The sequence below is a fragment of the Triticum aestivum genome, chromosome 3A, assembly GCF_018294505.1.
Source record: "Triticum aestivum cultivar Chinese Spring chromosome 3A, IWGSC CS RefSeq v2.1, whole genome shotgun sequence".
NCBI classification, from domain to species: Eukaryota; Viridiplantae; Streptophyta; class Magnoliopsida; order Poales; family Poaceae; genus Triticum; species Triticum aestivum.
Window position 1 is genome coordinate 102,669,092 of NC_057800.1, and position 72,089 is coordinate 102,741,180.

Here is a 72,089-nt window from a genome sequence, read left to right on the forward strand (position 1 = left end):
TGCCTCGCCTATAGGGTGCCACTGGTGGGCTGGCCCAGTAGGACGTCCACGTTAAATGTTCATGACATTGTCTCAAAAAAAATTAAATGTTCATAACATTGAAAAAGTTTCAAAAATATTTATACAATGTATAAAAAATGTACAACTTGTATTTTCTAAAAATGTTACCGTCTATTCAAAAAAGTGTTTAGGAACATATATTTTAAAAATATACATCATGTGTTTGAAGATGTCCAACATGTATAAAAAAATGTTTCACATGTGCTTTCAAAATGTACGTACATTCTATATTTAGGAAAAAAAGTAGATATGATTTTAAAAACATGATAAAACACAAAAAAAAATCAAAACAACCAAAGAAAACCAAGAAACAAGAAAAAAAAACCAAATTTTTCGACAAAGGGTGAATTTTATTGACTCAAATGAAGCATCAAGTAGATACAAACACAGCGAGCACACACCCGGCCTCTACATAGCTAAGATGCACACAGCCAACACCAACACACAGCAAAAAACCAAATATCACAAAGGAGGAAAATGAGAGCCGGGAAAAACCAATGAGAAAACAGAGACACCCAAAGTAAAATGAAAAACAAACCCAAATAAAATCGTGAAAAGACAAAATCAACAAAAAAAGAAAACAAAAACGAAGGAAAGAAAGAAAAACCGGATCAAGCGAACTTACAGCCCAGTGCGAGCAACAGCGACTACCATGCTAAATGGGCCAGTCTGTTAGTTGTGGCCTGTCTGGGTACTGGAAAGAAATCGGGCCAGCCTTTGTTTTGGATGCGGATACAAAAAGACACGCGTCCGTACTAGCGGGCCGAGTTCCAGTAATGAAAATAGGAGCCTCAGAGAGGATAAACCACACACGAAGATTGTCTAAAAAAACACACACATGAAGAGAATCGAAAGGAATCAACATGTGGTTGAGTTGGTTAGGTGGACAGTGATATCCCCAATCCACCAGGGTTTAAATCCTGGTGCTCGTAAATCTCCAGATGATATGCCGGCTCAGTCTCTCGGAGGTGTTTATAGGAGTAGGGTGTGTGTGTGCGTTCATAGGGATGAGTGTATGCACGTGTATATGAGCACTTGTGTCTATACTGATGCTAAAAAAACGAAGAGAATCGAAAGTCTCTCTCGATATAAAAAACAAAAACAAAAAGGAAACAAGACGAAGAGGATCGAGGAGCCGTCGGCGAGAATAAGACCTGCGAGCGGAACAATCCACTCCGATGGCGGCAGCGCTTCGTTCTGCGGCGAGGAAGATCTGCGGTCACGCCTTTGAGCGGCCGCAGGCGCTTCTCAGGACGGCCGCTTCGGCTGCCATCAAGGAGGAACAGCGGCGGCTGCTGCCAGGGGGATTGGCCATGGCCGAAGCTCACTTCCCCGGTTCACCTCCTCCGAATCACCAAGTTTTGTTAATAATCAGAGCAAGGTACGCACACTCTTTCCAGCGGTAGAACTTTTGCCCCGGAAGACCTCTGATCCCATCTTTCACTTCCACTTGGAGCGTATGGACTCAGACTTTGATGATTCTTTTTATTCCTTTTCTCTACCTTTGTACTCTGCTAATTTGTTTCTTTCCATTGTGGCTTTGCTGGCAACTCTTATAAGCAATGTTTATCAATGCAAAACTGTCATTTATATTGTGTTGTACCTTGGAAATTTGGGATCCAGGGTGAAAATAACAATTTGACGTAACTCTATTTTTTTCCAAATTCTGAATGTATCAATGGAAGCAGAAATAGAAAATCCCGTAATTTATAAGATTATTTTATCATCGTAATTTTTAGATTGCAGATATAATCGTCTACTTTAACTCTTAAGCATAACGGCTTACTATAATTGATTACTTTATATTAATTAAAGTGTGTGTCGTGAGCTTTTGATGCGGCCTATAAGAGGCATGTATTGAGGGTCTGATGAACTTTGTAGGGCTCTGTAGCCGTTTATGGTGTCACTGGATTTTCGCCCCATGGCGGACTGCTCGATGATGGGTGTCCATCGTGGGTTTCCCAGTGATGCTTTGAACCCGTTTTTCCCCCTTTCTAGGCTTCCTGATTACTATGTGAGACTGGTTGTATTTCCGTTATGATGAGTAATGGAAAGGGGTTATCGCCCGGTTCAAAAAAAAATTTAAAGTGTGTGCCGCAGGCTTGTAGATATTTTTCTCAAAAAGGAATGAATGGTCTTATGAAACACAATGCTTCTTCAAATCTTCTGGTTATGAGATGGTGAGTTATACGAATATATCATGCAATGAATTTATTTGCCCCTTTGTTGATTTATCACTTATTTAAGGTGAAGAACTTTCAAAATTGAATTTTGATTGTAAATTTGTTGTAGAATACCATTTAGATTTGTAAATCGCAACAATATCAAAGTTCATTTAAAATATGGAACAAAATCATAGCAATCCTTTATCATATCATCATCCATTGCTTGAAATGTTCGACGTGATTGAACCCTATATTCGAAAAGCATAATTTCGTTCATTGGAAATTTTTGAAAAGTATGAACCAACTCAATACTACTCCATATAATTTTGAAAATGTAGTTCTTATACAATGTTCCATATTGGATACCCGTTGAACTTCTGTATATTTATAATTTTAATTTAGCATGATTTGCAAGTAATTATATGATATTTCCAAGTTTGTAATTTCGTTTATAAACTCAGTAACACCTAGTACAATATTGTTGATATTTTTTTGCAACACTTCTACCTCATAACCGAGGAATGTGCTCACATAGTTATGCAATAACTTTCCTTTTTTTTCCCCAGGTTATCAAGCGAGCGGTCATTGAAGTCGCGCTCATGTAGCTTATTATCAGCCCCGAAGACAAACCACCTACTTACTTTGTGTTTTCAAGATTTATTTGTTTGGCAATGATGTACTTGTATATCTTAACACTTGGTCGTGTGTCAATCCTCTACTATAAGTCAACCATGAGTGTCGTAGAGGATGAGTAGTTTGCCACAATGTACTTGAACTTGGATGTGTCAGAACTTGTATTCCATTCAGCTTTTACCTTAGCTAGTGCATTATGTCATCCATCTATTTTGTCATACAAGTGAATCAGAGGAGAAGCTTCCAATCAAGTGAAACATACCATACATGGAGGCAGCAAAAGATACTGCTACCGTACATCCATATATGTAGGAGAGTTAGGGCCATCGGGGACGCTAATACGGCCCAACCCCACATGTTGCCTCAATGGTCTCTTCATCCATCAGAATTTTCTCTTCTCTTCCCAACTTGCTACATCATTTTCCCTCATCCCTTCTTTCTCATTCCTTTTCCTACACCTTTTCTTAACTAAGCAACAGCCTCCTCTGCGGGGCAACACCTCTGAGGCTAATCATTGGCTATGCCCTAACAAGCTTCAGTAATAAAAGCTGTCAAAAAAGGTATTGTAGGTAAGGAAGAAGGTTATCTATGGCCTCTAAATTGAGTTTGCGAGTGGGTGCTGGAAAGGTGTTGTTCACTACCTCTTTTTTAACTCCAATTTGGGTAGAGTCGAAGCGAAACTCTTTAGTCCAGCTTTATATAATGTTTGCTAGAGGCTACGGATGACCTTCTGCTTTTTCTTCAATATATTTGTTTGGAGATATTTTTTAATCTTGTTTGTGTGGAATGCAACAGCATGAACTAGTTTCCCATTCAGGGATGTGTTTTCTTTTCTTTGATAATGCCATACCCTCGTGAAAAGAAAAATCAATAGAAACAGGTCAGCATGTCAAACGTTGAGTGAGTCAAACAGGCTGGACGTTGGAGCGGCACCATTTTTTCTGCTGCACATCACTCCCCAACGGCCCAGCGTGCGTGACTTGTAGCACTGGATCACTCCCTATTTTTTCGGTTGTACATCGCTCCCCACCGTGTGTGCTTTTGCAATGCTAGATCACGGCCGTTGTTTCAAAATTCAAGGGTCGGGATTCGCTCGAGGTTCCCAGCGGTGCGTGAGCAGCTGGCTGGCGCCTACGGTTCGTCCCCGCCATCTGCGTGGGAGGGGCAGGTCGAAGCAGCAGCCTTTTCGCGCACACGTGTCTACCGCTGATTGGCGCGCTATGACGTGGGCGCCCCGCCGCACCAGCGTGACACGTCCTGATCTCCACCCGCCGTGAACCCACTCACTGACATGATTCTCTCGCGCTTGTGTGTCCCGCGGTCATTGCGGGTGGGTCCGAAAACTCCGAGTCAGATGGGTTTACTCCCGAGCGACCAGTTCCGGGTGCACCGGGTCTACGCACGCGCAGGGGCAAGACACGGAAAGAGCACGCGCAGTGCACCACCTCAGGCTGAAAACCCCAGCTCCCCAGCGCCGCACCGCAGAGTTCTCCGGCGTCGCCCACCTCCACCCCGCGAGCACGCGCGAGACCGGCGGGACTGGGCCATGGCGACGGCTCCGTTCGTCTACTGCGCCCCCTCCGACGGCGGCCGCACCGGTACGACCCCCCTCCCCCCCTTCGGTTTGCTCCCGCGATCATCCCTTCCTCTCTGCCTTGCTCTGCGGCTGCATTCCTGACCGAGATCATGCGTGCGCGCGTGTGTGCAGATGAGAACGCTCTCCTGATGGCGGCACTCCACGGCAACCTCGGCCGCCTCAAAGGTAGCACTTTCTCCTCCTCCCCGCCTCAATCCCTCGCATGCTCCTGTCCGTGCATTTTCCTCATTTCTTCCGTTCAAGTCTACTCATGCCATGCGCGTGCTGTGTCTGTGGGGTCGGAGGTTGTTCGGACATGCTGCATTGCTGAGGCGCCTAACCATCCGCCACCGCTTGTTCGGAAAATAGTATGCTTATCGGATTCTATTTTCTGCGTTGCTACGGGTGTCTTGATTTGTCAGATGCTATGCTTTGTATTGCTTGTTTTATTGCATTTACCATTTAGGAACATCGGCGTTGGATTAGTAGCGATGACCAAACAATTTTATTGTCTAGTAATTACAAGATTTCATACTTAGTCTCCCTCCTGAAATCCGGATGAGCATTCCGGTTAAAACAAAATTCAGAGGAGCAGTGTTTTTATCTTAACAAATCAGGGTGTAAATCTTGCATCTTTTGATGATGGGACACGACTATTTGGTGGAGGAGCTTGGGGGAGATGTGAATGCTCCTGGAATTGGAAGCGTAGCTCTAGGTCTTTCTCTATTTCTTTCCCCATTTTTTAAATCGGTGTCTGCCATGCCAATGTTTTCCAGTAGGCGATCGAGATTGTGTTGATATGTGCTTTTCTTACAGGTGCAACTCCGTTTATGATGTCAGCTCAGTCTGGTGATGTTCCCACTGTCAAGTATTTCCTTGATCATGGTGGTGATCTAATGAAAGCAGATGACAAGGGACGCACAATTCTCCACCATGCTGTCTCGGCAGGTTCTCCCCTTGATACGCGCATACATACATGATTTCTCCAAGATGGTCGTTTTACTAGTAGATGTTATTTACTCTACTACACTTGGTTTGTTCATTGTTATGGCAAAACATGACTTATGGAATCATCTCGTTCACTACAGGATGCTGCAAGGTAACAGAGTTCCTCCTTTCAAAAGGGGTGCCAGTTGACATAGACTGTGGCCGTGGACCACCACTCTTCATGGCTGCTACAAATGAGCAGGATAAGACACTGAAGATTTTACTGGACCACCACGCAAATGTATATATAGCCTCCTCTATTTCTTAATTCTGTTGATTCAGAGTTAATTTGGACAGATAATTGTTAGTTTGCCAACTAGTTAGAAGACGTGGGCAAACATGTTTTGTCCTGGGTGTGTTTTGATTGCTTGGAGTAACACATACTTAGATATTACAAAGATGTTTCTAGGTTTATGAAATTCAGTAGAGATCTTGAAGTGTGATTGATTGATGGAGCTACCCATTTCAATCCTCGAACCAAACAAGCTTGTTTGGTGAGGATTAGGATTGGATTGTTCACTTACATTTTATCCCTCGAAAAACCACCAAACACACCAGTAAATTATATGATGACATGCTTTTTTATTAGGAACTCTTGACTTTATCATGCCACCTGTGTTTCTTAATACAAAACACAATACTCTGCTTTCAGCCTAACATCATTATCAGTGGTGCCACTACTCCCCTGCTGAGTGCTCTTATTTACCGTTCATTGAAGTGCATGAAGCTACTCATTAAGATGAGTATTCTCTTGATTATTAATCATACCTATGTGTTGATTTTCCCTACTCTACCTTTATGTCATCGCTGCCATGCTTACATGCTGATGTGCATTGAGATAACACTGTGAACATTCTATTGCATAATCCTCTTTACAGGCTGGTGCAGATGTTAATTGCAAGGCTTCCACTATGACACTTTTGGTGTTTGCTACAATGCAAGGAGGTTATACCAACTTCATTAAGTTTCTGTTGAAGGCTGGAGCTGATCCTAATATTCCCGATGATGTATGTTTCGTACATTTTCTGTATATTTTGCTGTTCCGGTATGCAGAATTTCACTATATACTATCAAATCTTCTGGTGATGCTATTATTCAAAGAAGCCATTTAGCAGTGAGTTTAGGTTGCTTTGTGCCGTTGACTAGGTGGGAAATTGACGCTTGTGCTTAGTAAAGTTGTGTTGACCTTTCATTCTAACAGTCTTTATCATTAAAAAAGACCTATGTGGGCGACTTAGATATCACCTCACGGGAATCGAACTCTCGTGGTAGGGTGACCTCACTCCACATCCACCATTGGGATATAGCCCAATTCTCAACGGTCTATATCAATAGACTTATTATTTTCTGTTGATCATCAATTATTGATTTCCTATTGAAGAAACATTCCTACTTTTTTGGTTTGTAGCGGCAGTATGGAAGTATCTACTGTAACTGTGAGTATGTAGCGGCATTATGGGAATATATAAGACCACCTAGGTAGCAGTATACGTATTCCTTTTTTATATAGAAATATCAAGGTATTTCAAAAATATGCACTTTTGTGATGTCTGAGTCTTGTGGTCTCACTAAAAACTCTTCTGGTGTCTGAGTCTCAAGGCAGTTTGAATTGCTTGCAATTTTATAATGATTTTCGGGTAAATCCTTGTCGAAACATTTGATAAAAATATTACATAGATCCTGCTTCCTTCCCACAATGTTAAAATTTTCTGCATCGAGAGTACATTACAGAATGTTCACGTTCCTTTGCGATATATGTATTCTAAACAGTTGATGAGATACTGAGATATCAGTATGTACCATTCCGGGTAGCAGCATTTCTCCAATGACTCATGCAATACAAACTAAAATAAATTCACCTCTTTAGCTTAATTATGTGGTTTTTCATCCCAATTGTTGGAATTCTCTCCTTGTTGAAATATTTGATAATTACAGTGACCCTGGTTCTTTCTGACAATATTATAATTATTTACATCGATTCTAAGTTATGATTGATCAGGTTCTTATGTTATTATCGCTATGGTTTCCTTTTTTATTGATGTCCTAAATATTCGAAATAACTGACATTTCTTTTTTCTTTTGTTGCCCAGTTGGGTAGGTTACCAATAGAGCTTGCTGCATTACGAGATTGCAAGGAAGAGGTTGAAATGTTGCTTCCTTTGACTACGCCAATTCCAACTGTCCAAAACTGGAGTATTGAGGGGGTAATTTCCCATGTGAAAAATGAAGATAAAAAACCAATGGTATGTTATTTTGATATTTTCTGTTCTTATGTCGTTTCCATATTGAATATTGCTTGAAAACTAAGCCATCCTTTTGTTCTTCAGTTCTGAAATCTGTCCGTTCAGTATTATTGTAAGCTCGGGTTACTATGTAGACAACACCACATTATGGGGTTTTCTTAGGATAAACCACCAACCGTAATTTGGAAGGGTAATGGTTGTAATGAATAGAAAATGCTAACCAAATTCTGTTTTTCTGTTGGATAATTGGTAGAAATGACTAAGGAAAATAGTACTGCTGCTTCCAATGTTCAAAAGTACAAACACCTTACACCTGATAAGATCAACTCTGACGATAAGGCAATTGGTGTACTCTTTGTGAAATGATAGTTGCATATAGATTGTATGACAGTCCCAGTTCAAGTAACTGCCATTAACTTACCATTATGCAGAGCGCTGAAGCAAATCTTGAAATACTGTAGATTAGTTAGTGTTGTCTGGTACAGGAATATTGAATGTTGCTCATAGTCATGGATCTCATAGCGTGGTTGTGAAGTACACCAGCATCATGTACAGGCTGTGTTACTTGTTACTTGTTAGTATAGTAGTAATAATGTCTCATGAACAATATATTTTAATTAAGTACCACACATGTTCTAAAATTATGTTGCACTTGCAAGCACATACGCAGTGTTTTCCCCTTGGTTATTTTCGTGAAAGATAAAACACCTTGATCTCTGCTTATGTCCCCATGTTTCCTATTGCCTGCCATCTAGTTTGCGCTGCAGGCCCCCCACTTGGTGTTTTCATAGATTGTAACATTGTTCTAACTTTTCCCCACAAAAGAAAGACATTGTTCTAGCTTTAGCGACATCATTTAGTGGTAAAGAAAAGGATAACGGTGCTCTAGTACTAGTCGCATACTTCTTTTGAAGAAGACACAAGAGGCTTATGTTCCTCCATTTTCGGTGCATTTTCTATACCTATAATTGCATAGGGGTCCTTTTAAGACCTTGACTCTGTGCTTCCGACCAGCAACAAATTTCTCCATTTGATGTGGCATTTGCCGTATGCATGCAGCATAATTATGTGAAAGAGCTTGCCACCTAGATGCTAAGCTATGTAGAGTGTTGAACACAAGGTTGCTGATTTTCTTTTTTGTGATGGAAATTATCATAGTAGATGATGATTACTTCTATAATTCAAATATCCATTTCATGTTTATTTTACTTATTGTCTAGGAGCAACGGCACCGTGAAAGAAGACAACGTTTGCTCAAGTCATAGGCTGATACAACATTCAAGCTGAAGGAGTATAAGATGGCATCAGAGTGTTATGGTCTGGTAAATCTCTTGCACTTAATCTATGATGGTTTAGAAGATAATTTTTGTGTGTTAACGGGGATCTAGTTGGAGAGCATTTATTTTTTCTATCTAGGTTTCTTATTATCTAACCTTACAATATCTGACCATTTTTAATGTAAAATATGTGCTTTGATTGTCGAAAAACAGTGTAATTGACAATGAATAGTAGGACTGGCACACGACGTATTGCTTATTAATTTACCATGTATGATTTCACGTTGTTTGTCACTGACTGAAACTGATCTTCACTCTCATTTTTTGGGACTGATCTTCACTGACAGAGATTAATATGCATACTACTAAGCAAATTTGACTTCACTTAAGAAACTTATATTGGCATCATCTGCGCATGTTAGAAAAAAGAGAGTAATTCCATGAGAAGTTCTTTTCCTCCTCGGCTAATGTGAATCTTTGATATGTTTGTCTACTTCCTCTGTTAATGTGTGTGGTGTGCCATCAAATGGTTAGTTTAACTGTACCCAAACTGATCATACATAGGTACACGTAAATTGAACAAGCCAATCAATCTAGTTAGAGAATATGTTCCACCTCCATCTGCAGTATTAAGTTGAGAATAATATTTGGATGACCAACTTTTGACCGTAGGCAATAGATCATGGAGAGAGTGCAACACTGTATGCAAACAGGAGTGTTTGTAAACTGCTCATGGGTGATGGTGAAGGTGCTTTATCAGATGCTCTCAGGTGCAGAATGCTGCGGCCTGATTGGGCAAAAGCTTGCTACCCTCAAGCTGCAGCTCATATGCTACTCAAGGTGCCTCTAGCTTGCCAGTGTGTCCACTGATGACTTACTCCATAGTTGATACTGATCTTTGATTTGCTCTGCGCCCAGGAGTATAAGCAAGCCTGTGATGCTCTCTTGGATGCACAAAACCTGGATCCTGGGAATGCTGAGATTGAACGTGAACTACGGTAACCTACTCCTTTATGCTCGTCTCTTTTGAGTGCCTCCAAATGCTGATACGGTTTAGGTTGGCAACGTACGTTTACAGTGATGAGAAGCAGTTGCATACTTGACTATTTCACGTCAAACGCCATTAATGCACACCCCTGAAGAATATTTTTTGTTTCTTATGCGCCACTTGTGTCTAAGTAACCTGTAGGGCTGGACCTACTATGAGGAATGATGTGGTTATCTATTGAGTTGCATATTGAGGCACTACTGTTAGCTAGAGCTGACATTTCCATTCCAACTGGTTGAAATCTTGCAGGAAGGCTAGGGAACTCATGAAGAATCCTCCTGCTGAAGGTGAGCAGTGAGGCGCGGGCGTGTGCAGGCTGGAACATGTTCCACCACCTTTCACTAAAGTAGAGCTATAGCAGGAACTTCTGATCCTTGTGTTGTGCTACGAAATTCACGCGGAAAAACTCGTGGCTGCAGACTGCTAAAACACAACTTTGTATGAAATTATATTGTCTTGCCCGTGGATTGTACTTGCCGTATGCAATTTATGTTGTTTTGGGTGCGTACTTTTTGCTTTTTCAACTATTGAGCAAATGGATTAAATGCGACATCAACATGGGCTAGTTTAAAACGGCGCACCCTTTCGTTTAGAAAAAAATTATATTAATTCGCGCTCTGCTCTCCATGTTGCTCCCAATCGCCTTTGCTGCTGGATGCGGCTGTGGCTAGGCCTGCGGCTCAAGGTGGCTGAAAGGAGGCATTGGTGATACTGACTGGAGCGGCTGGGGTGGCGCCTTTTGTTGTTGTTGTTGTTGGGATGGAGGACCTTGAGTCTTGATTGTTCCACTACAGCAGTCTGCTCAGCAAGATCGCTGGGTACAGGTTGCACGTATAAAGTTAGGGATTTCAGAGAACCTTTGCCTGGATTCCTCCTCACCCATAGATTTTTGCGTGGATACTCCCTCACCCATAAATTTCAGAGAACCTTAGCCTGGATTCTCCCTCACCCATACATGCAACATGATCTGCTAGTACACGAGCAACATTATTACAAGCCCTTGGGCAACAGCCTACGTAAACCGAATCAAAGTACACATTCAGCAAATGTTGGACTTCCTGAAAAATAAATCCACGTGTCGCCAAATCATGCGCATTGTTCACTGTAACATGTTTAAGCACTAGGCAATCTGTCTGTGATGATGTGCCACAAGCCTAGTCTCATAGTTCGCAAATTGCCTTCATGAACGCCAAGGTCTCCGCTTGCAGAGCATATTGCCGCTTCTACACCTTCATCTTCATTTTCAATCATAAACCCCGAGCCTCCCATTAAAGTGCCTATAAACATTAATTTTAAGAAATGGTGGAGGAGGAGTCCACCTTTTCTGTTCTTTCTGAGCTGCGGGACTAGGCTTGGGTCAGCAGATCAAATAGCAGACTGTGCCGGCTCCTGACGCTATGTTAGTCCCTGGGAGTGGCGAGGGTCACACAGAGAGCAGAGTGCGCCATCATGAACTAGTCCATGTTTTGTTATGCATTCAATCAATTTGCTCAATGATTGAAAATGCAAAAGCACTCATCCAAAATAAAAGTAATTGCATACGGCAAGTACAATCAACAGGCAAGACGAGAAAATTTCATACAAAGTCTCGTTGTAGCAGTCCGCAGTTTCGCATGAACTTCAAATGAAGACACAAGGATTAGAAGTTCCTGCTAGCTCCACTTCAGTGAAAAGTAGAACATGTTCCAGCCTGCGCCCGCCTGCGCCTCACTGCTCACCTTCGCCTGAAGGATTCTTCATGAGTTCTCTAGCCTTCCTGCAAGAAATTCAGCCCGATTGAATGGAAATATCGGCGCTAACAATAGTCCCTCAATATGCAACTTAGTGGCTACATTGTTCCTCTTTCTAGGGCTGACATAGTCACTAATGGCAGTCCTACACGTTACTGAACCACAAGTGCCGCATAAGAAAAAGTTCTTCAGAGTCATGTGCAATGGCATTCTACGTGTATAGTCAAGTATGCAACTGCTTCAGGTCACCATAAAGTAATTCGCTAGCCTAAACCTGTACTTGCATTTGGAAGACATGGAAAAGAGATAGGCAAAGAGAGAAGGTTACCGTAGTTCACCCTCAATTTCAGCATTTCCAGGATCCAGATCTTATGCATCCAAGAAAGCATTACAAGCTTGTTCATACTCCTGGGTGCATGACAAATCAAGGAATGTGACCAGAATGTAAGATTAATATGTACCCCCTCTGTAAACTAATATAAGAGCATTTAGAGCAACTTCAAGGGGGCGACCCTTTTCATCCGCAGGCGTTCGTTTGGATCGCCGCGGACAAAAACGCCGGCCCAACGTGCCGACCCAAACCCAAATCTCGTCCGCCTGGCGTCTGCGCCGACCCATTTCTGGCCCAAAATTGCACTTGAAATGCGTCAGCACGGACGCGAAGCGGACGCGCCACGCGTCTCCTCGGCATTCGCCGCGGCCCCACCTGTAGGACACCCAACTACCGCGCCGTCGTCTTATTTATGACGACCACCGACAGCGGGCCCACTAGTCAGCCAGTGGAAGCGTCCTTTTTTAACCCCACGCATGCGTGCGGGGGGGGGGGCTCATTCGCTTCCGTCCACATCTGGCCCCCCACCACTCCCTTTGCTTCCTCGCCGGCGACAAGCAAAACCCTAGCCATGGGGCTCTTCGGCAGCAGCAAGGGCAAGGGCGCCGGTGCATCATCTTCTCGTGCCCTCTCTCCCCCCTTCTCCTTCGACGCCAGCATGTGATCACTCAGGACGGCAGCGCCTGCACACCCCGGTGCACCAAGCTTGGTGGCACTGGGAGTTCAGGCAACCACTGCCCTACCCAGATGTCACGCTGCCACACCACCGGCACCTAGATCCGGATCGGATGCCGGTGCCGGCAGTGCCACAGTCACAGCGGGCGCACGACGAGGAGGTGCGCAGGCGCCGGACGCAGCTCACGCCGGCGCAACGACGCATGCCAGAGTACGCCGCGGACTTCCCCAACTGGGAGGCCTGGTTTTCCCTTGAACAGGAGGAGCAACAACGGCGAGGCGTGCTGCACCACCATGCCAATCCCGTGCCTCCCCCCGTCATCAAGCCTGAGAAGGAGGAAGCCGAGGCGGTGTACCAGGAGGCGCTGGCGGAGGCCTTTGCCATCTCCATCGAATTGGAGAAGCGGAAGGCCGAAGCAGCAACAGCTGAGGAGGTCGCGTTCGAGGCGGAGATGACGGAGGCCATGGCCCTCTCTGTTGCAGGCGACTGCGTGGTGCTGCCATCTCCGCCACCGCTCACCCTGACGGCGCCTGCTCCTGAGTCGGCCGAGAGGTACGCCTGGACCGGCCAGGTGCAGGAGTTCGTCAACGCCCCCTCCCCCGCCCCATTTGGCTTGGTGCCATGCCAGAGCAGGAGGCCATGTACCTCCAGCATTGCGGCAGCGCCGACTGGCGGGAGAGCGCACCCGCGTGGAGCAGCTCATGCAGAGGGAGCGGGAGGCGGAGGAGGAGGAGCGCGCCCGCGCCGCCGCATTGCCTCAGTCGCAGCCGCAGCAGACGCCGGAGGAGGCAGCCCTGGCGGCCCACCAAGATGCCTTTGGTTGGGCCGGCCCGTCTCCCGTCTTCATCGACCTCACCGGCGACGATGACGACGACAAGTTCAAGGGCAAGGGCAGTCTAGGGCTGCGAGGCCGGCCAATTTTTTTATGTTTTAATTAATGTTTAATTAAGTTTAAGTGGACTTTGGCCGGCAGTTGACTGGCCAGTTATTATATATTAAACTTTATTTTCTGTGCCATATGTTTTTTTTTCTTCACACGCAAATTTGTGTCCGCCTCCCATTGAGCGGTCAAGTCAACCCATATAGAAAAGCGGACACGGACGTCCATATGGCCGACCCAAACGGACGAAAAACGGAAAAAGTCCGCGTCCGTTTGGATCCCCCCGTTGGAGTTGCTCTTAGATCACTAAAATAGTGATCTAAACGCTCTTATATTAATTTACAAAGGAAGTAAATAGTGAACACACTCGCAAGCTAGACTCACCTTGAGTAGCATGTGAGCTGCACCTAGATGACATCAAGCTTTTGCCCAATGAGGTCGCAGCACTGCACCTTTGAGCATCTGACAAAGCACCTTTACCATCACCCATGAGCAGTTTACAAAGACTCCTGTTGCAATACAGTGTTGCACACTCTTCATGACATATTGCCTATGGTCAACATGAGAGGTCATGAAAATATTATTTTCAACTTAAATCACCATACACAGGAGTTTTATTCAACGCTTATTTATGGACAAGTAGAAAACCGTGCAAAAACTTTACTACTAAGTAATACTGCAGAATGGAGTTATGGAACACATTCTCTTACTAGACTGATTGGCTTGTTCAATTTACATTTACGGTCAATTTGAATATGTAGTTAACAATCCTAAGTAGACATCATCACATCAGATGTAGACAGTGGGCAACCATCAAAATTTCATATTAACTGAGAAGAAGAAAAAGTTTTCATGGATTTTGGAGATGTAAGAAGTCAAACAAAGAATGCCAAATATGTTTCTCAAGTGAAGTCAAATTGACTTAATATGCATGATCCACGTCGGTTAAGATTAGTCCAAATGAGTGACCAATCAAGTGAAGTACATAGATGGCATACTAACAAGTTATCTCTAGATCGCTACCTACCATATACATGTGACCCATTATTGGTTATGCCATGTCCATAATAATATGAGTCGAGAACCAGACAAACATTGTTTTTATTCATTAATTGCCGCGCCCTAAATGGGCACCCAAGAGAAAATTCTCTCATTCTACCACATAATTATTAAGATGCGTGAATTTCAGCACATTCTTAAAGTAAGGTTGCTTCAAATTATATTAATCTAGATGAGTCTAGCTCAGATCTAGTTATAATTTTAGTCGGTCTTCAGTCAGATATATTCATGGCTGCATACACAACACTAGATTTAAAATACATGGAGCTCGTGGAATCATTGTCCCCCGGTTACACGTTTCTTTTCTGGATCACCAGATAATATATATATTTCTGTTTTTGTGCCATTCACAGCTCACATGTTACATTGAAAAAACTGTTTGATATCCGAAGTGGTTAAATAATGTAAAGTACTACATAGAGTATATAGTAAGAAACCTAGTTAGTTAGAAAAGAAACTGATTTTAATTCAGTTCCCATTGACAGCAAAAACTTACTCATCTAACCATCGTAGCATAAGTGGAAGAGGTTTACCGTATCATAGAACTGTGATGCAATCTTATACTCCTTCTGCTCGAATGCCGCATCAGCTAGTAACTTCAAGAAATTTTTTCTTCTTTGATGGTCCCTTAGCTCCTGGACATTTACATAATGAAACAGGAATTAAATCTTCGAATTGCGGAAATAATCATCATTCACTGTGATGATTTCTTCAAATGCCGTCAGGCTATTTTCTCAAAGAAGTATGCTATTATAGACCATCCTTTTCTTTATCACGGATTGTTGTCGTGAAAGTCAGAACAATGTTACAATCTACCAAACACCAGGTGTGGCCTGCAGTGCACAGTAGATGGTAGGCAACATGAAACATGAGCACAGATCTGCTGGAATTTAGTCTATTTTGAGCAGCCCAATAACTATTTCAGAAATTCCTAATAAATCCTAGAGGCCCACTTAGCCCATTTGTGTAAGGCAAAAGATACTACTAAAGTTTAGTCCTACATTGCTAGTTTAGTGGGAGTTGGACCTCCTTATAAGGGAGGTTCTTTCCCCACTTGTACGAGCATGAGAACAAGACGGATATCCACGCGCGCTCCTCCTCCGCCGCACGCCGCGCCACGCCGCGCCGCACAGCGCCTTGGGTTGTGGGAATGAGCCGAGCCGATATCTAAATTTTTGCCACGCACTACGGGTATACGAAAGGTCTCTTGCGCCTATAAAAGGGAGGTCGCTCCTCCCAGAGAGACGCACCAGAACCTCTTCCTCCTCTCGCCACAAGTTCCTGAGCACTGCGCTACTGCTACGATCTTCCCCATCCCGACTTGTGGCGTGCACCGCAGGTCGGGACAGCAGGCCTCCGAAACCGCACCTTTTAAGTCTTGTACGGGAGAAGGGTGATAAGGTTTTTGGGGAGCGCTCAACGCGACTACTGGCTGCTTCATCACGGACGATCCGGTCGTCGACGACTACTTCCCCGACGACGACTTCTTCCCTGACGTCCACGATCTCCTCGACGACATGCCAGGCGAGGACACCGACCCCAAGTCCAGCACTTCCACTGCTGCTGTCCCGTACGTATTCTTGCTCTTTCTGTTAGATGTCATGACACAGTTCTTTGCTCTACTTTCCGTCCTACATGTGTTAGGTTCTACTTCATATATGCAACTTCATCTAGTGTCCGTTCTAGATGTGTTCAGTTCAAGTTCATATATGCAGATGCTCTTTACCTTCTCTCTATCCGAACGCATGACTTGTTTTATCTCTACTATATTAGTCATGCTTTATCTAGTATTTCTGTTAATAAAATCATTCGGTAAATTGCTCATATTTCCAATAATCCAAAAACCTTATTATAGGCAATTTACCTCGAGTGGTTTTGGTGCTTCCATGAGACCTCCTATGTTTGAGGGTATCCACTATAAGAGGTGGCACGTGAGAGCGGTCTTATGGTTTCAAACCATGAGTTGCTATGACACCACTCTCGACAAACCCGAAGGAGAGCTTGATGCTCAACAGGCACAAGCTTTTCAGAAAATGGATACTCTGTTTAAGGCTGCTCTCTTGAGTGTTCTTGGTGAGAACATAGTTGATGCTTATGCGTCAATTGATAACGGAAAAGATATGTGGGATGCACCCGAGGCCAAGTTTGGGGTCTCGGATGCTGGCACTGAGCTGTACATCATGGAGCAATTTTATGATTACAGGATGACTGAAGAGCGCTCCGTGGTTGAGCAAGTTCATGAGATACAGTCATTTGCTAGAGAACTTGAGCACTTCAGTTGTATGCTACCGGACAAGTTTGTTGCCGGAGGTATCATCACTAAGCTTCCTCCTTCATGGAGGAACTTTGCTACCTTGCTGAAGCATAAGAGGCAGGAGTTTTCCGTCCCGGATCTCATTGGCACTCTTGATGTGGAAGAAAAGGCGAGAGCAAAGGACACACGTGCTCGATGTATTGAGGGAGGATCTAGTGCCAATGTGGTACAGAAGCAGAACTTCCAAACCCACAAGTTCAAGAACATGGGCAAGTTTGATGGAAAAGCAAAGTTTGATGGGAAGAACAAGGCTGTGCAACACACAAACTTCAAGAAGAAGAATGGCAAGAAGAAAGGTGCTCGTCATGTGTGTGGGGATCCTGATCATTGGGCTCCTAGTTGCCCTAATCGCTATGACAAGCGTCATCCTGGGAAAGGCGCCAAGACCGCTAATGTTGTCATTGGAGACACTGACATGAAGGATGTTGGGTATGGTGTATTTCCCACTATTCTTTCAGTATGTCATTCTCCTGACTGGTTGATTGACACGGGTGCTAATGTGCATGTATGCGGTGATATTTCCATGTTTTCGTCTTATTAGACCGCAGGGACTTCAACCGTGCTGATGGGCAACGGTTCAAGTGCTTCTGTTCATGGTGTTGGCACGGTCGATCTGAAGTTTACTTCGGGGAAGAGCGTGCGCTAAAGAACGTGTAGAGATGGCTACAAGCTTGTCTTTGAGTCGAATAAATTTGTAATATCCAAGTATGGAACCTTTGTTGGTAAAGGCTATGAGTCAGGAGACTTGTTTCGTTTATCCTTATCAGACATTTGCAATAAAGTTATTAATCATATTTGCAACAATAGTGAATCCAATGTGTGGCATTCACGTCTTTGTCATGTTAACTTTGGTTGCATGTCGCGACTAGCGAAGTTGAACTTAATCCCTAGTTTCACCACTGTCAAGGGATCTAAGTGTCAAGTGAGTGTGCAAGCTAAGCAACCTCGTAAGTCTCACACGACTGCGGAAATAAGAAATCTTGCACCACTAGAGCTCATACATTCAGATCTATGTGAAATGAATGGTGTGTTGACAAAAGGTGGAAAGAAATATTTCATGACGTTAATTGATGACTCCACTAGATACTGCCATGTGTATCTTCTGAAATCTAAGGATGAGGCTTTGAACTTTTTCAAGATCTATAAAGCTGAAGTGGAAAACCAATTTGATCGAAAAATCAAGAGGCTTAGGTCCGACCGTGGTGGAGAGTATTTTTCCAATGAATTTGATGCTTTTTGTGTGGAACATGGTATAATCCATGAGAGGACGCCTCCCTATTCACCTCAGTCAAATGGGTGGCCGAAAGAAAGAACCGTACTCTAACAGATTTGGTTAACGCCATGTTAGACACTTCGGGTCTCTCCAAGGCATGGTGGGGGGAGGCGATATTGACTGCATGTCATGTCCTAAACCGAGTTCCCATAAAGAACAAAGAGATAACTCCATTCGAGGAATGGGAGAAGAAAAGGTTAAAACTCTCTTATCTACGAACATGGGGTTGTTTGGCGAAAGTCAATGTTCCAATTCCAAAGAAGCGGAAGCTTGGACCAAAGACTGTGGATTGTGTTTTCCTGGGATATGCTTTTGATAACATTGGCTATAGATTCTTGGTTGTAAAATCTGAGGTACCTGACATACATGTCGGTACGATCATGGAGTCGAATGATGCGACTTTCTTTGAAGACATCTTTCCCATGAAGGATATGGCTACCTCATCTAATCAGGAGATGCCTAGTTCATCGAATCAGGAACCAGTTACAATTACCGAACCTGCCATTTTGATGGAACACTTTGAAAGTCCTGTGGAGGAGAACAATGAAGTTCCTACTAGGAGCAAGAGACAGAGGACTGCAAAGTCTTTTGGTGATGATTTTCTTGTGTATCTCATAGATGACACTCCCAGTTCTATTTCAGAGGCCTATGCATCTGAAGATGCTGACTACTGGAAGGAAGGGGTTCGTAGTGAGATGGATTCCATCTTGGCGAATGAAACCTGGGAGATAACTGATCGTCCTTATGGGTGCAAACCTATAGGATGCAAATGGGTATTCAATAAGAAGCTTAGGCCTGATGGTACTATTGAAAAGTACAAGGCTCGGCTCGTGGCTAAGGGTTATACCCAAAAGGAAGGTGAAGACTTCTTTGATACTTACTCACCTGTGGCTCGACTGACCACTATTCGAGTTCTACTTTCACTAGCTGCCTTGCATGGTCTTATCGTTCATCAAATAGATGTTAAGACTGCTTTCCTAAATGGAGAGTTGGACGAGGAAATTTATATGGAACAACCAGATGGGTTTGTACTAGATGATCAGGAAGGGAAAGTGTGCAAGTTGCTGAAGTCTTTGTACGGACTTAAGCAAGCACCCAAACAGTGGCATGAGAAGTTTGAAAGAACTTTAACAGCTGCAGGCTTTGTTGTGAACGAAGCTGACAAATGTGTGTACTATCGCCATGGTGGGGGCGAGGGAGTTATCATGTGCTTGTATGTTGATGACATACTGATTTTTGGAACAAATCTGAATGTTATTAAGGAGGTCAAGGATTTCTTATCTCGTTGTTTTGAGATGAAGGATTTAGGAGTGATGTCATTCTGAACATCAAGTTGTTGAGAGATGATGATGGTGAGATTACATTGCTTCAATCTCACTATGTGGAAAAGATCTTGAGTCGCTTTGGCTATAGTGACTGCAAGCCCTCTCCAACACCATATGATGCGAGTGTGTTACTTCGAAAGAATCAAAGAATTGCTAGAGACCAATTAAAGTATTCTCAGATTATTGGCTCGCTTATGTACTTAGCCAGTGCTACAAGACCTGACATCTCTTTTGCTGTTAGCAAACTGAGTCGGTTTGTCTCAAAACTAGGAGATGTGCATTGGAAAGCTCTAGAGAGAGTTTTGCGTTATTTGAAAGGCACTGCAAATTATGTAATTCACTACACCGGGCATCCAAAGGTGCTTGAAGGGTATAGTGACTCAAACTGGATCTCAGATGCTGATGAGATAAAGGCCACGAGCGGTTATGTATTCACTCATGGAGGTGGCGCTGTTTCTTGGAAGTCTTGCAAGCAGACCATCTTAACGAGGTCAACAATGGAAGCAGAACTCACAACACTAGATACAGCTACAGTTGAAGCAGATTGGCTTCGCCAGCTCTTGAATGACTTGCCGGTTGTTGAGAAACCTGTACCGGGTGTCCTTATGAACTGCGACAATCAAACTGTGATCACGAAAGTGAGCAGCTCAAAGGATAACATGAAGTCATCAAGACACGTTCAGAGAAGGTTAAAGTCTGTCAGGAAAATGAAAAACTCCGGAGTTATTGCATTGGATTATATCCAAACGTCTAAAAATCTGGCAGATCCTTTTACCAAGGGTCTATCACGTAATGTGATAGATAATGCATCGAGGGAGATGGGTATGAGACCCACAATATGAGTTGTTCACAGTGGTAACCTATTCTTTGTGATCGGAGATCCTGTGAATTAGATGTGGAAGATAAGCTGTTGGTCAACTGAGAGGAGAGTATCCTTACTATTCATCAATACCACTCCATGAAGATGCAATACTCTCCTAATCTGCATGGCAGGTTGATGTATATCTTAATGTGTTCTAAGTGGCTTATTTAAGCAAAGATGTTATCCTGCAGAACATCTTTTGAAGAACACACCTATATGAGTCTGATTGTCAAACATCGCAATCTATGAGAGCAGGGTTATCTCTAGTAAACTCATGATAGGTCACGGAGTATGACACATAAGCTCCACCCGCGGGGAAGACCCACGGTAACCACGTATCGGTCAAGGCTTTATGTGAAGCTAGATTCACAGAAAACTTGCAGTTCAAGGCCCAGTCCACTGTTCAAGTTGCTTACTAGTGTAGCATAGAGTTCTAGGTGGAAGTTCAACTTCACAGTCTCTGGGATCTGGTGGGGGATTGCTGGAATTTAGTCTATTTTGGGCAGCCCAATAACTATTTCAGAAATTCCTAATAAATCCTAGAGGCCCACTTAGCCCATTTGTGCAAGGCAAGGGATACTACTACAGTTTAGTCCCACATTGCTAGTTTAGTGGGAGTTGAGCCTCCTTATAAGGGAGGTTCTTTCCCCACTTGTACGAGCATGAAAACAAGAGGGATATCCACACGCGCTCCTCCTCCGCCACCCGCCTCGCCACGCCACGCCTCGTCATGACACGCCGCGGGTTGCGGGAATGAGCCGAGCCGATATCTAAATTTTTGCCACGCACTACGGGTATACTAAAGGTCACGCGGAAGCTGAAAAGATTTTTGCGAAAGTGGAGTCCGAATGCGAACGGTGCAGCCCTTCGGCTGCTGGCTGTTCGCTTCGTCTCTGTCTCTTTGTTTCGCCTCCCGTCGTTGCCCTCTCACCTCCTTCTCTTGCACCTATGAAAGGGAGGTCGCTCCTCCTAGAGAGACGCACCAGAACCTCTTCCTCCTCTCACCACAAGTTCCTGAGCACTGCGTTGCTGCTATGATCTTCCCCATCCCGGCTTGTGGCGTGCACCGCAGGTCGGGACAGTAGGCCTCCGAAACCGCACCTTTTAAGTCTTGTATGGGAGAAGGGTGATAAGGTTTTTGGGGAGCGCTCAGCGTGGCTACTGGCTGCTTCATCACAGACGATCCGGTCGCCGATGACTACTTCCCCGACGACGACTTCTTCCCCGACGTCCACGATCTCCTCGACGACATGGCAGGCGAGGACACTGACCCCAAGTCCAGCACTTCCACTACTGCTGTCCCGTACGTGTTCTTGCTCTTTCTGTTAGATGTCATGACACAGTTCTTTGCTCTACTTTCCATCCTACATGTGTTAGGTTCTACTTCATATATGCAACGTCATCTAGTGTCTGTTCTAGATGTGTTTAGTTCAAGTTCATATATGCAGATGCTCTTTACCTTCTCTCTGTCCGAACGCATGACTTGTTTTATCTCTACTATATTAGTCATGCTTTATCTAGTATTTCTATTAATAAAATCATTCGGTAAATTGCTCATATTTCCAACAAGATCAAGGTGTTCCTTCTTTCACAGAAACAACCAAGGAGAACATATTGCATATGTGCTAGCCAGTTAGGTACTCCATCCGTCCGGAATTACTTGTCACTAATATGAATGTATCTAGATGTATTTTTAGTTCTAGATACATCCATTTCTATGACAAGTAATTTGAAACAGAGGGAGTACATAATGGGCTAAAGGGCTCGGACATATACATGATAGATAGCATTTGCCCACACCTCAAGAGAAAGGACTGCGACATAATTTATAGCTAGTATGCCACTGAAATAAAACATAATTGTTCATGTGACATTGTTACTAGATACTAATGAATAACACACCATGCACATGATGTTGTGTACTCCCTCCATTCCAGAATATAAGGTGTATGTAATTCCATGCAAGTCAAACTTGTGTGTGTGTTTGACCAAGATTATAGAATGAAATATCGACATCTACAATACAAAATAAGTAAAATATGAAAATACTTCTCATGATGGATCTAATGATACAAATTTGGTACCGTAGATATTGATATATTTTTCCTAAAAACTTCAAACATGCATATGTTTGACTTTTGAAACAACTAATACACCTTATATTTTGAAAAGGAGTATTTTCTAACCATGTTATGGATCAATAAGACCATAACTATGAGCCATATCTAAGCATTCCCGTATCAGGGAGCATCCAACTATTCTCTACACAACATATGCTTATGATAGCTAACAGAACTAAGACTTGCCTAAAATTTACATGCAAATATCATTGTGCAAAGGGCACTGCAATTATCCTATTTTAAGAGTCGATCTTATGAGGTGTCAGGTGTTTGCACTTTTGAAGCTTGGAAGCAGAAGAACTCTTTTACTTTATGATTTTCACCTAGTTTGGATATCATTTTTTATTCATTGCAATCTAGGGTTTGTTTATATAATGTTCCATTAAACTATAGTTCATAGTGCGTACCACACATGGTTCATGATGTATATTCACTCTCAGTATGATCATATTACCCTTCTAATTAAATTATAGTTAGGTTTTCTAGGCTAGTCAGGAGTAAAAAAAACTATCTTTATGGTCCCAAGTTGGGAGTGTTAGATGTGTATAGTCCACTTTCTGTATATCCTCATTGTATAAGGGGTTTCTTGCACTTTAACACATATGTATATGTATTGACCTTTGACCCTCAGTGAAACCAGTTGCTGATGATCCAACATGGTATCAGATGCTAGGCTAGCCCCTTCCTCCTGCGCGATGCAACTCCATGCGCCTCGTTACTAGCCTGCTTGTCTCCGGCTGTCCGGCCGCTGCATCTCCGGCCCGGCTCTGCTGCTTCTCCAGCAGGACGCCTTCCCGTCCGGCTCCTCCTACCTGCTGCCGCCGCCGTCTTGTCCGGCAGCCGCCTCGTTCGACAGCCACCCAGTTCGGCCTGCCCTGTCCGGCCGCTGCCCTGTTTTGGCCCCGCCTCAGTTTGGCGCTACCGAGGCTCGCTGCTTCTGGCCCGTAGCCCAGGCTCTTGATCCAGATCGGGTTGGACGCCCGTCCCTCTCGATCCTGCCTCGCGCGTGAGCGAGAGCGCTCCTGCTCGCTTCTCTCGATCCAGATCAGGTCTCTATGTCAGTTGACTTCAAAAAAGAAAGAGAGAGCTCGTCATGTCTTCTTCAGGCTATGTCGATGTTCCTCGGTGTTCGGTGATCTTTGATGGCACCAACTATGCTGAGTCCCTCTCGATCCTGCCTCGCGCGTGAGAGAGAGCGCTCCTGCTCGCTTCTCTCGATCCAGATCGGGTCTCTGCGTCAGTTGACTCAAAAAAGAAAGAGAGAGAGAGAGAGCTCGCATGTCTTCTTCAGGCAATGTCGTTGTTCCTCGGTGTTCGGTGATCTTTGATGGCACCAACTACGCTGAGTTTGTGGGCTTTATGCGCATCCATATGCGTGGTCTTCTTCTGTGGGGTATTCTCTTTGGCGAGGTCCCATGTCCGCCATGCCCTATTGTGCCAGTGGCCCCAACCCCACCGGTGTCGCCGGTACTTGCTGTTTATGCTTCTCATGCTGACCGGGATGCAGCCAAGGCTCTCGATGATGCTGCAGTTGATGCTTATGACTAGCATGTATTAGCTTATTCAGATGATCTTTCTATGTACCGCAATGATATGTCTGCTTACACTCAATGGTGCAATGATGATGCTCGTGCTGTTGTTGTTCTCACTGCGAGTGTCCTCCCTTAATTTGCTTCAAAGTTCATGGGACTTGGCATAGTTGCGGCGATGTGATCTTATCTCTGTCAGCGTTATCAGCCCTCTGGTGATGCTCTCTACCTGTCTGTGGTGCGTCAGGAGCACGCACTCCAGCAAGGCGATTCTTCTGTTGATGAGTTCTATTCACAGTGCTCTTCCATCTGACGCCAGCTTGACTCTCTTTGGACAGTTGTTTGTGGGACTTGTCGTTGCTGTCAGACTACGCGGTTCGATTTGGAGTTTCAGCGGGTCCATGAGTTCCTATCTCGTCTCCATTCTGAGTTCGAGCCTCAATGTGCTCACTTGCTTGCTCATGGGCGTGTTCCTATCTCGGAGGTGCTTGCCGAGCTTCGTGCTGAGGAGACCCGCCTTTGCTCGCTGGTTTGCTCGCGGTTCCGTCAGTGTTGGCTGCCCGAGCTCCTGTGTTGTCTGCTCGCCTCACCGCTCCACCGCTCCTGCCTACTCCTTCAGGGGGTGGGTCGCCCTCCTTATGCTGAGAAGGGCACGTTGCGCTGTGACACCTTCTGTGGTTACTGCTCTCAGCCAGGTCACCCAGAGTCCGATTGTCGCCAGAAGAAGCGAGACCAGAGGCGCTCCTATTCCAGTGGGACTCCCGCGTCTTCCTCGACTCCGTCACTCACATACCAGGACATTGTACGGCTCAAGTGTCTACTTGCTTCCTCCAGCTCCTTGTCGACTGGTTCCGCTGCCGCTGTGACTTCATCCACCCCTCCACCACCGCCGACATCTACACAGTCAGGTACATCTTCGTGGGTTCTGGATTCTAGAGCTTCCTTTCATATGTCTTCTGATTCTTCCGTGTTGTCTTCTCTCCGACCTCTTGATTCGCCTGTTAATGTTCTCACCGCCGATGGCACACCTCTTCCTGTTGCTAGTCATGGCACTCTTTCTACTCCGTCCTTTTCTATTCCTAGTGTTTCACACATTCCCCGTCTTACAATGAACTGTTTTTCCGCTGCCCAACTTACTGATTCTGGTTGTCGTGTCATTCTTGATACCGACTCTTGCTCTATTCAGGATCGTCGCACCAAGGCTTTGGTTGGTGCTGGCCCTCGGCACCGTGAGTTAGAGGGCCTTTGGGAGGTTGACTGGCTGTGTGTTCCTCCCGCTGCCACCACTTCTGCCAGTTCCCATGCTCTTGCTGCCTCCTCGTCCGCGTCCTTCCAGCAGTGGCATCATCGCCTTGGTCACATCTGTGGCTCTCGCTTGTTATCATTAGTGCGTCAGGGCCTTTTAGGGTCTGTTTCTGGAGATGTTTCGTTACATTGTAATGGTTGTAGACTTGGCAAGCAAACCCAACTACCTTATCTCACCAGTGAGTCGGTATCTCAACGTCCTTTTGACTTAGTTCATTCTGATGTTTGGGGTCCCGCTCCCTTTGATTCAAAAGGTGGTCATCGCTACTATGTTCTATCTATTGATGATTTCTCTCGCTACACTTGGCTCTACTTTATGAAATCTCATAGCGAGGTTCTTTCTATATACAAGTGTTTTGCTGCCATGGTTCACACTCAGTTTTCCATGCCCATTCGTACTTTTCGTGCAGACTCCGCTGGAGAGTATATCTCCCAGATGTTGTGTGGTTTTATTGCCCAGTTCTTTTGTCCGGGTGCTCATGCTCATAATGGAGTTGCAGAACGTAAGCATTGTCATCTGCTCGAGACGGCTCATGCGCTCATGACCGCTGCCTCTCTTCCACCACACTTTTGGGCTTAGACCGTGTCTGCATCCACCTATCTTATCAACATTCAACCATCGGCTGCCTTGCAGGGTGGTATCCCTATGAAGCGTCTCTCTGGTCGCTCTCCTGACTACTCCGCTCTTTGTATGCTTGGATGTGTGTGCTATGTCCTTCTTGCCCACGAGAACGCGCCAAACTGACTGCTTAGTCGGTTGAGTGTGTTTTTCTTGGTTACAGTGATGAGCACAAGGGCTATTGATGTTGGGATCCTGTTGGTCGCCGGCTGCGCATTTCGCATGATGTGACTTTTGATGAGTCTCGTTCCTACTATCTGCGTCCTTCCTCTTCACACTTCTCTGTGGATGATATTTCCTTTCTTCTTCTTCTTGACACGTCCTCCTATGTGCCTTATGTCTCTCCCCTCCCTCTGGCACATCTCACTCCTCATTCCCCATCGACAACACCTTCACCTACATCCTCCTCTCCATCCTCCTCCTCCACCTCTCCCCCATCATCACCAGTCTCTCACCCACTCTCTCCCTTCCCTCTCCACTACACTCGCCGCCCTCGTGTTGAGGATGCTTCTACTGCCACGCCATCCACTTCTGGAGCGCCCCCTCTCACGCCTCCTCTTGTTCATAACCTTCGTGCTCGGCCTCGCCCCCATCTGATCACTACTCTCATGACCGGTACGGTCTCTCTGTCGTTGCTGAGCCCACTTCCTATCGGGCTGCCATGACTCAGCCTGAATGGCAGCTTGCAATAGCTGAGGAGCTTGCTGCCCTTGAGTGCTCTGGCACATGGGATTTGGTTTCCCTGCCTTCCGCTGTTCATCCCATCACCTGCAAGTGGGTCTATAAGATTAAGACTTGCTCCGATGGTTCTCTTGAGCGCTACAAAGCTCGTCTTGTAGCTCATGGTTTTCAGCAGGAGGAGGGTCGTGATTATGATGAGACTTTTGGTCCCGTGGCACACATGACCACTGTCCGCACTCTCCTTGACGTGGCTTCTGTTCGTCATTGGTATGTTTCTCAACTTGATGTCCAGAACGCTTTTCTCAATGGTGAGCTGCATGAGGAGGTCTACATGCAGCCACCCCCGGGGTACTACGCTCTTAATGGTATGGTCTACCGCCTTCGACGCTTCCTCTATGGTCTTAAACAAGCCCCTCACGTCTGGTTCGAGCGTTTCGCCTCTGTAGTGACTGCTGCTGGCTTCTCGCCCAATGATCATGATCCCACTTTGTTTGTTCACACGTCTCCTCGTGGTCGGACTCTTCTCCTTCTATATGTTGATGACATGATCATCACTGATGACGACTCTAACTACATTGCCTTTGTTAAGGCTCGCCTTCGCGACCAGTTCCTCATGTCTGACCTTGGTCCACTTCGTTATTTTCTTGGGATTGAGATTTCTTCCATCTCTGATGGCTTCTACATCTCCTAGGAGAAATATATTCAGGATCTTCTTGCTCGCGCCGCTCTTGGTGATGAGCGCACTGTTGTGACTCCTATGGAGCTCAACGTTCAGCTTCGTGCTTCTAACGGTGACCCTCTGCCCAATCCCACTCGCTACCGCCACCTCGTTGAGAGCCTTGTCTATCTTGCTGTTACGCGTCCTGACATCTCCTATCCTATCCACATCCTCGGTCAGTTTGTTTTAGCCCCCACCTTTGTCCACTATAGTCATCTCCTCCGTGTTCTACATATCTTCGTGGCACGATCTCTCATCGTCTTTTCTTTCCCCGCTCCAGCTCTCTCAAACTCCAGGCCTACTCTGATGCCACTTGGGCCAGTGATCCCTCTGATCAACGCTCGTTGTCCGCTTACTGTGTCTTTCTTGGTGTCTCTCTTATTTCCTGGAAGACAAAGAAATAGACTGCAGTCTCTCGCTTGAGTACAGAGGCCGAGTTGCGAGCAATGACTATGTTGACGGCTGAGGTGATCTGGTTACGGTGGTTACTTGAGGATTTTGGTGTGTCTGCTACTACCTCGACTCCCTTACCATGAGATAGCACTAGTGCTATCAGTATTGCACGTGACCCGGTGAAGCATGAGCTCACCAAGCACATCGATGTGGATGCCCACTTTGTGCATGCTGCTGTGCAGGATCAGACTCTCGCTCTTCACTATGTGCCTTCTGAGTTACAGTTGGCGGATTTCTTCACGAAGGCACAAACTTGAGCGCAACATGGCTTTTTCTCTTCAAACTCAGTGTTGTTGACCCACCATGAGTTTGAGGAGGGGGGGTGTTAGATGTGTATAGACCACTTTCTGTATATCCCCATTGTATAAGGGGTTTCTTGCACTTTGATACACATATATATGTATTGGCCTTTGGCCCTCAGTGAAACCAGTTGCTGATTATCCAACAGGAGGACCTAAGGTTACTCCAATAAATAAGTCATGGTTCTATCAATGTACATATGGTGCCATGCATATAATGACCAGTTGACCACAACTTATAATAACATTAATGGATACTAAATTTAGAACTGAAGAACAAAATAAAGGTTTAGCTTTCAAACAGTACCCAATACTAAAACAACATCAGAACAGACACAACATACCATTGGCTTCTTATCTTCAATTTTTGCATGAGAAACTACTCCCTCAACACTCCAGTTTGGGACATTTGGAATTGGGGAAGTTAAAGGAAACAACATTTCAACCTCTTCCATGCAATCACGTATTGCAGCAAGCACTACCGGCAACCTACCCAACTGACCAACAGAAGAAAAGGTAACAATTATTTCAAAAAGTAAGAACGTCATTCAAGAAAGGAACTATTTAAAATATAGAAAAATAACATGAACAAGATGTAAGTATAATCAATGTAAGAATCCTAATGAATACTAACAATAGGGATGAAGAACATGAACTTAACTAAAAAAATCAATTTATTTTATTGTTTATTGCATGAATACATTTGAGAAATGTTGCTACCCAGAATGGTGAGAACTCAGTAGCTCATCAGCTGTCAAATTATGCATGATATGACCTTCTTTCAAAAGGGAAGAAAATACTGATATATGTTGCAAACTTGTTGGATACAAGCAAGTAGCAACATTTTTATAATGTTATATGATGGAAGAGAATAGACATAGTCAACGACACAAAGCAACCTAAATTCATTCCCAAAACAGCTCACCAACATGATAAGAGGAGTTGCATAATGGTATCCCTAGAAGCTTTAATGGAGTATGGTGATACAGTCAACAAAATACATAGAAAAAAAATACAAACCATACATCATCGGGGATATTAGGATCTGCTCCAGCCTTCAACAGAAACCGAATGAAGTTGGTACAACCTTCTCGCATTGTAGCATATACCAATGGAGACATGGCGCAACCCTTGCAGTTAATATCGGCACCAGCCTGTGAAAAGGAATTATTCAATAGAATGTTAATGGTGGTATCTCCATGTATATCAAATTATTCAATAGAATGTTAATGGTGGTATCTCCATGTATATCAGAGAGTATAGAGATGGTAGACTAAGCAAAGCAAAATTACAACACAAGAATGGACAAATAATCCCGAGAATTCTCACCTCAACGAGTGTCTCCATGCATTTGAGTGAACGCTGAGTAAGAGCCATAAACAACGGACTTCCCAAACTGGTGACAATGATATTAGGCTGAAAGACGGGTATTGTGCATTAATAAACGCAGATGACATGACAAACTCAAGATTTTATTCTGAGATGAAAAGGATATACTAATTTAAAATCTTGATAATGATCTACTCGTGTGTCTGGTGGTTTGGGGGGGGGGGGTATGTGGACCATCCAATCCTAATCCTGGCATATGTGCAAATTAACTCTGAATCAAGAGAAATAAAAAAAGTGAAGGCCATATACATTTGCGTTGTGATCCAACAAAATCTTCAGTGTGTTATCCTTCCCATTTGAAGCAGCCACAAATGCTGGTGTTCCACGGCCATAGTTTATATCGACTGGAACTCCTTTTGAAAGGAGGAACTCTGTCACCTTGCAGCATCCTGTTGTAAACAAAATGATCCCATAACTCATGTTCTGCCACAATAATTAAACATAGTGTACCAGAGTAGTAGAGTAAATAACTACTAGTAAATGGGGTAGGCGACGCGCCAACGGCTCCAACGGCTCCAGTACGGACTGGCGACTCGGATGGCGATGGGGTAGGCGACGCGGCACGCCCCAGTGTGCCAGGCGAGTCAGAGGGCTGGTCGGAGGTGTGGTCGTCGGGGCGGTCGGCGCGCGCGTCCCCGGTGGTGGCTTCGGGCGCGGTGGTGTCTCCGCGCTGGGAGGGGAGCTGTTTCTGGGCACTGGCGGAGGTAAGTGACGACGAGGATTCAGAGGCGGAGGATGCAGATGGCTGCGGCGTCTGTGACGGTCGTCGTGGAGAAGGGACACGGCCGACGGTCGGCGCGCTCATGGCCCTGGCGGAGGAGCTTGGGGGCTCTCTCAAAGCTGGGCGGCGCTGTGCTTTCGCGCCGGGCGGCCGTGGTGCCCGCAGACCAGGGGTGTCGGGGCGGGCTCCGGCGAAGCGCGTGGCGGAGGCGTCGCGCGCCCGTTCATTGCGGAGGGATGACGTGGTCGTGCCTGCCGTGATGGCGGCTGCCGCACCCTTGCCGGCCTTGGCGCCGGCGCCGGCGTCGGAACCACTGCGTGGGGTGGCGCCGACAGCGGAGGCGGAGCCGCTTGAGACCTGGCCTAGGGTTGGCGAGGTTGGTGGGGCTGGGCTAGTGGGCCAGTCCCAGGACTCAGGCCGGTCGGGCCCAACTGTGTCGTGCGCGGCCCAGGGTAGCTGTGCAGAGGCGGAAGAGATGCGGGTGGTCGTGGGCTGCCCAGCGAGGCCCAGGCCCACCTCTTCAGTGGAGCGGCCAGTACTTAAGTGGCTTTGGATCCGCTGGGGCGCCACTGACTGCGCTCTAGGGTTTCCAGCCACTCCAGCTGAGGTGCGGCGCTTCGGCAGTGTCGCATGCTCTCTCTCCCCCCTTTCCCCTCCCCCACCCCTAGATCGCTCCTTCGTAGAGGTCGTCGCCATGGGATCCAAGGCGGATCGGCGGTCGGACAAGCGGGCGGAGCCGGATCCGGAGGCGGAACGGCGGCGTGAGCGAGATCTGCGCGAGCAAGCGAAGGTGCGGGCGGCGGAGCATGCCGGCGAGGAGGGAGGGTGGGGGCCTCCTCCTCCCTAGTGTCTCAAGGAGCAGGAGCGGAAGAAGAAAAGGAAGGAGGAGTACAAGAAGAAGGGGCTGGAGCTCAAGCGCAAGGAATCGCTCCATCCCCACTACGGCGACCGCGTCGGTGACCCGTTCAACAAGCCGAAGATGAAGAAACACAAGCCGGCGATGAAGGCGGCCTCCAAGCCCTCCTCCTCCAAGGGCACGGCGGCGGAGCCAATCTCTGTCGAGGAGACGGCGGGGCCGGAGTGCTTCAGATGAGGGCGCACGGGCCATTATCAGAACGAGTGTGCCTTCCAGCAGCTCTGCAGCATGGAGGGCCATGCGTCGGCGTACTGCCCTACGCGTGGCAAGCAGCTGGTGCTCCATACCATGGGTCATGCCTTCGCCGGGGGCGGCTTCTTCTGCTTGCCGTACCCCGAGGAGGCGGATGCGGGGGCGTTGGATCTGCTGGGGGCCAACGCGCTCTGGTGTCGGCTGCGCCCGGCGTTCTGTCGAAGGAAATCCTGGAGGCGGAGCTCTCCCACCTCTACGAGGGGGAGTGGGACTGGCAGGTGGCCTCGTTCGATGTGGATTGCTTCTCTGTGGCGTTCCCAGATCCGGCCTTGCTGAGGATGGCGACGCGCAGTGGCAAGCTGTTTCTTCCCATCAACAACATCACAACGAACATTTGTGATGCGGTCCTCGCCGAGCCCAAGGCGCTGTCGATGTCGGAAGTATGGGTGAAGATGTGGGGCATCCCCCCGAAGCAGCGGCGCACGGAGCATCTGATGGCGGCCATGACCATGATCGGGCGGCCCTTGGTGGTGGATGAGCTGTCCCTGATCCGCTCGGGCCCGGTGCGCATGCGTTTCGTGTGCCGTGTGCCGGCCAAGCTCCGCGGCTCCGTGCAGATCTGGTTCAATGGGGAAGGGTACAACATCAAGCTCGAGCCGGAGTTGGAGTCTCGCCAGGCGGCTCCTGCCCTCCCACCTCCTCCGCCTCCTCCCAGCGGTCGAGGGCCCGATGATCAGGACAAGGACAAGCGCAAGGACAAGGATCACGAGCAAGATGCAAGCATGGAGGAGGATGACTCCGTCGACACGGCGGCGTGGGATAAGCTTGGGATCTCCGCGCCGGGCCCTGTTGCTCAGGTGGAAGTGGCAACGATGGTGCGAGCGGCTGAGGCTGGGGGCTCGGTTGGGGTGACGATCTCGATCCCCAACCAATATGGGTCAAACTTGGGGTCGGTCTCCTCTCCTCCCATGGTGGCTGCGGGTGCGGGGGGTGGTTTGTCCCCGCTCGACCTCTCCCCCGCCCCCTCGCGCCCTCGCCCGGCCGGGTCTCCTGCTTCTGGTGGCCGCGGCTCCACTCTCAGCGGCTCGGTGAAGCCAATGAAGAAGACGGCGGTGCGCAAGGTCTGGGTGGAGGCGGTGCGCGCGATGGAGACGCTGGGGGAGCCTCTCACTCCAAGGCAGTCGGTCATGGCGCTGGCGGCCCCGACGGCGCCAATCCCAGTTGACCCGCTGCTGCAGGAAGCCTCCAAGACGGTGATGATCTCAAAGGCCAAGCGCTCCAAGACGGTGCCGGCGGCGCCGGTGCGTACCAGCTCGCGTTCCAAGGGGGCCAAGGGTAACATGGCGTCGCTGCAGCGGGCGCAACTCCTCCAAGCTCAGAAGAACATGGAGATCTCAGGTAACCCACTCCCCGGTTTACGGTTCTTGATGCCTTTTCGGACGATCATTTGCATGAGGTGCTGGATGCGAGCGGAGTGGATCCCTCTTGCGTAGGAGGGGTTAGAGAGATAATTTCACTTGTGCGCACTAAGGAGATGGCGCAGGCAGCGCTGTCGGCAACCGCTATAGAGCGTGCTGAGCAGACGGGTACCCGAGGGAGGGGACTCCGTGGCGCTCTTTGTGCCCGATGAAGGGTGACAGGCAACAGGGGTTGCCCCCTCTCCCACGCCTTGCAGGGGCAAGACGAGGCGAGTGGCAAAAGCGGTCACCTCCAGGGGTGTCCGGCTTCGTAATCGCGTGATTTAGATGCGAGCCTTGTTCTAGAATACCCGTGGTTTCGGCCATGCGGGATGGCGCACTCAACTTAAAGAATACATGCGCAAAGAAGACGTCGATATAGTAGGGCTACATGAGACGATCAAGGCGGACTTTCGTTACCACGATCTGCTTGCGCTTGATCCTCTGGAGCGCTTCGAGTGGCAGCATGTACCTGCTGTAGGGCACTCAGGTGGCATGCTGCTGGGCTTGAGCCGAGCCTTATACGATATTATCGCTTGGGATGTAGGTTCATTTTTTATCGCAACACATTTTCGCGTTCGTGCCTCGCTTCGCGAGTTAGTAGTCATACAAGTCTACGGACCGGCCAATCACTCCCGTTCGGTGGAGTTCTTGGGGGAACTCCAGGCTAAAGTCACCACGGTGATCGCAGCCGCGCTCCCTGTACTGGTGGGTGGAGATTTCAACCATATCAGATCGGGAGCCGATAAGAACAATAGCAACATAAACTGGCCTAGGATGGCTATGTTTAACACCGCCATTGCGTCCATGGCCCTAAGGGAGGTGGCCAAGTCGAGCGCGAGATTCACATGGACTAACAAACAACTTGATCCGGTTCGATCAGTGCTGGATAGGGTGTTCATGTCGTCGGAGTGGGAAATGGGCTTCCCTCTCTGTACATTGGTCACGGAGACACGCATAGGCTCTGACCACGTACCGCTCGTCTATTCCTCGGGGGAGGAACGGAGGCGCCGCAGCTCACGCTTCTTCTTCGAAACAGCCTAGTTCGAAGTACCAGGCTTCGAGGAGATTTTCAGGGAGAAATGGTGGGCATGCGTTAATTCGACTGGTGGGGCCCGATGGAGTTTTGGAACGCAGTTGGGGGTCGGCTCAGGGCTAGCCTCAAGGGATGGGGTGCAAACCTAGGGAGGAGCGACAAAGAGCACCGAGCCGCGATCCTAGCGGAAATCGCAAGGATTGACGTTATGGCTGATGCTCGGGCCTTTTCGGAGCAGGAATGGGCTCATCGCTATGATCTGGAGGCTCAGGTCGAAGCATCACTTCGCGCTTTAGGAAGAATATTGGCGCCGACGAAGTGGTCTGAAGTGGATACTGAAGGGCGACGCCAACACTAAGTATTTCCACGCTTATGCTAATGGGCGTCGTTGGAAATGCTCCATCCTAAGGTTGCAATCAGAGCAAGGGCTCCTGTTGCGACAAGAGGACATCTCCCAACACATTTATGAGTTCTACATCAATTTGATGGGCACGTGTGAGGCCCAGGGGGCGGGCCTTCATGCGGACATTTGGGAGGACTCACAATGAGTGTTGGACTGTGAGAACGACGCGCTGGGGCTCACGTTCCTGCCAGAAGAAATTCACGCCGCTCTTCTCGGTATGAAAGTGGACACGGCTCCGGGCCCAGACGGGTGGCCGGTGGCTATGTTCAAGCGCTTCTGGCCTCTCCTTAGGGACCCAATCTTCGAGATTTGCAACAGTTTCATGCGTGGAATTGTTGACATAGCGCGCCTCTATTTTGGAGTCTTAACGCTCATCCCGAAGGTTTAAGGGGCAGACAACATTAGACAATTCCGGCCGATTGCGCTTATTAACATGCCTTTTAAAATTTGTGCAAAAGCGTGCGCCACTAGTCTAGGACCGATCGCTCACCGCTCGATTAATCGAAACCAATCTGCTTTCATTCACGGTCGCAACATTTTAGAGGGTCCGCTCGCCCTTCAAGAGATTATGCATGAACTTAAGTGCATAATGGAATCGGCGGAGTTGTTAAAACTTGATTTCGAAAAAGCGTATGACCGCGTGAATTGGGATTTCCTGCGGCAGGTGCTTACTAGTAGAGGCTTTTTCGCTGTTTGGGTACACCGAATTATGCAATTGGTGTCGGGAGGCCAAACTGCAGTTTCGATGAACGAAGAAATAGGGCATTTCTTCCGGAACAAACGCGGACTCAGGCAGGGGGACCCGATGTCCCCGCTCCTGTTCAATTTTTGTTGTGGATGCATTGTCCGCTATGCTCCAGAAAGCGGCCGCGGCTGGCCACATCCAAGGGTTGGTAGGCCACCTCATTCCAGGGGGAGTGACGCATCTACAATACGCAGATGACACGCTGCTTTTGTTTTGCCCAGACCACCACAGCATTGCGTCGGTTAAGGCGATTCTTCTTTGTTTTGAGCTCATGTCGGGGTTCAAAATAAATTTCCACAAATGCGAGGTGCTCACGATGGGGGTTGAGCCGGAGGAGGGCAGGCGCATAGCTGATTTGCTCAATTGCAAAGTGGGCAAATTCCTGTTTACATACCTCGACCTCCCAGTTGACACCAAAAGGCCTACGATAGAGGATTGGGAACCCCTATGTGCTAAGGTGAGGGGAAGGGTGTGTCCTTGGAGGGGTAAACTCCTTTCAAAAGCGGCCAGGCTACTTCTCACGAACTCAAGTCTCTCATCCTTGCCAATGTTTGCTATGGGCCTATTTTTGCTTGCAGAAGGGGTGGATGCAAAGTTTGACACACCCCGCGCTAAGTTCTTTTGGGAAGGAACTAGCCCGAATCGTAAATACCATATGGTTAAATGGGCCTGGGTGTGTCGACCCAAGGACTTGGGGGGCCTTGGGATCACCAACTAGAGACTGCTTAACATCACTATGATGTGTAAGTGGATCTGGAAAATTGTCCAGGGGGCTTCTGGTCTGTGGGTTGATCTCCTTAGGGCCAAGTACTTCCCTAACGAGAATCTCTTTGAGGGTAGGGCTAGGGGCTCGCCTTTCTGGAATGATCTCCAGACGATCAAGTCGGCCTTTGCCTTGGGCGCTAAATTCTCGATTGGAGACGGTCGATCATCCCGTTTCTGGACAGATCTTTGGATAGGAACCCGCCCCTTATGGGAGGAATTCCGCGATCTGTACGACATTGCTGTGGATCCAGGCATGTCGGTGGTCGATGCGCTGCGATCAACTCCACCGGAGATTCAGTTCAAACGTGAACTCCTGGGGCAAGAGCAGGTCAGCCTCGTGGCGTTGCTACAGTTGATCGATCAGGTGGACCTTTCGGACCGACCGGACTCGGTGAGCTGGGCGCTCACCAGCTCCGGGAAGTTCTCGGTTAACTCTTTATACCGAAAGCTGTGCCGGGGGCCGTCGCAGCTTTTGGTTGCAGGGTTATGGAAAAGCGCGGTTGCCACTGAAGATCAAACTATTTCTTTGGCAAATGTTCCATGATAAGTTGCCCACCTCCCTGAACGTGGCCAAACGCAATGGTCCGGCCAATGGTCCATGTGCGTTGTGTGGGGACCCAGAGGATGCGAACCACGTGTTCTTTCGGTGCCCCTTAGTGCGGTTTGCGTGGAGCGCAGTGCGGTCGGCGGCTGGTGTCCATTGGGACCCCCGCCCGGCTGCCGAGCTTATTCTCATTTTAGACGCGTTGCAAGGCCCAACGAAACGGGTGGTGTGGAGTTGTGTTGGGGCACTTCTTTGGTCCATGTGCCTAACTAGGAAATAAATTCACGATCGAGGGCAGTTTCCCAACGCATCCGGCTAATATCATCTTCAAATGCAATCTCCTTTTGCAGCAGTGGAGTCTGTTGAAGAGGCGCAAGGATGCTGATTTGATCAAGATCGCTCAACAACTAATCCTGCAAGTGTACGCGTTGGCTAGGGAGCCGTGACTACGGTGGTCTCCGTAGTCTCTTTTGAGTGCTTGACGAGCCTGCGCGCTCTGTACGGGTTATGCCTTGTAATGCGATAGTAGCTTCTTAAGCTCCGTCCGAACTTTGTGCCGTGGGCCGATGTGGCTTTTGGTTGTTTTAAGACTGATTGGTGTGTTACCCTGCCGTTGGGGCTTTATTAATTTAAAGCCGGACGCATCTGACGTCTTCGTTCTAAAAAAATCTTAGTAAAAATAACCATCTTCGAGAAATCGTGTGTGTGTGTCAGGGAGAAGAACCTGCAGCCACAACATGGTGGAGAACTCTGCGTCCTTTGTCATCTGCTTTAATATATCACCATCATGATCAAGAAAATACTTGACTGTAGCAACATCATCAGACGAGGCTGACAACATAAATGGAGTTGCAGCTGTGATAACACACACATTGTCAGCGCAATCATAGATGTCATGCTAGCAATCATTGACATGGCAGCCACCAGTTTTAAAAATGAAGAAAGGGATAGATGAAGACCTGCTAGAGCACCAGTTCCATATCCAGGAGCATTTACATCTCCATTAAGCTCCTCCACCAAATACTTGCAAACCTCCAGTTGTGCAAAACATGCCGCCGTGTGCAACACAGAATATCCTTTGATGTTGAAAGAAAAAATCGCCGATGGGTCACCCTTTCCTTTGGTAAGATTCTTTATAACACCTTCCCCAAAAGTAAGCATAATCACATTATAGAAATAAGTAGACCAATTAACAAGATAGAAGACCAAAAGAAAAGAAGCAAGCATGCGAAATGGACAACTACTTCATGAAGCTCAAGGGACCAATCTGAAGCATTGCTGGACAGCCATCCAGTGAAAAACTGAAAATACATGACAAAACACAACGGTTTAGAGTACTTCTTCACTATAAATTGTGATGTGGTGAACAGTTAGACCGTTTCATCGAAAGTTGTCACGTTTATACCATGATTTTTCAGCTGATCTATGTATGTGTCTGCTGAGCAGTGCACTTCAAACGATCTAGTTATGTGAGTGCGACGGTTGGTCCTAAAACTGCATGTCATGGACTCATGGTTGCCATCAAAAAAATACTAGTGTTGATGAGTATGGAAAAGAGAGTGGCCTTTCTACTCCCGGGTGTAGTACTCCCCGTTATCTGCACCGTTTGGAGCATGTTCCTGTTCCTTGAGATCCGAGCGAGAGCCTGGCACTATGTTGTGATTTGCAGACTACGTGAATTAATCAGAGCACTGTTCATCTGCACCAGGGAATCAGCCAACAGTGTTGTGCAGGCAGTCTTGCATACAAAGTCGCGCCGAGGGACACCGTCTCCGGTCATATTGACCAGCCGTTTCCTGCAAGCTTCTCACAGTAACATATAAAACTAAATAAATATTACGTGTCAACAGATTCTCACCACCACTCAGCAGGTTCAGTTCAAATCCCTCTTCCATGGCAAACAACACCTGGGAGTGAGAAAAACAAAGATAGAGAGTGAGGAGAGAGATCACGCCGCAAGCAAAGGTTTTCCGGACGTTGCTTGTAAAAAATCGAGAGAGAGAGAGAGAGAGAGAGAGTCAAAACTGAAAACTGAAAAGAAGGAGAAGGGAGTTCGTGTTTTGATTTTAGGGTAGCACTTCCCGTGAGTAGCTCTGTCCTACCCGTGAGCTTGCACATGACCTACAGCCTACTACCTAGCACGAGCACCAGACAGATGTTGTGAGACAAAGCACTGGTAATTAGAACAAACAAACCTGAAAAAGGTCTGCCACAGGTCACGCCAGCACACAAATCTCGATGGAACTCAATGGTGGGGATAAGGGGAGTGAGTACTCCCGGGAGTAGCCACACCTTTCCCTATGGAAAAGCATTACATTCGTTACTGGATAGCAAACTGTTACAAGTAAAACATTCGACCAGAACTATGTTTGTATGACAGCTTATATGAAGATAACTGAGCGTCGCATCAACATGGACCAAAACAAAATCGCGTGGCAACCTCGATCGAAGTGAGGAAAAAGCAGAAGAATCGACGCGGTGGGAAAGAGGAAGGGGCTAACCTTGAGGAGACCAAGGTTGCCATCGATTGCCGCGTTCATTAGATCCTTCATAACTGCACGCGCGCGCGCACGATCGCCATTAGAAACGAAGCCGGGGTCAGGCAGAGGGGAACGAACGCGGGAGCGAGGAATCAGGGGCTAGAGTCGACGTACGGGCATCGTCGGGGCAGTAGACGAACGGCTGAGCCATGGCTCAGCCCCGGCGATCTAGCCTGCCCGCTCGCGGGATGGAAGCTTCCGGAGGCGGCGATGAAGAACCCTGCGGACTGCGGTGCGGTGCGGAGGAGTTGGGGCTTTGGCTTTGGCCTGGACTCGGGTGAGGGGCTGAGGGCCTTTGCGTATTGGTGCTTGAACGTCCATGCCGAAGGCCAAACAGCAGCAGGCCGTTGGATTAGTCGTCGTGGAAGGATCGCACCATAAAACGACGTATGCGATCTATGCGCTGCACCGAGCCCTTTTCTAGGAACGGGAGTGTTTGTTTTATATCGAGAATCCAACTCTCTGCTGCGTGGGGTGGATCTCTACCCGATGTTGCTTCGACAATATTTGGATCTTGTTTCAAAGGCGAGTGGCTATTACGGTCTTCAGCGTTCCCTCGCCAGCGCCGTGAAACATTTTACCGCCACAGACCCAACCTTAGAGTAACCCCAGCAGACCCCGCAACCGGCCATCCCGCAAAACTCATTTACGGTATCACCGAAATGATTTTTGCAGGATGCCGGACGCTTAGTCAGAATAGATCCTTCATACTGATACCGCATATTCAAATTTGTAGTTCACGCTTAAACATAGACCACCGGTGTTCAAACATAGCATAGGGGAGTTCATCATACTACATACCATACTGGGATCCATACAAAGTGAAATTAAACAGTTCTAATAAATGGAAAGTATAGTAGATCTACTCATCGTCGTCGTCGTCGCCATCGTAGTTGTCGTCGCGCTATTCGTCACCCTGGGTGAGGAATAGTTATTTTTCATCCCCCTCTATTTTACCATCAATGCAATGTATTTTTACGTTTCGTAAATTTCGTCTTATTTCATACATAAAAAAACATAAAAAATATGTACTCGCCATAAAAAATATTTTATGTTACGTAAAATTACGAATGTAAAATCATAGTGTAAAACATACATAAAATATGATTTTTCTGGTCTTATAACCTATTTTTTTTAAAAAAACATTATACCGAATTTTACATATTGAATCAATATGCATGTAACTATTTATATTGCAAACGTAATTTATTTAGGAAGCGACCGTAAAATTACCTCGGATGAAAAATAATTTATTTTGCACCCTGGGTGATGAATAGAAGTGTGTGTGTTTGTGAAAGTGATGTGATAATAGCATGAAACAATAAAAATTTATCCATACGTTCGAGACGTAAAACCATTGCTATGCATGTAGACTGCTTGATTTATCGGGATTTCAACAACAAAGGTTTGATGGTTTGAGAAACAACACACATAGAGCAAGTGAACTATCAGGGTCATCAACCTGATGCATGCTATATATTGCAGCTAATGGACGGTGCTGAATATTTTCTCTGGATGCTTCCGATGAGTTCTACTTGGAGAAGTTTACATTGGAAGGAAGATGGGGATCAAACCCTTCATTTTTAGTAAATCCTACCCAAAAACAGCACTCTCCATCGTACTGGTGTTATTGATTCACTGCTTCATAAAGAGTTCGTCAACGTCCATGTATATCAACTCAGGCATGTACAGGGTTCGGCTCCTCTGCTAGTGTTACTGCACATGTTACTGTAGCAACAACATCAGCCATCCCTGGCCAATCCAACGCCCATAAGAAACAGCTCGTTACCGTCAAAAAAAAAAGAGAACGAACCAGCTCGCTGCTCGCCGCACACACACTGAACTCTTGGCCGGAGAGCGGAGAGATAGAGGTAGGGAGGAGCCAGCAGATGAACTCTCCGCCGCCAAGGATTAGTATCTCCGGCCAAGCCTGCTACCTCCCCGGTCGATGGTGCGGCGGCAGGACTTCCATGCGCCGCGGCAGTGTCCTTGCCTAACTAGGATTCGTGGCAGGATGCCGTCTGTTGGCCTCACCTGCCTACGTCATCGACGAAACAGCTGAGCAGCCCTGCCGCACCCGCCTTCCCCAGGCTGCGCCACCCGACGACCTTGACCTCGACGGACACCACCCGACGCCTTCGTCTTTCTCAGGCCAGAATGCCCGTTTCCTGCCCCGGTGGCCTCCCGCCGCATGACGCCGTCCCTAGACTGCGCACCCGAACCGCCGTCGACCTTGCCACGCCGCCGGCTTCCTTCGCCCCGGCGACCTGGCCGCTCGCCGTCGGGGAGCTGCCGGCCCTGGCGCCGCCGTTGCCGCAGAAAGAATCTTCATTTAATAAAAACATAATTGAATCCGAAAGATGAGAGCCGTGAGACTGAAATGGACGGCGGATACCTGTTTCTACAGTACCCCTGCAGTTATAGCAGTACTGCAGAGGAGCCAAACCCGTACACTAGTACTAGAGAAAAGGGATGTCTCAGGTATCATATAATGCATGAAGAAATCTCTATCTCTACTACTTAAAAAGAACGTAAGGTTCCCATTTCATCTTTCTTCCCGCCACCTTCGTCCAACCTTCCTTGTATGATAATAAATCAACTTAATTATCATAAATCAACTTAATTGACTTACCTTCTGAGCCAGTTCCACTTTAATTACTTACCAAACTTCAAATGAAAATATAAGGTAATTCATGGGCAGAATTTGAGGATCATTTATTTACACAATCGTATTATTATAGACAGGTAAATCACAATCCGGCGTATTAGAAGATTTATATCCCGTTGCAACGTACGAGCATTGTTCTACTCAATTCAAACATGTGGCACTCATCGGGTATTCAATGTGCACATCCAACAAAATATGTTCGCATGTATGAATTTGGATAAAGTTCGTGTGTTGCTGTTGTTCACATATTTGAACAGAAAACTTCTCAGAACTACAAGAGCTTGCGGTCTTATTCATATCTTATGGTTTGATTACCACATTACTAGCACTCGCTTGATGGACAAGCACATGGGGCTCCCTCCACGAGGTGATACAGGTTATTATTTTGTATTGTTTGATCCTATGTTTTATCATTTTGGTATTAATTTTTATTATTTTTACTAACTATTAACTCAGTGACCAATGTTGTTTGTTTTTTTCTTCATGTTTTTGGACTTCCATGAAAATCAATTTTTATGGAGCCCCAGAAATCACGAAAAAATTGCAGAAATTATTTTTCATCAGGAAGCTTCTGAGGGCCTAGACCCACATGAGTGGGGTCCCACAACCATAAATGAAGTTCTATGATTGAAGCTTCCTGCAAAAAATAACCATTCCTTCCGTTTCAAAACAATTGAAGTTCTAAGATTGTTCATATGCAATGTATTTTTATATTATATATATATATATATATATATATATATATATATATGTATATATATATTCGCCACTCTGGGTGAGGAATAGTTATTCTTCACCCCCCTCTATTTTACCATCAATGCACCGTAATTTTAGGTTCCGTAAGTTTTGTCGTACTTCCGACGCAAAAAGGGACCGTAAGAAAATATATAATCGTCCTAAAAAATATTTTATGTTATGTAAAATTACAAACGTAAAAACATAGTCTAAAATACACATAAACTGCAAATTTTTTTGTCTTATGATCTATATTTTTATTTTTCTTATGTCAAACTTTATGTATTGAATCAATAGGAATGTAACTATTTAAATTCGAAATGTAATTTAATTATGAAATGATCGTAAGATTACCTCGGGTGAAGAATAACTTATTCTGCACCCTGGGTGATGAATAGTAACATTATATATATATATATATATATATATATATATATATATATATATATATATATTTGATATCGTAGATCTTTGTGGAATTTTCTATACACTTAGTCAAACTTAAAAAAGATGACTTAAAAATACTAAAACTTCAATTATTTTGGAACAACTGGAGTACTAAAAACTATATGATTTCTTTCCCATAAAATGATCTGGTAAACCAGGTCGGTATTCTTATCTTGATGAAATATAAGAACACCCTGCTCTTTTTACAATTTTTGGTCAAACAAAATTCTAACTACAGCTACCTCGACATGCAAGACTTATTATCTTCCATTACCTCTCTTAGTCACTCCGATTTTACAGGGGGGCATAATTTTGCAGTCACTTTTTTTTCCTTTGGAAATTTAGAGTCAGGTTCTTATATACAACTATATATTTAAAGGGATTTTTTGAAGGTTACTGCATTGTATGTTGTTGGAATTGCACAATGCATTGCTCATGTGCAAAGGCACATATATATGATGTACAAGAGGTGGGCCACGACCTCAGCTATATAAGTAATGAGGTGGGCCCAATACACAGATATGCACAACACATATACTCAACACCCCCTCCCGCAGTCGAAGCGGCACCGCTGCTGACGCAAAGACTGGACTGAAACTCCTCAAATGACGCCGTAGGCAAGTCCTTGGTCATGATATCTACAAATTGTTGGGAAGTAGGGACGTGTAGAACACGAATATGGCCAAGGGCCACCTGTTCCCGAACAAAGTGGATATCTAACTCAATATGCTTGGTCCGACGATGATGTACCGGGTTGGCGGAGAGGTAGACAGCCGAGACGTTGTCACAGTAGACCATCGTAGCACGATCCATAGGACAAGAGAGCTCCTGGAGCAACTGGCGAAGCCACGAACACTCGGCGACGACGTTGGCCACCGCACGATACTCAGCCTCAGCACTGGAGCGAGAGACCGTAGGCTACCGCTTGGACGACCATGATATGAGTGATGGTCCAAGGAAGACACAATATCCCGAGGTGGAGCGATGAGTGTCAGGGCAGCCTGCCTAGTCTGCATCAGTATAGGCGATGAGGGCGGTGTCGGCGGAGGTGAAGAGCGTGATGTCGAGCTCCATAGTGCCGCAGACGTAGCGAAGAATCCGCTTGACAGCGACCTAGTGAACATCCCGAGGAGCATGCATATGAAGACACACCTGCTGTACGGTGTACTGAATCTCTGGTCGAGTCAGAGTGAGATACTGGAGAGCACCAATGATGGACCGGTAGAATGCAGCATCCGAAGCGGGAGAACCGTCCGAGGCAGGGAGCTTGGCCTTCGTATCAACAGGCGTAGCGGCGGGCTTGCAGTTAAGCATGCAGCACGATCCAGGAGCTCATGAGCGTACTTCCGCTGATGAAGAAAGAAGCCATCTGGACGTCGCACCACCTCAACACCGAGGAAGTAGTGCAAAGGACCCAAGTCCTTGATGGCGAACTCAGCGCGAAGACGATTAGTGAGCTGGCTGAGGAGGCCAGCTGTACATGCCGTCAGGATGATGTCGTCGACATAGAGCAGCAAGTAGGCCGTGTCAGAGCCCTGATGATAGACGAAGAGCGACGCGTCCGAGCGGGTGGAACGGAACCCAAGCTGGTGTAGGAACGACGCGATGTGCTGGTACCAAGCGCGCGGAGCCTGCTTGAGTCCGTACAAGGACCGCGAAAGAAGGCACATGTGGTCGGGAAGCGCCGGGTCACCAAACCCGGTGGGCTGCTGGCAGAAGACCTGTTCCTCGAGGTGAACATGGAGGAAGGTGTTGGAGACGTCCATCTGGTGCACTGGCCAAGCACGGGACACCGCAAGGTGGAGAACCGTGCGTATCGTGCCGGGCTTGACGACCGGAGCGAAGGTGTCGGTGAAGTCGATGCCAACACGTTGTCGGAAGCCACGAACGACCCAGCGTGATTTGTAGCGATCAAGGGTACCATCAGGACGGAGCTTGTGTTTAAAGACCCACTTCCCGGTAATCACGTTGGCGCGTCGGGGACGGGGAACAAGCTGCCACGTCCGGTTGCGCAACAGGGCGTCAAACTCCTCCTACATCGCAGCCATCCAGAGCGGGTCAGGAAGAGCGGCTCGAACGAAGGACGGCAAGGGCGACGGCTCAGAGGTGGACGCCAGATGGACGTAGTCATCCGAGGCGTAGCGCGAGCTTGGGCAAAAAACGCCCGTACGGGCGCGGCTGACCGGACCAGCCACATGCCCGCGCGCGGGGGGGGGGGGGAGGCGCCGACGCCTGGGGGGCCGGGGGCGCCGAGGGGGCCGAGGGCGCCGACGCCTGGGGGGGGCCGGGGGCGCCGAGGGGGCCGAGGGCGCCGACGCCTAGGGGGCCGGCATCGCTGAGGGCGCCGAGGGGGCCGTGAGGGCCGCGGGCGCCAACGTCGGGGGCGCCGGTGCCACGGCCGTAGGAGGCGCCACATGCGGGGGGCGCGCCTCAAAGCTAGGGGGCGGGCCAAGAGAGGCGCGCGAGCGCCCTGGGAGAGGCGTCAAGGAGCCCGTGTCACCGGTGGCGGGAGGAACAGCCGGGGGTACCTGGTGAAACAGAAACACATGCTCATCAAAGTAAACGTGCCGGGAAGTGAACACACGGTGGGAGACGGGATCGTAGCACCGATATCCCTTAGAGTTGGAGGGGTTGCCGATGAAAATGCAAGCGACAGAATAAGGTGCGAGTTTGTGAGGAGCGGTGTCGACAGTGCTAGGATAGCAAATGCACCCGAAAATACGCAAGCCATCATAAGAAGGGGGCGTACCGAAGAGAAGATGGTGAGGTGCATAGTTCCACTGTGGACGGCAAGGGCGAAGGTTAAGGAGAAGAGAAGCAGTGGCGAGTGCGTTCAGCCAGAAACGAGGCGACACATTAGCATGGAGCAGGAGCGTGCGAACGCAGTCGTTCTGAGTGCGAAGGACACGTTCGGCTCGACCATTCTGCCGGGAAGTATACGGACATGTGAGACGAAAAACCGCGCCGTGGTGCGACAGAAAAGTGTGGAAATCAAGGTTGTCAAACTCTTTTTTATTGTCAGTCTAAAGAGCAAGGATGGGACGCCCAAACTGCGTGCTGACATAGGAGTAAAAAGCCGTCAAAGTGGGGAGTGCATCCGACTTTCTACATAAAGGAAAAGTCCACACAACACATAATGAGAATAATCATCAAGGATAACCAGATAATATAAATAGACCGAATTACTAGGAACCGGAGAGGTTCACACATCGCTATGAATCAACTGAAAAGGAAAAGAGGCTATGGTGGTGGAGTCGTTAAACGGGAGGCGAACATATTTGCCGACACGACATGCATGATAGGTGTGATCCTCTATCTTATGACAACTGAAGCTGAAACTCCTAAGAATATGATGAAGTGTGACGGAGTTGGGATGACCCAAACGAGCATGCCAGAGATCGACGCCGGCGGAGAGAGCAACCGGTGCGGTGGTGGAGGTGGACGGTGAATGCACCGGATAGAGCTCGTTGAGGCTGTCACATCGGTGAAGTACCATCCTGGTTCGAGCGTCCTTGACACAAAATCCAAGCTCGTCAAATTTAACAGTAACAGGATTTTCACGAGTTAAACGACGAACGAAAACAAGGTTCTTAATAAGATGAGGTGACACATGTATGTTAGACAAAGTAATAGGCATGGAAGTAGAAGGAAAAGAAGTATGCCCGACATGTGTGATAGGGAGTGTGGAACCGTCGCCGACAATGATGCCGCGGTCGGTGGTGACGGGGGTGAAAGAGGCAAGATTACCAAGATGAGCAAACATGTGAGCCGTAGCTCCGATGTCCATGTACCAATCATCACCTCCGGTGTAGTTGTTCGGCGTAGGAGCGACATGCACCCCGGTGAGGAGCACTGGGTCCCAGGGCGCCGGCGGCAGGGCTGGCGAGGGGGACGAAGACGCTATGAGGAGGCCATAGCCGCCGCTCAGCTGCGGCGATGGGTACTCTTCATACAGCTGCAGAGCCGCGAAGTACGCATGATGCGCGGGAGGGGCAGGAGCCTGCTGGCCTGCGGATAATCCCCACTAGTACCCGGGAGACTCATACGCAGGCAAAACCCCATACGCAGGAGAAGACTTGTACATGGATGCGGACGGAGCTCCGTATGCCCCGTACGTAGGATACCCGTACGTGGGAACGGGCACGTCGTAGGTGGCGGCCGCCCTGTGCGACGGCGGGGCCGCGCCATAGGGCGCCGGCGGCGGGACAGGAGAGACGGTGGTGGAGGGGCCTGCGGATGCCATCGCTGGTCCAATGGCGGCAGTCGGCGTGGTTGGGCGGCAGCGGACGCCGAGTACTTTTGGCGACGAACGATGATGACGAACGAAGCAAAACGCTGGATTCCGATCAACCCCGCGGTGCAAAGCCAGCCTCAATTAGCTGATCGATCTTCCCTTGGACATGTACTTCCGGCTGCAACAAACGGGATACACGCACGTAGGATCGTTGCCTTGATCGATTCCAGCACCAGTAGATACTCATGACCACGTGATTGTTTGATGGCCGCACGCGAGCGATGCTGGCGAGCGGATTGGGTGAGGCAGCGATTGGGCGGGTAACACGGAAGACTGCCGAGTGGATTAGGCGAGGCTAGCGGCGCTGGGTAGCGCGCGCGGCTGAGGAGTTGGGCGGGGTGTGCGGCGCAGCTGGGTAGCGCGCTGCTGAGACAAGCGGCGGCCGGCGCGGAAGACACGCGGGCGGCGGCGGCGGCGCAGGGGAGGTGCGCGGCGGTGGTGGCGGCAACAGAAGGCTAGGGTTAGAAGCTAAAAACTGATACCACGTATGTTGTTGGAATTGCACAATGCATTGCTCATGTGCAAAGACACGTATATATGATGTACAAGAGGTGGGCCACAACCTCAACTATACAAGGAACTAGGAGGTGGGCCCAATACACAGATATGCACAGCACATATACTCAACATTTATAACACGTAGCTGTCTAAAGATTGTTTTTGCATTGGATCTGGTCCCTTCATTCAAATTTCAAGGGATGTGATTTGCTCGAGGGCCATCTGCCATTTCCGTGGGAGGTGCAGTCCGTGCTGCAGCTTTTGGCTCGTCCTTGGTCTACACGTGTCACCCCTACATTGGCTCACTGCATCCACCCTCGCAAGAAATCTCTCACCAGCTACTCGCCTACTTTCTCCCTAGAACAAGTAGTCTGGGTGGACCAGGTCTTTGTCCAAGCAACTGAATGGGCGAGGAGCCACTAGTCACTGCAGAATGCTGTCTCCGGTGCACCAACACCGGGCTCATCCAGTGCACCACGCCGTTGGTAGCGTCCCCAAATTTCACGAGGCAAACCAAAGCGGCAGGCTGAAATTGGAAGCCCCCAAACCCCTCCCTACCGCGGCGCAGGGTTTCTCCATCTCGTCGCCGCCTCCGGGAAGCTTCAACCCCGCCGGGGCTGGGCCATGGAGGCGCCGTTTGTCTACCTCCGCCCCACCGTCGAGGACGACGGCACCGGTACGCCCAGCCTTCGCTTCCCGACCCTCTTGATTGCTCCCAAGTTCGTTCCCCTCTCTTTGAGTTCTGACCCCTGGCTGTGTTTTCTAACGGTGATCGCACGCGCGCTTGTGCAGGTGAGCGGGTTCTCCTGAAGGCGGCCCTCGGCGGCAACCTCGGCCGCCTCAAATGTACTATTCCACTCTAATCTGCTTAAAAACTCCCTAGGGCGTGTTTGGTTGCCCGCACCGAGCCCAACCAGGCCCGCGCGGGAAGGGAGAGGTGTTGGGGATATGATTACTGGAGGTAAACCGGCTAGGAGTGGCCGAGTTAGCTCCATGAAGATAGAAGCCCATGAAGACGTAAAGATGGTGGCGCTTTACGAAGGCCCAAGGCCCAAAGGCGGGTTAAAGCCTGTAGATGTAAACCGACCCTGTCATGTAACTTGTATTGTAAGTTAGATGAATAGAGACCGAGCTGGACACATCTATGATCCGGCCTCGGGACTCTGTAAACTGGCGGGCGTCAACCTATGTATATAAAGGGACGACCCGACCGCGGTTTGAGGACAACATACAACAACTCGAGAGCCAGGCAAAGCGGATTCGCTCCCTGGTCATCGAAACCCTAGCAATACCAATCACAACTAGACGTAGGCTTTTACCTTCATCGAAGGGCCCGAACTAGTATAAAACCCATCGTGTCCCCTTGTCCGGTTTAACCCCTTTAAGCTAACCCGTAGCGATGGCTCCACGACTAAGTCCTTTCACGAGGACATCTGTCGTGACAAACCCACGACAGTTGGCGCCCACCGTGGGGCTATCGCACGATGGTTTCGAGTTCTTGAAGGGCAGCTTTGATGGACTCAAGGGGTACGCTGTGGGCCGGATGACGAAGAGTCGTCGCGGCAAGCTCTACATCGACGACGCAGGATGGGGTCCCGAGGCCGGTTCAATCGAATACGGGTACCGGGTCCCCTTTGGTGGGATTCACGTCTTCATCGGCAAGATCGGCGAACCGGGCCCTGAGCCGGATACCTGCACCAACATCATCGAGATGGCTCAACGTGCGAGCCCTTGCCCGGTTCAGCCCGCAGCAAGGCATGTTTTCGTAGGTGTCATCCATGGAGCGGAATATGAGGATGGACCGACATCTGATGGAGAAACCGTTGTCTTCTCTGACGACAAGTCTTCAACTGGAGAGACCGAATCGCTGTATCAGTTGCAGGACGGCTGGATTAGCGGAGGTTCCGATGGCAACAGTATTCCGGACCTCCTCGATCTGCCAAACCGGGTCGCTATCTTCATGGCCGGTACACAATCAGCACACCACTCATCAACCGCCGCGGCAATGCTCTCCGGTTCAGCGACAGCAACGCCGGCGGGAGCAGGGGGCTCTGCGCCGCCTCCGGCTCAAGTTCTGTCTGATTTATTTGACACTTTGGCAACATTGATGGCCGCGGAGGTGGACACAGCAGCCCGGGACCAGCACAATGCGGAGATTGCAAAGGTGAAATATCAGATAACTCAGGCTAAAGCGGACCTAGCAGCAGAGAACGTTAGGATGGCTACGGAACGGGCCGAGTTGGAAGCTCAGGCCTACCGACTTAGGCTGGATCAGAATGCCTCAGAGGAAGTCATGAGAAGAAGATACCGGTCGCATCTCCCGCCGGGTTATGAGCCAAGAAATCTCTTCAATACGCCAGGAGCAGGGACTAGTAACCAGCCAGTGTTAAACCGGACGGAGGCGCTGGGAACAGGAGCGCCGGTTTAGCCGCGCACGATGGACCCGCCTCGTCAAAGCAACATTGTGCCGCAGCATGTTCCGACGCCCCCGGGGCATTACTCCAATCCGTTGGACAACATTGTGGCCGCCGCTTCACGATTGGCAGCCCTTCCAACCGACGGCGAGTCACCAGTTGCGATTGAGGCACGACGGGCCAGAGAGCTCCTTCAAACAGCTTTAAACCAGCAGTAGGCTTATTCGCATAGTCGCGAGAGGATTCATTCCACCCCCCGCCCGAGCCGGAGCTACAACAGGCACGTTGAGGATGAACCGGCCGTGTCAAGCAGTGCACGTCGCCGTAACTCGCCGCGAGGGCACAACCCGGCAGGTGGAGGTGCTAATGCGCAGGATGTGGTGGATCATGGTCGTGCACGTCGAGAGGCTGAGTTAGTAGCTCTGCATGGAGCTCGTCAACCTACTCCGGTTCACCCTACCGCTTTAGTGGAGCCAGGTGTGGTCTTCAGTTCCTTAGGGGTGCCGTGTCTCACCCCCGCTTTACGTAATGTGCGACTGCCCAAGTATTTTAAAGGCCCTCGTAAGGTGCCCAATTACACCGCCGATTTGCAAGCGGAGTCATAGGTTGAAAGTTATGAGATAGCAATGGAGATGTTAGATGTGGATGAAGCGGTGCGTGCTAAATACTTCACCATGATGTTGGAGGGGACAACTCGTACTTGGTTAAAGAGCTTGCCAGCTAACTCTGTAGGATCATGGGCTGAATTAAAGCACCGATTCATCCAGAATTTTAAGGATATTTGTAAGCAGCCTATGTCGATTGTGGACCTGGCCGCTTGTGTTCAAGAGGATGGTGAATCTACAACCCATTGGGTGAAGTGGGTCTCAGCTATTCTGCATTCATCGGATCGCATCAATGCGGATACCGCAGTGTTAACATTGGAGGGAAATTGCCGGTTTCTGCCGCTAAAATAGAAGTTAGGAAGGCTCAAACGTCACTGCAATGATATGTCAACGCTTATGGTCGCTTTGGTTAAATATGCCAATTCAGATAATACCAAAGACCCCAACTCAGAGGAGGACAAACCGGGGAAAGGGAAAAAGAACGGCAACACCAAGGGACAGCAGCATAACCCAGCAGGTCATGGGAATAATGGTAAGCGCAAGGCCGACAATAGTTTGGACTTTGTGGTTAACACCAATGCTCAGGATAACAGTCAGCATCGTAAGGGCAAACAACACCAGAGGGGCGGAAGTTCGGGCCCCAATCTAGAGCGCCTATTAAATCAACCTTGTTCAAAGCATGGATCAAAGGAGAAGCCAGTGTCACATCTTTGGAAGGACTGTTATATCATGCGAGAGTTCAAGAACTCCAACATGTTTCAATACGACAATGTCCCGCCCGGCGGAGGTGGTTTTCATGGGCCGGGTTATGGAGGTGGTAGCTCCGATTCAGGATTTCAAGGCAATCAAACCGGCCATAACAATCAGGGGAACCAGGGCAACTAGGGAGGTTATAACCATCAGGAGAATCAGCAGCAGCAGCAGTCGGGTTATCAGAGCAACCCGAAGCAGTTGAACAGTAGGCAGTATCATGTTTTCACCACTAGCTTGTGCAAGCGTGATCAAAAGCTTCACAAGAGGGCTATGAACTCTATTGAACCAGCAGTGCCCCAGTATCTGTGCTGGTCTGAGCAACCCATTTTATGGAGTAGAGAGGATCACCCACCCTGGGTTGATAATCCAGGTCATCTGGCCTTAGTGGTGGCACCCCAGGTTGGGGGGTATAAGTTCACCAAGGTGCTCATGGATGGGGGAAGTAGTATCAATATTCTCTACTATGATACCTTCCGCCGTATGGGGTTGACAGATAAGAATCTTAAACCGTCGAACACCGTTTTTCATGGGGTGGTGCCCGGTAAGTCTGCATATCCAGTGGGCAAGATAGCTCTAGAGGTGGCCTTTGGAGATGATCATGATTCAAGGTCAGAAACATTGACTTTTGAGGTGGTGAAAATCAAGAGTCTGTATCACGCCCTGTTTGGGCGACCGGCTTATGCCAAGTTCATGGCATGGCCGTGGTTTACCTGCAGCTTAAGATGCCAGGTCATAAGGGGACCATCACAGTACATGGGAGCAGGAAGATCGCTTTGGAATGCGAGGAAGGTGATGCGGCTTATGCTGAGTCGGTTTGTGCCACGGAAGAGCTGAAGTTTTACAAAGACAAGGTTGATCCGGCAGATATGACTTCTTTGAAAAAGCCAACTACGGAGCACGATCCGGCGTTGAAGTTTAAATCGGCCACAGATACTAAGATGGTTGTTTTTGTTCCTGGCGATTCATCCAAGCAGTTCAGCATCAGCGCTAACCTGGATCCCAAATAGGAAAGCACGCTCATCGAGTTCATCCGTGAGAACCGGGACATCTTTGCATGGAAGCCTTCTGACATGCCAGGTGTACCGGGGGAACTCGCTGAGCACACACTTAATATTGATCCTAAGTTTAAACCGGTCAGACAGTTTCTCCGCCGTTTCAACGAAGAAAGGCGCAAGGCTATTGGTGAAGAGGTAGCTCAGTTGTTGGCCGCAGGGTTTATCGTGGAGGTCTTTCACCCGGAGTGGTTGGCTAATCCGGTGCTGGTTCTCAAGAAAAATGGCACTTGACGTATGTGTGTGGACTACATAGACTTGAATAAGGCTTGCCCAGCAGATCCCTTTGCCCTCCCTCGTATTGATCAGATTATTGATTCTATGGCGGGTTGTGACCGTTTGTGTTTTTTGGTTGCTTATTCTGGTTATCATCAGATCAAAATGGCAGTTAAGGACCAGGAGAAGACAGCTTTTATAACTCCCTTTGGAGCCTTCTGCTATGTCTCCATGCCCTTTGGGCTCAAGAGTGCCCAGGCGACTTATCAACGCTGTGTTCAGAATTGTCTTCATAAGCAGATTGGCCGCAATGTTCATGCATATGTGGATGGTATTGTGATAAAGTCCAGGAAAGAGGAAACATTGATAGATGACCTGAGAGAAACCTTTGACAACCTCCGGGTTTACAAGATGATGCTCAATCTGGAAAAATGTGTCTTTGGTGTCCCGGCAGGCAAACTCTTGGGGTTTCTGGTGTCAAACAGGGGCATTGAGGCTAATCCAGAAAAAATTTCAGCAATCACGTCTTTGGCTAAACCGGCGTGTATCAATGACGTTCAACGTTTAGCCGGCCGGATTGCTGCTTTGAGCCAGTTTATCAGTCGTCTTGGGGAGAAAGCTATCCCTTTATACCATATGTTAAAGAAAACGGATGACTTTGTCTGGAGCGATGCGGCTGATAAAGCATTTGAGGATCTGAAGAGACAGTTAATTAGCTGAACCGCCTGTGCTTGCAGCTCCGATCGATAGAGAGCCTTTACTACTGTATGTGGCTGAAGGAAATATGCCCTAGAGGCAATAATAAAGTTATTATTTATTTCCTTATATCATGATAAATTTTTATTATTCATGCTAGAATTGTATTAACCGGAAACATAATACATGTGTGAATACATAGACAAACAGAGTGTCACTAGTATGCATCTACTTGACTAGCTCGTTAATCAAAGATGGTTATGTTTCCTAACCATGGACAAAGAGTTGTTATTTGATTAACGGGATCACATCATTAGGTGAATGATCTGATTGACATGACCCATTCCATTAGCTTAGCACCCGATCGTTTAGTATGTTGCTATTGCTTTCTTCATGACTTATACATGTTCCTATGACTATGAGATTATGCAACTCCCGTTTGCCGGAGGAACACTTTGTGTGCTACCAAATGTCACAACATAACTGGGTGATTATAAAGGTGCTCTACAGGTGTCTCCAAAGGTACATGTTGGGTTGGCGTATTTCGAGAATAGGATTTGTCACTCCGGTTGTCAGAGAGATATCTCTGGGCCCTCTCGGTAATGCACATCACATAAGCCTTGCAAGCATTTCAACTAATGAGTTAGTTGCGAGATGATGTATTACGGAACGAGTAAAGAGACTTGCCGGTAACAAGATTGAACTAGGTATTGAGATACCGACGATCGAATCTCGGGCAAGTAACATACCGATGACAAAGGGAACAACGTATGTTGTTATGCGGTCTGACCGATAAAGATCTTCGTAGAATATGTAGGAGCCAATATGAGCATCCAGGTTCCGCTATTGGTTATTGACCGGAGACGTGTCTCGGTCATGTCTACATTGTTCTCGAACCCGTAGGGTCCGCACGCTTAAGGTTTCGATGACAGTTATATTATGAGTTTATGAGTTTTGATGTACCGAAGTTAGTTCGGAGTCCCGGATGTGATCACGGACATGACGAGGAGTCTCGAAATGGTCGAGACATAAAGATTGATATATTGGACAACTACATTCGGACACCGGAAGTGTTTCAGGTGATTTCGGAGAAAACCGGAGAGCCGGAGGGTTACCGGAACCCCCTCGGGAGAAGTAATGGGCCATATGGGCTTTAGTGGAGAGAGAGGGGCAGCCAAAGGTGGGCCGCGCGCCTCCTCCCCCCTGGTCCGAATTGGACTAGGAGAGGGGGGGGGCTTTCCCTCTCCCTCCCCACTTCCTTCCCCCTCCTAGTAGGAGTCCTACTCCTACTAGGAGGAGGACTCCTCCTTGGCGCGCCTATAGGGACGGCCGGCCTCCTCCCCTTGCTCCTTTATATACGGGGGCAAGGGGCACCCCTAGACACACAAGTTGATCCACTTGATCATATTCTTAGCCGTGTGTGGTGCCCTCTTCCACCATAGTCCTCGATAATATTGTAGCGGTGCTTAGGCGAAGCCCTGCGACGGTAGTGCAACAAGATCGTCACCACGCCGTCGTGCTGACGGAACTCTTCCCCGACACTTTGCTGGATCGGAGTCCGGGGATCGTCATCGAGCTGAACGTGTGCTAGAATTCGGAGGTGCCGTAGTTTCGGTGCTTGATCGGTCGGGCCATGGAGACGTACGACTACATCAACCAAACGCTTCCGTTGTCGATCTAGAAGGGTACGTAGATCACACTCTCCCCTCTCGTTGCTATGCATCACCATGATCTTGTGTGTGCGTAGGAAATTTTTTGAAATTACTACGTTCCCCAACAGTGGCATCCGAGCCTAGGTTTTATATGTTGATGTTATATGCACGAGTAGAACATAAGTGAGTTGTGGGCGATATAAGTCATACTGCTTACCAGCATGTCATACTTTGGTTCGGCGGTATTGTTGGACGAAGCGGCCCGGACCGACATTACGCGTACGCTTACGCGAGACCGGTTCTCCCGACGTGCTTTGCACATAGGTGGCTTGCGGGTGACAGTTTCTCCAACTTTAGTTGAACCGAGTGTGGCTACGCCCGGTCTTTGCGAAGGATAAAACAGCACCAACTTGACAAACTATCGTTGTGGTTTTGATGCGTAGGTAAGATTGGTTCTTGCTTAAGCCCGTAGCAGCCACGTAAAAACTTGCAACAACAAAGTAGAGGACGTCTAACTTGTTTTTGCAGGGCATGTTGTGATGTGATATGGTCAAGACATGATGCTAAATTTTATTGTATGAGATGATCATGTTTTGTAACTGAGTTATCAGCAACTAGCAGGAGCCATATGGTTGTCGCTTTATTGTATGCAATGCAATCGCGATAGTCGTGGAAGCATAAGATTGGCGAGACGACAACGATGCTACGATGGAGATCAAGGTGTCGCGCCGATGACGATGGTGATCACGACGGTGCTTCGAAGATGGAGATCACAAGCACAAGATGATGATGGCCATATCATATCACTTATATTGATTGCATGTGATGTTTATCTTTTATGCATCTTATCTTGCTTAGATTGACGGTAGCGTTATAAGATGATCTCTCACTAATTATCAAGAAGTGTTCTCCCTGAGTATGCACCATTGCGAAAGTTCTTCGTGCTGAGACACCACGTGATGATCGGGTGTGATAGGCTCTACGTTCAAATACAACAGGTGTAAAACAGTTGCACACGCGGAATACTCAGGTTATACTTGACGAGCCAAGCATATACAGATATGGCCTCGGAACACGGAGACCGAAAGGTCGAGCGTGAATCATATAGTAGATATGATCAACATAGTGATGTTCACCAATGAAACTACTCCATCTCACGTGATGATCGGACATGGTTTAGTTGATTTGGATCATGTAATCACTTAGAGGATTAGAGGGATGTCTATCTAAGTGGGAGTTCTTAAGTAATATGATTAATTGAACTTAAATTTATCATGAACTTAGTCCTGGTAGTATTTTGCAAATTATGTTGTAGATCAATAGCTCGCGTTGTTGCTTCCCTGTGTTTATTTTGATATGTTCATAGAGAAAATTGTGTTGAAAGATGTTAGTAGCAATGATGCGGATTGGATCCGTGATCTGAGGTTTATCCTCATTGCTGCACAGAAGAATTATGTCCTTGATGCACCGCTAGGTGACGGACCTATTGCAGGAGCAGATGCAGACGTTATGAACGTTTGGCTAGCTCAATATGATGACTACTTGATAGTTTAGTGCACCATGCTTAATGGCTTAGAATCGGGACTTCAAAGATATTTTGAACGTCATGGAGCATATGAGATGTTCCAGGAGTTGAAGTTAATATTTCAAGCAAATACCCGAGTTGAGAGATATAAAGTCTCCAACAAGTTCTATAGCTAAAATATGGAGGAGAATCGCTCAACTAGTGAGCATGTGCCCAGATTGTCTGAGTACTACAATCGCTTGAATCAAGTGGGAGTTAATCTTCCAGATAAGATAGTGATTGACAGAATTCTCTAGTCACCATCACCAAGTTAGTAGAACTTCGTGATGAACTATGATATGCAAGGGATAACGGAAATGATTCCCAAGCTCTTCGTAATGCGGAAATTGACGAAGGTAGAAATCGAGAAAAACATCAAGTGTTGATGGTAGACAAGACCACTAGTTTCAAGAAAAGGGCAGATGGAAGAAGGGGAACTTCAAGAAGAACAGCAAGCAAGTTGCTGCTCAAGTGAAGAAGCCCAAGTCTGGTCCTAAGCCTGAGACTAAGTGTTTCTACTTCAAAGGGACTGGTCACTTGAAGCGGAACTACCCCAAGTGATTGGCAGATAAGAAGGATGGCAAAGTGAACATAAGTATATTTGATATACATGTTATTGATGTGTACTTTACTAGTGTTTATAGCAACCCCTCAGTATTTGATACTAGTTCAGTTGCTAAGATTAGTAACTCGAAACGGGAGTTGTAGAATAAATAGAGACTAGTTAAGGGTGAAGTGACGATGTGTGTTGGAAGTGGTTCCAAGATTGACATGATCATCATCGCACACTCCCTATACTTTCGGGATTAGTGTTGAACCTGAATAAGTGTTATTTGGTGTTTGCGTTAAGCATGAATATGATTTGATCATGTTTATTGTAATACGGTTATTCATTTAAGTAAGAGAATAAATTGTTGTTCTATTTACATGAATAAAACCTTATATGGTTACACACCCAATGAAAATAGTTCGTTGGATCTCGATCGTAGTGATACACATAATCATAATATTGAAACCAAAAGATGCAAAGTTAATAATGATAGTGCAACTTATTTGTAGCACTGCCGTTTAGGTCATATTGGTGTAAAGCGCATGAAGAAACTCCATGCTGATGGGATTTTGGAATCACTTGATTATGAATCACTTGATGCTTGCGAACCATGCCTCATGGGCAAGATGACTAAGACTCCGTTCTCCGGAGTGAGCAACTGACTTATTGGAAATAATACATACTGATGTATGCGGTCCGATGAGTGTTAAGGCTCACGGCAAGTATCGTTATTTTCTGAACTTCACAGTTGATTTGAGCAGATATGGGTATATCTACTTGATGAAACATAAGTCTGAAACATTTGAAAAGTTCAAAGAATTTCAGAGTGAAGTGGAAAATCATCGTGACAAGAAAATAAAGTTTCTACGATCTGATAGCGGAGAAAAATATTTGAGTTACGAGTTTGGTCTTCAATTAAAACAATGTGGAATAGTTTCACAAACTCATGCCACATGGAACACCACAACATAATGGTGTGTCCGAACGTCATAACCGTACTTTATTGGATATAGTGCAATCTATGATGTCTCTTACCGATCTACCACTATCGTTTTGGGGTTATGCATTAGAGACAGCTGCATTCACGTTAAAAGGGCACCATCTAAATCTGTTGAGATGACACCGTATGAACTGTGGTTTGGCAAGAAACCAAAGTTGTCGTTTCTTAAAGTTTGGCGTTGCAATGCTTATGTGAAAAAGTTTCATCCTGATAAGCTCAAACCCAAATTGGAAAAGTGTGTCTTCATAGGATACCCAAAAAGTTACTGTTGGATACACCTTCTATCACAGATCCAAAGGCAAGACATTCGTTGCTAAGAATGGATCCTTTCTAGAGAAGGAGGTTCTCTCGAAAGAAGTGAGTGGGAGGAAAGTAGAACTTGATAAGGTAATTGTACCTTCTCCCTTATTGGAAAGTAGTTCATCACAGAAATCTGTTCCTGTGACTACTACACCAATTAGCGAGGAAGCTAATGATGATGATCATGTAACTTCAGATCAAGTTACTACCGAATCTCGTAGGTAAACCAGAGTGAGATCCGCACCAGAGTGGTACGGTAATCCTGTTCTGGAGGTCATGCTACTTGACCATCACGAACCTACGAACTATGAAGAAGCGATGGTGAGCCCAGATTCCGCAAAATGGCTTGAGGCAATGAAATCTGAGATGGGATCCATGTATGAGAACAAAGTATGGACTTTGGTTGACTTGCCCGATGATCGGCAAGCAATTGAGAATAAATGGATCTTCAAGAGGAAGACGGACGCTGATAGTAGTGTTACTATCTACAAAGCTAGAATTGTCGCAAAAGGTTTTCGACAAGTTCAAGGTGTTGACTACGATGAGAGTTTCTCACTCGTATCTATGCTTAAGTCTGTCCGAATCATGTTAGCAATTGCCGCATTTTATGAAATCTGGCAAATGGATAAACAAAACTGCATTCCTTAATAGATTTATTAAAGAAGAGTTGTATATGATACAACTAGAAGGTTTTGTCAATCCTAAACAAAATATGCAAGCTCCAGCGATCCATCTATGGACTGGTGCAAGCATCTCGGAGTTGGAATATACGCTTTGATAAGTTGATCAAAGCATATAGTTTTATACAGACTTGTGATGAAGCCTGTATTTACAAGAAAGTGAGTGGGAGCACTACAACATTTCTAATAAGTATATGTGAATGACATATTGTTGATCGGAAATAATGTAGAATTATTCTGTAAGCATAAAGGAGTGTTTGAAAGGAATTTTCCAAAGAAAGACCTCGGTGAAGCTGCTGACATATTGAACATCAAGATCTATAGAGATAGATCAAGATGCTTGATAAGTTTTTTTTTCAATGAGTACATACCTTGACAAGATTTTGAAGTAGTTCAAAATAAAACAGTCAAAGAAAGAGTTTTTGTCTGTGTTACAAGGTGTGAAATTGAGTAAGACTCAAAACCCGACCACGACAGAAGATAGAAAGAGAATGAAAGTCATTCCCTATGCCTCAGCCATAGGTTCTATGAAGTATGCCATGCTATGTACCAGATCTATTGTATACCCTACACTGATGTTGGCAAGGTAATACAATAGTGATCTAGGAGTAGATCACTGGACAGCGGTCAAAATTATCCTTAGTGGAATAAGGATATGTTTCTCGATTATGGAGGTGACAAAAAGGTTCGTCGTAAAGGGTTACGTCGATGCAAGTTTTGACACTAATCCAGATGACTCTAAGTCTCAATCTGGATACATATTGAAAGTGGGAGCAATTAGCTAGAGTAGCTCTGTGCAGAGCATTGTTGACATAGAAATTTTCAAAATACATACGGATCTGAATGTGGCAGACCCATTGACTAAACTTCTCTCACAAGCAAAACATGATCACACCTTAGTACTCTTTCGGTGTTAATCGCATAGCGATGTGAACTAGATTACTGAATCTAGTAAACCCTTTGGGTGTTGGTCACATGAAGATGTGAACTAATCACATAAAGATGTGAACTATTAGTGTTAAATCACATGGTGATGTGAACTAGATTATTGACTCTAGTGCAAGTGGGAGACTGAAGGAAATATGCCCTAGAGGCAATAAAGTTATTATTTATTTCCTTATATCATGATAAATGTTTATTATTCATGCTAGAATTGTATTAACCGGAAACATAATACATGTGTGAATACATAGACAAACAGAGTGTCACTAGTATGCCTCTACTTGACTAGCTCGTTAATCAAAGATGGTTATGTTTCCTAACCATGGACAAAGAGTTGTTATTTGATTAACGGGATCACATCATTAGGTGAATGATCTGATTGACATGACCCATTCCATTAGCTTAGCACCCGATCGTTTAGTATGTTGCTATTGCTTTCTTCATGACTTATACATGTTCCTATCACTATGAGATTATGCAACTCCCGTTTGCCGGAGGAACACTTTGTGTGCTACCAAACGTCACAACGTAACTGGGTGATTATAAAAGTTCTCTACAGGTGTCTCCAAAGGTACATGTTGGGTTGGCGTATTTCGAGATTAGGATTTGTCACTCCGATTGTCGGAGAGGTATCTTTGGGCCCTCTCGGTAATGCACATCACTTAAGCATTGCAAGCATTGCAACTAATGAGTTAGTCGCGGATGATGTATTACGGTGGCTGCTAATGCCAGGGCTGTTAGTGTGGCTATTGTTGTGGAGCGCAAGGAGGATGGAAAGGAATATCCGGTTCAACGGCCGGTTTATTATATCAGTGAGGTGCTTATCAAATCAAAGCAGAGGTATCCACATTGGCAGAAGCTGGTGTATGGGGTGTTTATGGCAAGCCGGAAGCTCAAACACTATTTTCAGGGTCATCCTATCATAGTGGTCAGTTCAGCCCCTCTGGGAGATATCATTCAAAACAGAGAAGCAACTGGCCGGATTGCCAAGTGGGCTATTGAGCTTGGACCTCATGGGATCAAATACACACCTCGCACATTGATCAAATCTCAAGCACTCGTGGACTTCATCAATGATTGGACAGAGTTACAGGCACCAGAGGAAAAGCCAGATAACACATATTGGACTATTCACTTTGATGGGTCCAGACAGTTGGAGGGTTCGGGGGCTGGAGTCGTATTAACTTCCCCATGAGGTGACAAGTTTTGTTATGTTCTCCGTTTAATATTCCCTTATACTAACAATGCAGCTGAATATGAGGCCCTACTCCACGGTCTTCGGATGGCTAAGGAGATGAACTTAAACCGGGTTAAGTGCTTCGGTGACTCAGACCTGGTGGCTCAACAGGTATCTGGCACTTGGGATTCTAAGGACCCACTCATGGCTGCGTATCGACGAGAGGTGGACATAGTGGCTGGTCATTTCAAGGGTTATCAAGTTGACCATATAGACCGACGAAAGAATGAAGCGGTGGATGCTTTAAGTCGCCTTGGCTCTCAGCGTAAATCGGTCCCACCTGTTTTCCTCGACGTCCTACACAATCCGTCGGTTAAGATACCAATAGAGGAGGAGTTGGCTATTCCTGACCCGGAGGCCCAATTGGTGGCAGCTTTACATGTTATACCGGATTGGACAGTCCCATATTTGGCTTACATGAACCGGGGCGAGTTATTGGAGGATGAAACCTTGGCCCGGCAGATAATCCGGCGTTCCAAGTCAATGACCATAGTCAATGGGGAGTTACATCGTTACAGCGTCACAGGAGCGATTCAGCGTTCTGTGTCTCCTCAAGAGGGTTGTGAGATTTTGCGAGAAATCCATGAAGGGGATTGTGGTCACCACGCCGGTTCAAAATCTTTGGTGGCTAAAGCTTTTCGTCACGACTTCTATTGGTTAACAGCTCATGCTGATGCTGAGGATTTAGTCAAGAGGTGCGATGGTTGTCAAAAAATTTCACGCTGCGCTCATGTTCCGGCTCAGGAGTTGAGGATGATTCCAATAACTTGGCCATTTGCGACTTGGGGGCTCGATATGGTGGGACCCTTTAAGAGATCCAAGGACAAAAAGACCCACCTGTTAGTGGCAGTTGACAAGTTCACCAAGTGGGTGGAAGCAGAGCCGGTCAGTAAGTGTGATGCAGCCACGGCGGTTCAATTCATCAAAAAGGTGATATTCCAGTTTGGTCTCCCACACAGTATTATAACTGATAATGGTACTAATCTGTCAAAAGGTGAGATGGAGGAATTTTGCCAACGTGAGCACATCCGGCTTGATGTAGCATCAGTGGCTCACCCCCAGTCTAATGGTCAAGCTGAGAGAGCAAATCAAGAAATTTTTAGAGGTATTAAACCCCGGCTTATGGTTCCTTTAAAGTGGACGCCGGGTTGTTGGGTGGAGGAGTTACCTTCTGTGTTATGGAGCATCAACACCACACCTAACATATCTACGGGTTACACGCCTTTCTTCATGGTTTATGGAGCAGAGGCAGTTCTTCCTAGTGACATCCGTCACGACTCGCCCCATGTGGCAGCTTATGTTGAAGCTGATAATGAGAAGGCACGTCAGGACTCACTGGACCTGTTAGATGAGGAGCGTGATCTCGCAGCGGCACGTTCGGCGATTTATCAACAAGATCTCCGATGTTATCACAGTCGGCGGGTTAAGACCAGAACTTTTCAAGAGGGTGATCTGGTGGTCCGTGCTACCTCTTGAGCACTGCATTGGATTTCCCCGAAGAGGAAGGGATGATGCAGCAAAGTAGCGTAAGTATTTCCCTCAGTTTTTGAGAACCAAGGTATCAATCCAGTAGGAGGCTACGCTCGAGTCCCTCGTACCTACACAAAAACAATAGCTCAACGCAACCAATGCAATTAGGGGTTGTCAATCCCTTCACGGTCACTTACGAAAGTGAGATCTGATAGAGATGATAAATAATATTTTTTGGTATTTTTGGTATAGAGATGCAAAGTAAATAAAGTAAAAGCAAAGAAATAATAAATTGATGGAGATTGATATTATGAGAAAGAGACCCGGGGGCCATAGGTTTCACTAGTGGCTTCTCTCAAGAGCATAAGTATTCTACGGTGGGTGAACAAATTACTGTTGAGCAATTGACAGAATTGAGCATAGTTATGAGAATATCTAGGTATGATCATCTATATAGGCATCACGTCTGAGACAAGTAGACCGAAACGATTCTGCATCTACTACTATTACTCCACTCATTGACCGCTATCCAGCATGCATCTAGAGTATTAAGTTAAAAGCAGAGTAACGCCTTAAGCAAGATGACATGAAGTAGAGGGATAGTTTCATGCAATATGATAAAAACTCCATCTTGTTATCCTCGATGGCAATGATACAATACGTGCCTTGTTGCCCCTTCTGTCACTGGGAAAGGACACCGCAAGATCAAACCCAAAGCTAAGCACTTCTCCCATGGCAAGAACAACCAATCTAGTAGGCCAAACCAAACTGATAATTCGAAGAGACTTCCAAATATAACCAATCATACATAAAAGAATTCAGAGAAGATTCAAATATTATTCATAGATAGACTTGATCATAAACCCACAATTCATCGGTCTCAACAAACACACCGCAAAAAGAAGATTACATCGAATAGATCTCCACGAGAGAGGGGGAGAACATTGTATTGAGATCCAAAAAGAGAGAAGAAGCCATCTAGCTACTAGCTATGGACCCGTAGGTCTGAGGTAAACTACTCACACTTCATCGGAGGGGCTTGGATGATGATGTAGAAGCCCTCCATGATCGATGCCTCCTCCGGCGGAGCTCCGGAACAAGCCCCAAGATGGGATCTCGTGGATACAGAAAGTTGCGGCGGTGGAATTAGGTTTTTGGCTCCGTCCCCGATCGTTTGGGGGTACGTGGATATATATAGGAGGAAGAAGTACGTCGGTGGAGCTTCGAGGGGCCCACGAGGCAGGGGGGGCGCGCCCCCTACCCTCATGACCACCTCGTGGCTTCCTTGACGGAGGGTCCAAGTCTCCTGGATCTTATCTGATGAGAAAATCACGTTTCCGAAGGTTTCATTCCGTTTGGACTCCATTTGATATTCCTTTTCTTCGAAACCCTAAAACAGGCAAAAAACAACAATTCTGGGCTGGGCCTCCGGTTAATAGGTTAGTCCCAAAAATAATATAAAAGTGGATAATAAAGCCCAATAATGTCTAAAACAGTAGATAATATAGCATGGAGCAATCAAAAATTATAGATACGTTGGAGACGTATCACTCTGGCTCATCCAGGATCAGACTGATATGCACAAGTTATCCCCACCTTGGGAAGGACCTTTTGTGGTTAGCAAGAATCTGCACAACGGGTCATAATACCTCACTGATGTTCGAGAGCACAAGGACTCATGTAAATCGGAGGAGGAGACCAAGCGGCCGTGGAATATAGCTGTTCTTCGGCCTTACTATACTTGAGCCATAGGCTCTTCTTATGTACATATTTATGACAGTGTATATATTATATAATAAACCGGAGCCTCGAATAAAGCGGGGTCTCTGTTCTTTTTACATCATGTGTGAGTCTACGAGAGCTTCTACTGACAAAGTGGAGTTTTGTTAAACCGGCCTATACGGCCGCACGGATATGAATAAAATCACTAGGGGGCTTGGTCGTATCCGAACCATAGCTACACATTTTGATCAGTTTAAAACCATAAAGGGATATCACTAGGGAGCTTGGCTGTCTTCACACCATAGCTACACCTCTTGATAGGCTCTAAAGCCAAAAGGAAATTATGTGGAGCCAAAGAGAATCTGTTGCATTAAGCACAATTGAAACATAGGTAAACACTGAGCATAGCTCACATATTACCTGGGGGCTCCTTGCTTCTCAAAGAACAGTGAGCTTGAACCCTTGTAATAGGCTATCAAGCCAGGCTTGGAAGCCAGGTGTATTCACCTAAAACCCCGGGTTATCCTGCCTCTTTAAGTAAGCCACTCCGTCCAGGTAAACCTGGTATGACCCATCAAACGTTTGACAAGTCAATCCCATGGACCTTGAACTTGTCAAAGTTAAACCGGTGATTGGTTAAAGATTGAGGTCCATCTTAAAAGTCTTTGCAAAATGGTTTAACTCAGCGGCCTGGCAGCCCATGAAGAGCCTCGATTTAGGGCCTGGCAGCCCATGAAAAGCCTTGCATATTTCTTTTGTTTTTGTTGTTTTCATGATAAGGGATTTATAAATATTTTTCTGATAAACCGGTGTTCATTACAACCCGACATGACTTTCAGCGCTTAGTTGTCAGTACATGATCAATTTTTAAACCGGTAGCGTACTGCTCTAGTCTGGTTTTGACTAGATGTCACCAGCATTATGCGGCTATTACAGCCCAATATGGTTTCTATATGAACCGGTAAGAGGGCAAGGAGTTGACAACACTCCGGATTGGTGTTTTTTCACCTTTACCATACAAGCAGTTGGTCAGCCAATGAGGTATGTCACAGATATTATTTATTTTATTTGGTTAATATAAATCTTGGTTATCCATCCAAGTTATGTATATCTTTTGGGCACCATGACCCGTCTAGTGGTAAACAACTAGGACGCTTTCAAGTTCTTATATGCAGGAACACAAAGTATAATGGACTATGCATAAATAGATCCCAAAAGTGGAACAAGTTTTCAAAATATAAAGCAACACAAGCATGCTCGATGGCATGGCAGATATAGGTGTTTCTGCTATCCTATTACAAGGAGCTTCAAAACGGCACAAATTGAATAATTGTTTCAAACAGTGGCAGACTGTAGCTGATAAACCGGTCGCCGGTTTAGGATGCTTCATCGAGACGGCTTGATGATTGAGGGTCATCTTGTATAGTCACCTCCTCTTCATCCCTCCCTAGACGCTGGAAATCAACCGTTGACCAATCGATTCCGGTTAAAGCTTGAAACACGGCCTCTTCATGGATAAGGCTGGAGGGGTCAATGTCAGGAGCGTAAGTATGCTTACGGATTGGAGGCACAAGCTCTTCAACATCATGGATCACGATAGACTGTCTCTTTCCTTCAGCATCGTAAACCAGCTGGAAATGAGATAAGTCCGTGTCCTCCGCCAGTTTGCTGGCTATTGGCCGCATCTCCTTTGTCAGCTTTCGGAGATCATCATTGTTGAAGTCTGAATCGTCCTCCTTCACACCTGGATATACTTTAATGATATCTGCCGCTTCAAGATCCAGAATCCATGCGTTGGCTCGGATTAGTGTGGTCAGCGCTCCTGCTCTTGCGGCTCCTTTCTTCAGTTCTGTAATCCGGGCAGGTAGCATGGCCAGCTTCTCAAGTGTTTCCTTTATCAATGATGGCGCTGGTTTGTTATATGCTGCAGTGCAAATAGGACGCTGGGATCCAGAATATAGCTGTTCCATTAAGGTGTACTCTGCCTTAAGCTTCATCCGCATGTCAGAGCCGAGATGAGCAATGCGGGTGCCTGTCACGGTTTAGTATCAGTAAACCGGTCAATGATAAGATCTTAAGAATTAGACAAACGGCATGAGGAGGTACTTACCAAACACAACGAATGTCATGGCATCAATCTGCCGCTTCAAGCCGGTCAGTTCGTCTACCACTGGCTTCAGGGCTGCTTCTGCGTCCTCGGCTTTCCTGGTTAAAATGGCCTTTTCTGTTTCCTAGTCAGCACGCTCCTTGTTGAAGGTCTCCTTCAGCTTCTCCATAGCTGCCAGGGCATTGGTCAGCTCCTCTTTGGCTTTGGAAGCCTCTGCTTGTTGAGACTTTACGTTCTCTTGAAGATCAGCAGTTTGAGCATCCCTCTTACTCAGCTCGGCCTACAACGACGAAGATATATCAACAACGGGATATGTATTTTCTAAGTGCGAAGCGTATAACAAGTTATGCACTTTGTACTTGGGGGCTAATGCCTATTTGCTCTGTTATCAACAAATCTTTCACAAGTCTCAAGTACAATGCAAGCATTATCCTTAACACTTGGGGGCTAATGTACATCTGTTCAAAACTGACGTGTTGATTCAAGACCTAGTTTACCTCGCAAAGCTAAACCGACCCTTGGGGGCTACACCGATGAAAACTATATGAATACAATGATAAAGTATCTGTTTTGTTTTTACCGAGGACTTGACATATTGTGGATCAGCATGCAAGGACTAAGATATTACAAAGTCCCGGTTTATGATTAACATCATAAACCGGCCCTTGGGGGCTACTTGGGCTGATGTCTATACTTTGGAATCAAGAAAGGAAAGGTGATGAAAATACCTCATAGCGTTCCTTCATCAGGTTCACCAAACCGGCTTCATAATCACGGTTTGAGTGTAGACGGTTTAAAAAACCGGAGTGGAGTTCTTTAGCGCTGAGATGGGCATAGCTTAACAAATCAGTGCTCCATTTACCCTTCTCCATGGCACCACGCTCTTCTTGGGCACTATGTTTGGCCAAGATTACAGGATGGCCAGGAGAGCTGTGGCCTATACCGGTAATGATAACATCGTCTCCTTGGCCTCCAGTAGTTTTTACGGGTGATGGTGGAGTGTGAGTGGCTCTCACCAGACTGGAAGACCTGTCGTCAGCCCGGATTGGGTCTGCCGGTTCACTGTCAGGTACAACAGTGTCAGCTTCTGGTTGATTATCAATATTCAGGTCTTGAGGGGGTGGTTCGTCAAACGTGGCTTCTGGATTTGGACCTTCCGGTTCAGCCATCTGTTCCAGTTCAACCGTTTGTTCTGGTTCACGAACCACCTGGTCTTCGGGCAGATTGTTCACCCGAGCCTTTTTGCTGGGTCTAGCTTTGGCCCTAAAATAGCAATAGATGTGAAACTTGAAGCACACTACAAAGTATGAACAACATCAAAAGAAGGAGTTCAAGTACTTACCCAACTACGGTTTTGAGAGGAGGAAGTTGGGTCACTGTTGACTCGCCAGAGGATGAGGGAGGTGTCACCTGATAATTTGAATTGGACGGATATTAAGAGGTTGTCGGAAATAACCTGCCTTGGGACAAGAATTATCAGAAGTGGGGGAGACCTCAGATCGGCGCTTCCGAACCGGGGTGTCAGGTAAACCGGTCGAGGTGACCTTTTGGCCGCTGTGCCGGGTTGTACGGCGAGCTTCGTGCTGCTACTTCTTCAAAATAAATGTTGGATCCAAGTGAGCAAGAGGGTGTGAAAAGCTTACTTTCCGGATCGCTTGACGGATTTTTTGTGTTGGCAGAGAGTCTGAAACGGAGGAAAGGACAATTACCTCTACATCCTCGGCTTGGCTGCCTTCCGCGCCCTCTTGATAAACATCATTGTTAATGAGATGCATGAATAGGGAACCAAGTGAATCAAGTTCTACCTCAACTTCCGGTTCATCTGTGTCGTCATCCAATTCCATGCTGATGTGTTCAGCGGCCTTCCGCTTTGAGGTTTTCTTGACGGTTTTTGTTTTGGGGCGAGAGGGCTTTGCGATTTTCTCTGCAGGTTTCTTCTTCCAGAATGAATCGTCACCCTGTTTATAAACAATCAGAAGGATGTTCATAGGTTGTACATTCTACAAGATATCAAGTGTGAAGCGAAAAGGCAGCACTTACAGCAGGCGGTTTGTTTTGTTTGTAGAAGGGGTTCAAGCCGGTTTGGCGGCAGACAGATTCCGATTCATTCAAATTTTTCTTGACACCTTCAGTGACTTCTTCATCAGTGAATTGAATGTTGATGTGGCGTTGGGAGTCTTCTAATTCACCAGTGTACTCACACATTAAACCAGATCGGCGGCTTAATGGCAAGATGCTCCAGGTTATCCAGCAACGTACAAAGTCGACGCCTGATAAACCATTGGCCATAAAGGCTCGAAGCTTGGCGAGTTGAGGGGCATATGAGGTCCGTTCCGTAGCACTTAAACGTTGCGTCAATGGATGAGTGTTGGAGAGCCGGTGGGCGCGGTAACCCGGCAGAGGATTCTCTTCTTCAGGGGAAGTATCTTTACAGTAGAACCATGTTTGGTTCCAATCTTTGGGGTGACTGTGCAGCTTGACATGAGGGAATTCAACCTCTTTCCTTTTTTGAATAGAGACGCCACCAAGTTCAGTGTTGGGTCCGTCTACAAATTCAGTGCGCCGGTTCAGATGAAAAAAATTCCCGGAATAGCTCAGCAGTTGGTTCTTCTTGTAAATACACCTCACAGAAGACTTGGAAATTGCATACATTAGACACCGAGTTGGGTCCAATGTCTTGAGGATGTAGCTGGAAACTGGCAAGCACTTCCCGGAAAAACTTTGACCCAGGCGGTTTGAAACCACAGCCTATATGGTCAATAAATACCTCTACCTCACCCTGCTTAGGGGTAGGGGGATTCTCCGTTCCTGGAACTTGCCACCGGATCTCATTCTTTTTGGGCAAAGTACCAATCTTGACCATTCCGTTAAGCTGTTCTTCGGTAACCCGGGAAGGAGCCCAGTTGCAAGCATAAAAATGTTTGGCCATTGCAAACAAAAAGCTGAAAGGAAATACTAGTTTACAAATCATTCATGGTGATACATAAGATGCGACAGAACAAAGACATACAAGTATGTAAATTGGCCAAACCGGAGGCTGATACTATAATGAATGACAAGGCAATATCAAAACAAAGGAATGCACATACTGTTAAAATCGGAGTATAACAACGGAGGTAAAAGGCTGTCCGGTTTACCAGAGGGCTAATGGTATATGATAGATTGCTTTTACAAAGGTAAAACTGCCTATGTGGTAAAGAGGATACAGATCTAAGGCAAGAATGACTAAGTAAGGTAAAATAGATTTCACAGTTTGGTATGGGAATTTTAGATCTGCTATGCGAGGGATAATCCAAATATATTCTGGTTTAATCTCATGCGCTCAAAAGGTTCAGTAAGTTCAGATGAGTTTGATATCAAGCAGATGCCTTAACAAGAAGGAGGGAGTTTAAACTACAAAGGCGCCGAAAACAATCAGATCTAGCTGGCCATTGGTATTACAGAAGGAGGAACAACTTCAAGCAGGAAGAACACCGAACCCTAATGGCGGATCTGGGGTGAGAAGAAGAGGAACTTACTGGTGCAGGAGGAAGCAGCGGAGGATCACCGTGTTTCTCTGATGTGGTCAGGTCGATGCAGCGGCCTTTGTCGAAACAGAGGCAAAGGGCGACGGCGGCGGCAGAGCTCGAGGGTCGGTCGGCACGAGGAAGAAGAGGTGAAGGATACGAAGGGGAAAAAGGAGAAGGGCCCGTTGTCCTATTTATAAGGCGAAGCTATAAGCGACAAGTACGGGGATCGAGGAGCTCAAAATGGATAGTTAATAAGGATGTCGCCTCGATGGTTAGATATTCATTAATGAAGGGAATCTTCGGCTTCAACGAATAGATGACGTCAGGGCGGTTTACTACGGATCTAAAGGATGACATCACTGCGGTTTACCAGATTTATATGAAGGTGACAGGGCAAGAATTTTTCTAAGTATTGAAGATTGACATGAACAAGTTCAAATCAATCTGGGGCCTAATGTTGGGGATATGATTACTGGAGGTAAACCAGCTAGGAGTGGCCGGGTTAGCTCCATGAAGATAGAAGCCCATGAAGACATAAAGATGCTGGCGCTTTACGAAGGCCCAAGGCCCAAAGGCGGGTTAAAGCCTGTAGATGTAAACCGACACTGTCATGTAACTTGTATTGTAAGTTAGAGGAATAGAGACTGAGCCAGACACATCTATGATCCGGCCTCGGGACTCTGTAAACCGGTGGGCGTCAACCTATGTATATAAAGGGACGACCCGGCCGCAGTTTGAGGACAACAAACAACAACTCGAGAGCCAGGCAAAGCGGATTCGCTCCCTGGTCATCGAAACCCTAGCAATACCAATCACAACTAGACGTAGGCTTTTACCTTCATCGAAGGGGCCGAACTAGTATAAAACCCCTCGTGTCCCCTTGTCCGGTTTAACCCCTTTAAGCTAACCCATAGTGATGGCTCCACGACTAAGTCCTTTCACGAGGACATCTGCCGTGACAAACCCACGACAAGAGGCCTGTTTGGTTGCCTGGTTTTCTTGTTAGGCCTGCGTCACACGCTTCTCAAAGCAGCCCAGAGCTTGGCTCGCTGGAAACCCTCGGACCGGCAGTTTCTCACGAGCCAGGCTGAGTGCGGCGCGAGGTCGCACAGGCAGGAGCGAGGCGCTGGCGAGGGGGATGGCGGGAGATGGAAATCTGCCGCGTCGTCCCGGCGCCAAATTAACCTCACCCCCCTTTCACTCGCTCAACCATAGCCACTGCCCCCCTTTCTTCGCTACTTCCTCGCCACTGGCCATGGCTGCGATTTCAGATCTGCGCTATAGGCGGAGGCGGCGGAAGAGGCGGCGGCGTTTGTGGTGGATCTGGTGCTCCCCTTGCTGTTGGCCACTGTCTGGTCGACCTACTCTGTGCCATGGCTCCCCCTACGTCGTGCTCATCTCCGATGCCGCTAAGCAGCACCCCCTCCCCCTTTGTTAGCTCAGTGATTAGGCCTTTAAGCTAGGTGTAGGATCGATTTCCCACGTAATGAACCGTCGATGTCGACTTGGTTATGGACGCACAGATGAGGCTGATAATCCAGGCAGCAACACTGATTAGTGTGATTTAGGCATGGGTCATGTTCATGCATCAAAGAGCTGTTCGTCGTGCTGGGGGACCGTTGATCCGCTATGGTCCATTGTTTCCCCGGGAACAGAAGAGGATCCAAAATCTGAACTACATCTACAACTGCAATGACATCGAGGCTATGTGGATGCTTAGAATGAAAAGAGCACAATTTGCCAGGCTTGTCGAGACCTTCAGGAGCAGGGGCCTTTTACAAGATAGCATCAACACCAGTGTCGAAGAGCAAGTGGCCATGTTCCTCCATGTTGTTGGCCATAACCAGAGGTTCAGGATCATTCACAACATGTTCAGGAGATCAATGGAGACCATCTCTAGGTACTTCAAGCAGGTGGTTTTGCTGTTGGGGAGCTTAGATGAGAGATGATCAGGAGACCATATGGCCAGACTCCACCCAAGATTCATGGAAGCCCAAGATGGTATCCATACTTTAAGGTGAGCATTAACAATATACACTTTTCATGGCTTGATATGTTTGTATTGTTCAAGTTCGGCACTAACACAGGCTAGTGATGCCATTTTCAG

The 72,089-nt window shown here is 47.0% G+C and overlaps 2 pseudogenes; one reads left to right on the plus strand and one right to left on the minus strand.

The window, feature by feature from the left end:
• Positions 1 to 4,268: 4,268 nt before the first annotated feature.
• Positions 4,269 to 10,484, plus strand: LOC123060516 (ankyrin repeat and SOCS box protein 3-like; annotated as a pseudogene).
• Positions 10,485 to 10,556: 72 nt separating this feature from the next.
• Positions 10,557 to 39,263, minus strand: LOC123060515 (serine/threonine-protein phosphatase 6 regulatory ankyrin repeat subunit A-like; annotated as a pseudogene).
• Between the last annotated feature and the right edge of the window lie 32,826 nt (positions 39,264 to 72,089).